Here is a 71,900-nt window from a genome sequence, read left to right as displayed (position 1 = left end):
GTGGTAACGACATGCACAAGATTATTAAAGCGATAACTGAAAGCATGCTATGACGTTGCAGGGAAACACCGCGTAATGTTCCTTTAAATCTCCATGTTATAACACGCATACGCGTTTCATCACAACCACGGAATACATTATTTCCAAATTCAGGACGCTCCCAGCAGGTGCTTTCGTAGTATGAGGGTATTCACAATCGTATGTATAGCTTGTATTCAACAACCTACGTGCAACCTCGTAACGCATGTATTATCCTTTGTGCATGTCAGGACAGTTCTTATTGCATGGATGCCAGAAATATAGTGTTTCGCAACTTCCGTGGTTCCCACCTTTGTTTATGAATAACTCACGTCGTTTCAGAGCGTTCGTGGTTCATACAAATATACATTAGAGCGTAAAACATTAGCATGGCATGCAGCTATCGTAAAATACTTATTTCGAATACCCGAAGGGTTCTTTTTTTTGTCCAGGTACTCAATTATATAGGAAATATAACCGAAATGAAACGTCAAGGATGTTCCACTCACCAGTGACGAAACGTGTTTTCGGTGAAGCAGCTGGGTCGCAAGACATTTTGGCACAGCGAAGTATGCAGTCATGCATAGCAGGGCTAAGGGGTATGTTGTTATTACGCCGCAAATTTAATAACATTTATTAACACAGCACATGTCTCGAATGAAAGGCTGATGTGAATCAGTAGCGCCACGTGTCTCACGGGCACTTAGCTGTATACTTGTGCGTGGTAGGCTGGGAGAATGAAAATGAAATGACTGGTCTACATGCTCATTGCCTGTTTTTGCTTTTATTCATGGGTATCACGCCTAAAGTAACCAGAGCGATGCGGTGCTTCCAAACACAACACGAATGCTAGTTAGATCCGTTGCAACAGCTGCCGTTTTTTTTTTTTTTCGTTTGTTTAAAAGAATGCCCTTACGTCGCCTTTGCGGCGCTAACTTAAAGGGACACTGAAGTGATATGTAAACATTGCGGGATTACTAGCGCAAATTGTAGTCCGGAGTCCCCAGGCCATGTTTCGACCACTCTAGGCGCGTTTACGCGATTTTATTTAGTAGAAAAACTAATTCGAAAACGCTGTCCTCCTCTCTTTACGCTCGCCCATTTTCTGTGGCGTTTTCGTGTGACGTCAGGAGGGGATGAGCTGGCAATTGGCTGCGCCACGGCTGCGCTACTGCACGGCTCCCCGGCCGACAGAGTCAGTCGGCCCAGCGTTTCGTCCGCCGGCCGCCGGCGGGTCGTCGCAATCAAGGAGGTTAAAAAAAATTGCTTGGTCGCAATTCGTTCGCTTAGTTGAAACGAAGCCAGGACACGTTTGTGAATGGAAGAATGTGCCTTTCTTTACTTGGTTTGTTTGTACACTGTATCTAGCTCCAAGTCAAGGTCGCTTCACACAAGCGCTGCACATGCGACGCTTCGCTGACTGGTACGCCAGTAGGAAAATATAAGGCCTCTTGAAGGCGGGAGAACAGTCAGCGAAGTCAATATAGGTACTAAGCAAATAAAATCAACTGATATTTTTACCGTACAGCGTAAAACTAGGGCGCGGGAAGCACTTTTTTTGCGCTGGGCGAACAAGCACAGCGGTCAGCAGCACGACTACGCATCTGCGAACGCTTTTCCGTCTACGAAATGCAATTGCTAGACGTGAGCTACTGTGGAAACTCGGGCGACGCTTACTGCACGATCGCAGTACAATAAATAGTCACCTAAGCGGCTTGAAATGCCAAAACTAATAAAAGTGTAAACCGGTTGTACAATATATACCCTATATTAGCAACCGTTCGCGTCCTGCTCCGTGGCCTAGCAGTCCGGGGCGCTGGGATTTCACTCCAAATGTTTTGCGAGTCACGAGTTCGAATCCCCGCGGGTACGTGCTTTTTTTTTTGTAAGTTAACTTTTTTGTTTTCCGCCGATGTTTTCTATATTGAGTTCACCTTTTTTGGGGCCGCAACGTTCATGGCTACACGAACTAGTTCACAAAACGCGCGCAGGCTGGCACTGGCGCGCTAGCGAGTTCTCGTTGGCGTGCTGTTGCCATAAGCACCGACTGCTTGCAGGCAGTGGGCACAGGCCAGAATGAACAGACCCTTGGCCTAGTGCGAGCACGCTTTTTACGATACGGGCATGAGTGCGGCAAGCTCCAAATATGGGGGAAAAGCGCATGGCATTTGAGCGTCTGCGGGGACGCGGAGGGCGTTCATGCACTGCGTAGGCCTCGGGTAGTGAATGCTACGATTCCAAGCCGTCCTGGGAGGCTTATCTTACGCATTTTACAGCCGACAGCATAGCAGAAGCGCGGTACGATGATTACTGAGATATTGAGAATGCCCATCCAACAAAGCCATTGGTTATGTTTTACAGAACCGAAACCGAAACCAAAACTTGTGTGATTGCTAACCTTGGGCATCGTCCAATCACGGCGCCCCTCCTCTCAACGTCACAGCCTTAGTTGGTGCGGCCGCCGCAAACCGCGCATGGTAGTTTTTCTTCTTTCGCGCTTTGTAAAATAATTACCGATTTGTCAACCGGATAAACGATGAAAAGTGTGCTAATTTGAGCCAGTCTACGCAGTGCAAGCAAAAACGGGAGCTTGACAAATTCACTTCAGTGTCCCTTTAATATCCTCGTATTGGTGAAAATGTAGCATTTAGGGGTAACTTTTTGTTTGAGCAAGCTTCGGCGCGAAAAATATTTAAAATTTAAGTTAGCATCCTACACACTAACATTTCAGTTAAAGCAAGTCTGATGTCAGTAGCCGTACCTGCTTTATCAGAACTTATTAAATAAAGGAGAGATCTTTGGCCATCATTAGCTGACTCAAATAAAGGGGTATTCGCTGAAGAGGTCACTGCCACCGCCTGGCACTCGCGAAGCTACATACCATGCTACTGCATGCCACATAGTCCCCGCGGATAAGCGGCTCGTTCCCCCGCACCATTGTGTTTCCCCGCCACCGCGACCCCTCCTTCTAGAGGTGGTCACGTACACACGTGCAATTCTCTGGCCGGAGATCTTTTCTAGATGGGTGGCCGCAGAGAAAACGAGTATTCCGTGACCAGATTTTTGTTGTTCGTCTTCGGACCTCGGCTGGCCAAACAAACAACAAGTCATCCGCGGCCAGATTTGTGTCGTTCGTCTTCGGACCTCGGCTGGCCAAACAAACAACAAGTATTCCGCGGCCAGATTTGTGTCGTTCGTCTTCGGACCTCGGCTGGCCAAACAAACAACAAGTATTCCGCGGCCACAGTTTTGCCGTTCGTCTTCGGACCTCGGCTGGCCAAACAAACCACAAGTATTCCGCGGCCAGATTTTTGTCGTTCGTCTTCGGACCTCGGCTGGCCAAACAAACAACAAGTATTCCACGGCCAGATATTTGTCGTTCGTCTTCGGACCTCGGCTGGCCAAACAAACAACAAGTATTCCGCGACCAAATGCATGCCGAAGAACCTAAGTTCTCTGGCAGCCCAAACTTTTCCAATGGCCAAACAGGCCAAGCATCGGCCAAAGATAAGCCAAAGGGTGGCCACGTTTTCTGTGCTACCTGGGCAGCTTGGGGGCACCGGGAGTCTGTAAAATAAAGCTAATGAAGCGGACCACGAGCGCTACCAGCGGCAGCTCGCTCCACGAGGGCGGCTCACGCGGCAATGGCTTCTTTGGCATTATTGACAGCCGGACGCCAAGTGTTCGCATTACAGCTATTTGCTCCAGCTAGCCATCGATCCCTACCAGTTCCTGATCAGGCTCGGGAAATCTGAATGTGCACGTCCCTGCATGATGGCAGTTGCAACGTGTGGGTACGAGCGAGTTGGTAATCCGTTATAACTTCGTTGAGCGCAGCAAAGAGAACACCGTACGAGATACGAAGCGCTCGTCCATGTATCCCTCGTCAGGTGTTCTCTTTACTGCGCTCAACAAAGTTATAATGGCAGTAGCGTCGCACAACGAGGCCGCTCCCGTGGCCCAACTGGGTCGGAGCCTGCCTCAGCCCACAACCCGGCCCCAGCTTGATCCGAACAATTTGAGGGGCTGCTCGGGTCACACTGGCTTGCCCGTGGGCAGGAAGGGGCAATGGGGGACGCCCAGCAGCACCAAATGCACGACGGATTTACCTTGTAATTCAGTTCCGTATGTCGTGGGACAGCGAATACCAGGGACTAGGCTGCGCTTTTGTCAGGGGCCCTTGCTGCAGCTGGCCATGGAGCCCTAAACCTGGCAGTCCCTGATTAGGATCGGGGAATCCGGAGAGGAGACTACCTGGCATGGTGGCGGTTGTGTCGCACAATGTGGCCGCTTCCCTGACCCAAGTGGCTCGGAGCCTGCCTCAGCCACAATCCGAACCCGGTGTGACCCGAAAAATGTGTGGCGTTCGGGTCACACAAGGGTCAGGGGCTTGCCCAGGGGCAGAGGGATCAGTGGGCAACGCTCGGCAGCAGCAGCAACCTCTGGTGCCCTCGGTGGACCTCGAGGTATCCTTCCAAATGCACGGGGGCTTTATCCTGCAATTCAGCGTCGTGTGTCGTGGGTTAGGGAATCCGCTCTTTCCAGCCCCTACAGGTGGCGCTGCGGAAAACGGCAATGGCGGACGAGACGGTGATCGGGCCGCCCTAGAAACATGCGTGCCAGCATCAGTAACGGCCTGAAAGCCCATTGCTCCGCTTGAAACAACTACTTTCTTGACAAATAAATGCATGCATACATTGCTGATCGCGAGACAACATTCGATTCGTTTCAGGGTGTCTGTTGCGGTGTAGAAAGCGCTGTGTGCGAGGCAATCCGCTGTGCATGGCCCAGGCCGCACGGAAGTGGTTTGAGAACCCCGTCTCATTGGGCAAACAACCTGCTACAGAATGTGCAACGCTAAGGTTTGGGACATTATTGCAATGTACGTCCATCAGTGTACGTTTTACTTTAGGCGTGTTCGTCTCCGTGCGTACACACTAAGCAGAAGCCCGTGCGCACCATGCGCGGGCGATATGTGCGTATTGCGGTGTTTTGCTTGGGTGTGGAAAAACCTTGTTACGACATTGAGCAGTCAAACGGCGAAAAAGAGGCTCCCATTACGTCGTATCAAGTGGTGTACGAACGAACGTGTTAGCATTATATGAAAAAAAATATTGTAAGCCCACGTATTTACGCGTGCATGTAGCATACACTGGCGTGTGATATTGAAGCGTACACTGTTAAACTAGAGGCAGTACTTTACAGGTGTGCTACTGTCTTGTACTAACTAATTTACGTTAAAAACTAATTCACGGCTGAAATTACATTGTGTTGATTGGACTGCCGCTAAGATTTTTAAGTGCGTCGATCCTTATCACCAAAACGAAAACGGGGGCTACCAAATCCATTCTAGAGCTCGCATTTGAACTACCAGACCCAGTTAAAGTATTGTCGTTTCTAAAACATCTTGCTTAGACACACTTACTTCGATATTCAATGATTAATCAATAAACATATCCCCACATTTGCTTCTCGCCTTCGCGTGCAAAAAGTTTTAAGTTGTTTCTTTATTGAAATAAAAGCAAGCGGATTGGACAGCCTCCGCTGCTGTTTGGAAGCTGTGGAATTGAGCCAATTTAATCACAGATATAAGCAAAGATCGGTTCACACATTTTGCATCAGTGAATGCACATAATACCCGAAAAAGACGAACACAAGGTTATACGAAAAGCATACAAAATCAGCGTCCCCACCGCAAATAACTATTAAATGTGGCAGGCGTAATTCAGTGAAGAATAATTAAGGCCTCACGTACGCACGCGTGGGTCCGAAGGACTTCCATTTTTCTCCGCAGCGGACACCGATGAGTCTCAAAACTCTTTCGTTTACATGCAGCTTATATAGCTTTAAGAAAGTTGAGAGAATATGAACGCCCGTTCAGTCTATATTTTCCGATTATTCATACGGCATTGTCGAGTACTATATATGCAATTACAATTTCCCTGTCGCTTCTGCGAACCCGCACGGATGCCGCCTGCCGCCTCCGCCGCAGCGAGCGATCCGCCGATCACCATCTCCCAGCTTCGAACAAAGTCCGCGCGGCGTCACTAGCGTTGCTGGAAAGAGCGAATACTGGGGACCTGGATTGGCTTCAGTAAGGTGCCCTTGCTCCAGCTGGCCATGGAGCCCTGAGAACAGGCAGTTCCTGAAAAGGCTCGTGGAATCCGAAGGAGGCGTCCTTGAATGGTGGTAGTTGTGTCGCACAATGAGGCTGCTACCGTGGCCCCACGTGGGTCGGAGCCTGCCATAGCCCACAAAACGACCCCGGTGTGATCCGAACCTGTGGCGTTGTTACTGCCTCAGCCCACAACCCAACCCCAGAGTGATCCGAGCCTGTGGGGTTCGGGTCACACCGGGATCAGAGTTTGCCCAAGGGCAGTGGGCGACACTAGGCAGCAGCAGCAACCTCTGTTGCCCTCGGTGGACTTCGAGGGCTATTTCCAAATGCACGATGGCTTTATCCTGCCGTTCAGCCTTGCGTGTCGTGAGTCAGGGAATACTGGGGACCTGTATGGGCTTCCGTGAGGGGCCCTTGCTCCAGCTGGTCATGGAGGCCTGAGCCCGGACAGTTCCTGATCAGGCTCGCGGAATCCGGAGAGGAGGCATCCTTGCATGGTGGTAGTTGCGTCGCACAATGAGGCTGCTACGGTGGTCACAAGTGGTTCGGAGCGTGCCTTAGCCCACAAACCGGCCTCGGTGTGATCCGAACATGTGGCCTTGTTACTGCTTCAGCCCACAACCCAATCCCAGTGTGATCCGAACCTGTGGGGTTGTTCGGGTCACACCTACATCAGGGTTTGGCCAAGGGCAGTGGGCGACGCTACGCAGCAGCAGCAACCTCTGCTACCCTCGGTGGACTTCGAGGGCTATTTCCAAACGCACGACGGCTTTATCGCGCAGTTCAGCCTCATGCATCGTGGGGCAGGGAATACTGGGGACCTGGATCAGCTTCAGCGAGGGGCTCTTGCTCTAGCTGGCCATGGAGCCCTGAGCCCAGGCAGTTCCTGATCAGGCTCGTGGAATCTGAAGAGAGGAGGCATACTTGCATGCTGGCAGTTGCGTCGCACAATTAGGCTGCAACTGTGGCCCCATGTGGGTCGGAGCCTGCCATGGCCCACACAACCCGACCTCGGTGTGATCTGAACCTGTGGCGTTGTTGGTGCCTCAGACCACAACCCGACCCCAGTGTGATCCCAGCTGTGGGGTTGTTCGGGTCACACTGGTATCAGGGTTTGCCCAAGGGGAGTGGGCGATGCTCTGCAGCAGCAGTAAACTCTGCTGCCCTAGGTGTACTTTGAAAGCTCCGTCCAAATGCATGACGGCTTTATCCTGCCGCTCAGCCTCGTGTGTCATGGGTCAGGGCATACTGAGGACCTGGATGGGCTTCGGTGAGGGGCCCTTGCTCCATCTGACCATGGAGGCCTGAGCCCGGGCAGTTCCTGATCAGGCTCGCGGAATCCGGAGAGGAGGCATCCTTGCATGGTGGTAGTTGCGTCGCACAATGAGACTGCTACCAGGCCCCATGTGGGTCGGAGCCTGCCTGTGGCGTTGTTACTGTGGCGTTGTTCAGCCCACAACCCTACCCCAGTGTGATCCAAACCTGTGGAGTTATTCGGGTTACTCCGGTATTAGGGCTTGCCCAAGGGGAGTGGGCGATGCTCTGCAGCAACAGCAACCTCTGCTACCGTCGGTGTACTTTGAGAGCTCCTCCAAATGCGTGACGGCTTTATCCTGCAGCTCAGCCTCGTGTGTCATGGGTCAGAGCATACTGGGGACCTGGATAGGCTTCGGTGAGGGGCCCTTGCTCCATCTGACCATGGACGCCTGACCCCAGGCAGTTTGATTAGGTTCGTGGAATCCGAAGAGAGGAGGCATACTTGCATGCTGGCAGTTTGGTCGCAGAATGAGGTTGCAAATGTGGCCCCAAGTGGGTCGGAGCTTGCCATGGCCCACAATCCGACCTCGGTGTGATCCGAACCTGTGGCGGTGTTAGTGGCTCAGACCACAACCCGACCCCAGTGTGATCCGAACCTGTGGGGTTGTTCGGGTCACATCGACATCAGGGTTTGCCCAAGGGCAGTGGGCGACGCTACGCAGCAGCAGGAACCTCTGCTGCCCTCGGGACTTCGAGGGCTCCTTCCAAATGCACGAGGGTTTTATCCTGCAGTTCAGCCTCGTGTACCGTTGGGCAGGGAATACTGGGGACCTGGATGGGCTTCAGTGAGGGGCCCTTGCTCTAGCTGGCCATGGAGCCCTGAGCCCAGGCAGTTTGATCAGGCTCGTGGAATCCGAAGAGAGGAGGCATATTGCATGCTGGCAGTTTGGTTGCACAATGAGGCTGCAAATGTGGCCCCAAGTGGGTTGGAGCTTGCCATGGCCCACAACCCGACCTCGGTGTGATCCGAACCTGTGGCGCTGTTAGTGCCTCAGACCACAACCCGACCCCAGTCTGATCCGAACCTGTGGGGTTGTTCGGGTCACACAGGGATCTGGACTTGTCCAAAGGTAGTGCAACGCCCGGCAGTAGCAGAAACCTCAGCTGCTCTCGGTGGACTTCGAAGGCTCCTACCAAATACACGACGGCTTTATCCTAGAGTTAAGTAAGGCTAATGTATCGTGGGTCGGGGAATGTGGGGACCTGAATGGGTTTCGGTGAGGAGCCCTTGCTCCAGCTGGATATGGAGCCCTGAGTCCAGGAAGTTCCTGATCAGGCTCGCAGAATCTGAAGAGAGGAGAATGCTTGCATGGTGGCAGTTGCGTCGCACAATGAGGCGGCTACCATGTCCCCAAGTGGGTCGCAGCCTGCCATACCCCACACTCGACCCCGGAGTGATTCGAACCTGTGGCGTTGTTACTGCCTCAGCACACAACCCGACCGCAGTGTGATCCGAACCTGTGGAGTTGTTCGGGTTACACCGGGATTAGGGCTTGCCCAAGGGCAGTAGGCGACGCTCCGCAGCAGCAGCAACCTCTGCTGCCCTCGGTGGACTTTGAGGGCTCCTTCCAAATGCATTAGGGGCTTTATCCTGCAGTTCAACCTCGTGTGTCATGGGCCAGGGAATACTGGGGACCTAGATGGGCCCTTGCTGAGGCTGGCCAGGGAGCCCTGAGCCCAGGCAGTTCCTGATCAGGCTCGCGGAATGGGAAGAGAGGAGGCATCCTTGCATGGTGCTAGTTGCGTCGCACAATAAGGCTCCTGTGGCCACACGTGGGTCGGAGCCTGCCATAGCTCACAACCCGACCCCGGTGTGATCCGAACTTGTGGCATTGTTACTGCCTCATCCCACAATTCGACCCCAGTGTGATCCGAACATGTGGGGTTGTTCGGGTCGCACCGGTATCAGGGCTTGCCCAAGGGCAGTGGGCGACGCTCGGCAGCAGCACCAACCTCTGGTGCCCTCGGTGGACTTCGAGAGCTACTTCAAAATGGACGACGGCTTTATCCCGAAGTTCAGCCTCGTGTGTCGTGGTTCAGGGAATTGGGGACCTGGATGGGCTTCGGTGAGGGACCCTTGTTCCAGCCGGCCATGGAGCCCTTAGCCCAGGCCGTTCCTGGTCAGGCTCGCAGAATCCGGAGAGGAGGCATCCTTGCATGGTGGCAATTACGTCGCAATATGAGGCTCCTACCATGGCCCCAAGTGGGCCGGAGCCTACCATAGCCCACAACATGACCCCACTGTGATCCGCACCTGTGGCGTTGTTACTGCCTCAGCCAACCCGACCCCGGTGTGACCCGAACAACCTGTGGGGTTCGGGTCACAGGGCCAGTGCGCTTGCCCAGGGGTAGGGAGGATCAGTGGGCAACGCTCGGCAGCACCAGAAACCTGTGGTGCCCTCGGTGGACTTCGAGGGCTCCTTCCAAATGCACAACGGCTTTATCCTGCAGTTCAGCCTCGTGTGTCGTGGGTCAGGGAATACTGGGGACCTGGATGGTCTTCGGTGAGGAGCCCTTGCTCCACCTGTTTATTGAGCCGTGGCAGTTCTGATCACTATTGGGGAATCTGGAGAGGAGGCGACCTAGCATGCTGGAAGATACGTAGTACAATGAGGCCGCTGCCATGGCCCCAAATGGGTCAGAGCCTGCCTCATCCCCCAACCCGACCCTGCTGTGACTCGAACCTGTGGGGTTCGTGCACATCGGGAACAGGGCTTGTTCAGGCCACGGAGGGGAAGTGGGTGACGCCAGCAGCGTCCGCAGTCTGGTGCCCTCGGTGGGCTTGGGGGCCCCTTCCAAGTACACGACGGCCTCACCCTGGAGTTCAGCCTCGTGTATGCAAAGGCTTGTGCCGAAATGTGTATCGGGAGCAGGTGTTGGCGCCCCGCCCGCCCAGGGCGTCAACACCGATGTAAAGAGCAAGAAATCGGAAAAACCTTCTGACCACCTTAAATGACCAGGAGACCATCTTAGTGATCTTTGACGGTTGCCACGGCATCAAATTGCCGCCAAACCTTGTTTGCAACAAAGGCAGCCTTATCAGCAGTACCTACAAGAAATGTTGTATAAACGTTCATTCAAACAAATGGGGTAAGGGAGCTCAAGATAACGATTGTGATGGCCTTTATGTCGGGCGGCGACTTTAGTCCGGTACACCATGGCCTGGCAAAAAACATACTTGTTCACCAGGCCCAGCGGTACTCGAGGACGGTGCTGGTTAACTAAACAAAGTAAGAACAGTAATTTTGCGAAATCTCGTACATCCTGAAGATACTTTAGAGATAAGTATCGTAAGGGACCACATCAGTGTAATAATAGTACCATGCAACTGACCAAAGAGATAATAGCAACCACTTTCTCTGCATTTTAACTGCAAACGTGATACAATTAATAGAATATGAACGCTTCTATATATCATATTCCAAAGCTATCACGTTGGGATAAAATTTGATGTAACTGCATCAACCACACAAGCTCCAGCTGTTACGGGTGCCTGTAGTTAAGATGTGCAACTAAGAGAAACAATGCTAATATTCACATTTATTTACAGCTTTTGACGCTCTGAATTCGACCAGTGCTGTTGCCAGAGGTTTGAAGGCTCCACAGCCACCATCCACATTTGCAGATCAAAGGAGTGCCATAGAGGGTGCTGCGCGATAGTTCATGAGCCAGCAGCTGGAGTCGAAGAATCCCTTGGTCCAGAGTGGCCGGCACATGTGTCATAGCACTGGCATTTTACTAAAGAGCGTGACCCAACTGGCTAATATCGGCTTTGATGTGGAGCTGTGTAGGTGAACACGATCGTTCGTTGAAGTATGAACACAAAAAGATACACATGTATATATTTTTAACTAAAAGTTTGTGCCAATTTGTCTTCCAAGTTCGTACATATATGAGAGGTATGGTGCACCACAAATCTGTGGCTTCCCCTGAAACTCAGAAGCACACCTCGCCCCAATTTTCACCTCCCGGTAATACGTTCATCAGAAGAACTGTGCAGATATCTATGCATCTGTATTTCCAAGCACCACTCTGTTGCAAGGTGGCCACGAGTTCCTGTTACATTAAGTGAGCCAAAGCATTAAACTAGGAAGGGAACGGTAATTTCACCCGTGGTTTTCTTATCATAATGTGTTGAGATTTCAGTTAGCTACGCTGTAATACAGCCAAACGGACAACCTCTCACATAAAGGCTGTTAAGAGAGCCACTAACAGGCTTACAGAAACTAATTACACCTATAAATGTAAGTTGCACCTCTATGCTGATGATGATGAACCTCGTCACTGCTTGCTTACGCTTCAATGCAGTGACAATCAGTTCTCTTTCATGCAGGTACATCTCGCCAGCATTAAACAAAGACCGTCTTGAGCACATTTTAGCAGCATAAAACAAAGTATTGGCTAGAACAGGAATTCTTCGGCAACCCAATTCTGGCATGCCTCCCGTCGAACACTTGTACATGTTCCCGTAGTTACTCTAGGAATCGTAAGTTCGCTGTCCAGTTCGACAGCATATCATATCTAAGGAAACAGCAGTACCACACCACAAGCAGCTGCACAAGAAGTGCATATGCAGCATTTTTGTCGGACAAGAGGACCACGACTACTTCGGGCGGACCGATTAGACCAGGAAAGTGACCAACTAAATGTTCTCGTCTCTGTTTATTTGACAAAATATATCACCATAACCCCACCTTAACAGAACAACTTATTACCCCGCCTCGCTATATTTCATCTCGAACGGACCATAGTTGCAAAGTCGGCTTGCCGTCTTGTACTAACGTACACAATGACTCATTTATTCACAAAAAGAGTGTACAATGGAACCACCTCCCCGCCGCCATCGCATCCAATACTAATACAACCCTTTTCAAAACTGCTGTACATAACACCTATTGCTTGTAGAATGTCATAGGAGATTGTGTATTGTTTTGCTGTTGTGTAAACAGTGTACATTTATTGTTGTCGTACGCGCATCTGAACCATTCCACTGTCGTAAAAAGTGCACATTGTATTCTCTTGAGCTTACCACTCCTTTCTGTTGGGCCCTATGGGCCCTGAAAGTATCTGTAATAAATAAATAAATAAACTACATCGGCGGGTACACTGTGCGGAGTACGCACACCTGATGCTTCCTGACAATGTAAGTAGTTCGCTCATTTCTCAGATGGACAACGAAGGACGCACTGAGCCGCCAGAGTAGGTGAAAGCGGCAATCCGCGATGCTGAGCGTATCGTACCACAAAGCAGCGTCCGACCGTGGTGAAGTACACCTGCTGGCTGTGAGTAGTCATTAGTGTCCTGCTGGACATACCACATTACAGGCAGATCACATGTGGAACCTGACAAGATGCTACTTAACAAGAATGTTGTGCTACGGGTTCACTGCCATGCACATTACATCAAAAAATAGCAAGGGAGCCTGTGTTCTGTATGTGCTGGCAAAGCAAGTTTACCTAAAAAAAACAGACACCCTAACGATCACGAAACAAACTGGAGTGTAGGTGTTTGTCTTTTTACTTTGTATTGTGTCCTGCAGAGCACGCATGGGACACACGTGTTAGCTTGCAATGACCCACTCAGCTATGTTTACGGCAACACGTGCTTGTTAATGCCTGTTAACGTGCGTGTTAGCGTTCGGAAGTACACGGAGGCTGTTAAGCTCAGCTCGTGGCAGAAACAGAAGCAGGAAATTTGCTGACACAATATTACTGGCGCTCAATCTCACGTTTTACGATTCGTCAATTCGTGCGACATCTGCCAGCGCATACTCGCCACAGCGACGTTTTCGGGGCCGACGCCGTGCCAGTCCCCTTATGCATCAAGAGGCGAGGGATCTCCGTTATCACAAAGGTTGTTGGAACCTTGGCCAATTGAGCTATGTGAATACCCCCGTGTTAGGGAGTTGCTCTCGTGTAACTGCATGTACAACGTGAATATATGTTGCATTAATTATTGTCGCTTGAAGCGTGCGAGTGATGTGGCACCAGTGTAACTATATATCTTGTGCCCTTCACGTTCATGTCCCACCAGGTTGCGTTTCCCGAACGTTCTATGGCGGGGTGATAAATGAGTGGCGGGCACACCATCGCCATCATCATCATCATTAGCAACAGCAGGATAGGTGTGTGCGCTACCAGGTAACCAACATCATTTCGCTCTTGACGAGGCTGCGGAGCATTGGCGAGGAGGAAGACGGGATCCAGACTTGTTGCCGTTCGCGAACCGCCAGGCCGTCGGGCGCAGACTGTACCTTGAGTGCGTCAGAGCCACTACCAGCGACCGTCACCAACCGTACGCCAACGCCGAACAGAGCGGCAAGGGCCGTCCTACGACGCACTGCGTTAGGACCGCATCGCGGCCCTATTTGATTTCTGTGTGAGTTCGATGTTGCGTGAACGGCCCACCGTATCCCGTTCAAGTTAAATGCATGTTCCCCCAGCCACGGAGTCTTCGATAATTTCCTGCCCGTCGCGTACGTGCAGACACGATTTGCTGGCCACCCCGCCAGCAATCGTACGACACAAGCAAAAGGACCACTTACAACCATCTGACATGCAATCCCGCTGTAAATGTGACGCACTGCTGCAGTGCATTACAGTGCATCATACATAATGCACTACAGTGCATCATATACATAATGCGTAATACAATATCAACAGTTCCACTAATGGGCCATCTGCCATTCAGGCTGGTATAAATTCTCGTATATAATCGCAGCAACCACAGCAGTGTTGGGGTGCCTGGGGCAAGCTGTGCAATTGAGGCAAAGAAGGTAATACAGCAGATGACCGATTTTTCGGACCTGGAGGGGAACTAAAAGTAGTGCGAATAAAAGAGCAGTCTGAAAAATGAGCCATTACTCGTATGGGACAACTGGCGGTTCCTCGGTAAAGTCCGAAATATCCAGCAAGCCCGAATTTTTGGAGTCCTAAAAAACGGTTGGCTATTAATTTCACCTATTAATTTAGGGCCATGAAAACCGTGTTGAAAACGTTGAAACCCTGTTGAAAAAGCTTTGAAGGATCCACTGCGGCCGTCCATATTTGCCAATCGAAGGAGTGCCATTAAGCCTACTGCACAAAAGTTTGTGAGCTTGCAGCTGGAATGGGAGAAGCGACTGGTTCAAAATTGACGGCGCATGACAGCCATAGCACTGGTATTCGCACTGAACTGCGTGATACGGCTGGCTTAGATTGCCTTCAATGTCGAGCTGTGCAGGTGAACAGGATTGCTGGTCTAGGTATGGCTGAGTGCATCAAAAGATACCACCAAATTGTAATTGTTATATGCCCACCAAATTGTGATTGTTATAATCCCAGTTACTGTCTGACCTTAACAATATCGCTGAATGGTGTTCCACGCGGAAGATGATGATGATGATGATGATGATTGGATGTTTATGGCGCAAGGCCAACTAGGGCAAAGAGCGCCAAAGCAATGGTTATGTATGACGGTTGAAGATGTAATCCCTAAGACTACTCAATAAGAGCAGAGTTTAAAATTGTAAAATCAGTGAGACGATGAGGATGGCTGGTGTAAAAGGCCAGGGTGTGATAGTGCAGGGCATGAAACTACGTGCAAGAATTACGCGTGATAGGAAATAAGCTGTAAAAATTTGATTTCGCTAAGAAACCTAAAAGTACGTTGTAGGGGGACTATGGGATCATCCGCTAAAAACAGTGCTGGATGTAGTGGGATGTGTTGTCTGTATAGTCGTGGGAAATATTTGCGTCTTGTTCTGTGGAGTGATCTGCATGTAATGAGAATGTGAATTACAGATAGGCCCTCCCCACACCTGCTACACAAGGGTCTTGGAGAACCAGTGAGCAGATGGGAGTGTGTTGCGTGTGTGTGGCCTATCCGCAATCTAGCTAGTGCAACTTCAATGAATCTGTTGTGTGAGTCAGTAGTGTATGGTCCTAGGTGTGGTTTAATTAGGTGTAACTTGTTGTCTGTCTGTGTGCTCCAGTTGGCTTGCCAGGTTCTGCGAAGGTGTTCTCTTATGTATGGCTTGAGGTCGGTGTACGGTACTTTTGTAATGTCCACTGTGTTCGTGTGTGCCGCAGCGGCAGCCATTTGGTCTGCGGTCTCATTTCCCGCAATCCCACAGTGACCCGGGACCCAACATACAATCACTTCGAGATTTTTGTCATACGCTGACATTAAAGTCTTAAACACTAGATTTATGACGTGATTTTTAGAACGCTTTTGGGATGATAATGCTCGTACAACGCTGAGTGAATCTGTGTAGATGATGGATTTTTGAATGTGATGTTGAACAATATGACCAGCAATAAGAAAAATGCCATACGCTTCCGCCGTGAAGATGCTCGAATTTACATGCATCGATGTAGAGGCCGTAAAGTTGGGTCCGTGCGCAGCACAAGACACCGCAATGGAAGTTTTCGATGCATCACTAAAAAATTCTGCAGCCTGGTATTTTTGCTGCAGATACTGAAAATGCTGTGAAATCGCGATTTGTGGTACCCTGCTTTTCTGTAATTGTGTAAAGGACAGGTCACACAATACAGGGCGAAATTGCCAGGGGGCTATAAAGTCAATGGTAGATGTTCTGAATGTGTCCAAAAAGGAGATTGACAGTTCAGAAGCTTCCCTTCTCACCCTAAGTGAGAAAGGTAGAGACAGAGATGGACGATTTAAAAACAGCTGTGACGTGGATGTATCCATAAAGACAGGTTTAAAAGGATGGTTGTCGATTGATGATATTTTACAAGCATATAAAAGATCAACATAAATTCGCTGGTACTCCAGGCACCACTTGTCACACTCCACATACAGGCTTTCGACAGGGCTTGTACGAAAAGCACCACACGAGAGGCGAAGCCCGAGGTGCAGCACTGGGTCAAGCATTTTTAGCGCTGTTTTTGTGGCCGACCCGTAGACAACACTACCGTAATCCAAACGAGACCCTACCAAAGCGGTATAAAGGCGCAGCAGGAGTTGTTTATCTGCACCGTATGATTGGTGAGACAGGACTTTCAAAATATTCATTGTTTTTAGACATTTTTGTTTGAGTTGTTTGATGTGAGATATGAATGTAAGTTTTTCATCCATCACCACACCCAAAAACTTATGTTCCTTTTTAACAGGGATTGGGTCACCATTGAGGTTTATTTCAGGATCGGGCCTTACTCCACGTCTCCTTGAGAATACGACACAGGTACTTTTTGTGGGATTAAGTTTGAAACCATTTTCGTCTGCCCAGCGAGAGAGTTTCTTTACCCCAAGCTGGACTTGACGTTCACATATGGATATGTTACAAGATTTAAAAGATATTTGTACATCATCCACATATACTAAACAGGAGATCGATGGAGGCAATGCTTTCCGAAGCGAATTCATTTTAACGATAAAAAGCGTGCAGCTCAAAACTCCGCCTTGAGGCACGCCATTTTCTTGAATGTGAACTCTGGACAGTGCTGACCCGACTCTCACACGAAATGTTCGTTTGGACAGGTAACTATCAAGAGTGTTCAACATATTACCTGCTACACCATACGATTTTAAGTCTGCAAGGATGCCGTAACGCCATGCCGTATCATATGCTTTTTCGATATCAAAAAATACGGTCATGCAGTACTGTTTGTGTATAAAGGCATCCTTAATATAAGATTCCAGTGCAACTAATTGATCGTTTGTGGATCGCCCTGCCCGGAAGCCTGCCTGGCAGCCCTCGAGAAGACCATTGTACTCAAGAAAGTACATGAGCCTCCGGTTAATCATCTTCTCGAAGAGCTTGCACAGGCAGCTTGTCAGGGCAATAGGTCTATAGCTTGCGGGAGAAGAAGAGTCCTTCCCTTCTTTCAGAAAAGCCACAACTATGGCCTCCCTCCAAAGCCTTGGAAGGTGCCCCGATAGCCATATTTGGTTGTATAGGTGCAGGAGTGTCTCAAGGGTGTCTGCGTGTAGGTGTTGAATCATAGTGTATGTAATGTTGTCTGCACCTGGAGCAGAAGGTTTACAAGTGGCAAGAGCAATCTTCAGCTCATGGAGTGTAAATTCACAGTTGTATCCAGACTTTGACTTGTTCTTGTCTCGTATAGGCTTCTTTTCGGCAGATGTTTTGTGTTGCATAAAAGTGTTTGTATAGTGCGCAGAACTGGAGACGTGTTGGAAGTGTTGTGCAAGTGTGTTAGCCTGATCTTCCAGAGTGTCCCCTGTGGTGCTAACCAGGGGCAGGCTATGTGTGTGTTGTCCTTTTAGTTTACGTATTCGGGTCCATACCTTGTGGGTGTCCGTGTATGAATTTATGGATGTGAGAAAGGCGCGCCAGCTCTCCCGTTTTGCCTCACGGCGCACACGCTTACCTAATGCCTTCGCTCTTTTGAAAGAAATAAGGTTAAAACTTGTGGGGTGTCTACGGAGGATGCCCCACGCCTTGTTCTGGGCCTCCCGCGCACGCTTGCAGTCGTCATTCCACCAGGGCCTTCTCGGGTTGCGCGGGGCCCCAGGCCTGGGGTATTGACTTTTTGGCGGCGGCGAGAATGTGCTCCGTGACGAGCTGGGTTGCCTTCTCTACAGGTAAGTGTGTTATGTCTGTGTAGTGTAGTTGAGATGTCTCTGTTAATGTGTTCCAGTTTGCTCTTGCTTCTATAAACTTGCAATGGGAAGGGGAACTGCTAGGGCCTTTATCTATGTATGTTAGTGAGGTAGGGAAGTGGTCACTACCGTATGGGTTATGCCAACATCCCATTCAAGTGATGGAAAGAGTACTGCAGAGCCAATGGCCAAGTCGAGGTGTGAATAAGTGTTGTGTGCTATATTATGGTATGTAGGCTTGTTTTTGTTAAATAGGCATGCTCCTGAAGATATTAGAAATTTTTCGATTAGGCGACCTCGGGCATCTGTGCGGTGAGAGCCCCAAAGAGTGTTGTGTGCATTGAGGTCACCTATAAGAATGAAAGGTTCTGGTAGCTGATCTACAAGGCCCTCGAAATCGGAGTCCACGCGGAAGGTGGACCTTAACGTAAATAAATGTAAAGTAATGCGCGTGTCCCGCACCAACTCTGCCCCAGCTGATTACCTTCTTAATAATACCAGTTTAACATCAGTAACCAGTTATAAATATCTCGGTGTATATATCGCATCCGATCTCAGTTGGCAATGCCATATCAATTACACAATTAAAATACCAACCGCTCACTCGGCTACTTACGGCGGAACTTTTCTAAAGCCCCTCTTGCTACTAAATTAATTTTATACAAATCCTTGGTCCGCTCAAAGCTAGAGTATGCGTCATCTGTCTCGGACCCCGGACTTTCGAAGCTAATACATTCTCTTGAATTAGTACAAAATAACTCTGCACGCTTCATTTTGTCAAACTATCATCGCACTAGTAGTATTACGTCAATGAAAAAAACTTTGTCCTTCCCTTCATTGGTCATGCGCAGGAAAATTTATTTATTCATTTACCCTAAAGGCCCTTACGGGCGTTACATAGGGGTCGCAATGAAAAAAAGAACACATTGCAACATTAAAAACAGCAACACCCAAAAAATGCGAATACAAATACCTTCATGTCGAAATGCATAGCTTCAAAAAAGGGTACACAAAAGGCGCACAACAGTTATCCAATCCCTAAAATGCGAGGGTTAAAAAATGACCCAGGTTCAAAATAACACAAACATCGAACATTGAACCAATCTAAGAGGTTCAAAAATGACGCAAACACTGGAAAATGATTTATACATTGAGGAATAACTGCAACTCTTTGATAAATGAGTCGTGATTACTGAGTGTGACGATGTTACCTGGGAGCTGATTCCAGTGACGAATAGCAAGTAAGAGTGGCGAAAAGAAAAACAGGTTGGTACGCGCGAATATTGGTTGAACTTTGAATGCATGATCCAAACGGGAAAAAACGCGACCAGCGGGTCTTATGTGCGAGGCAGCGAAAGAAGACTGGCTGTGGTATAGCCTATGGAAAACCGATAAAAGACTATAAAGCCGGCGTTGTTGTAGAGGTGGTAAGTTCAGGGATTGTTTCATTTCTGTTATACTTGATGTTCGTGAGTAGTTCCTGAGAATGAATCGGGCAGCTTTATTTTGGAGTGCCTCAAGTTTATTTACGAGATACGACTGATGGGGGTTCCAGATTAGCGCTGCATATTCAATCTTTGATCGAACAAGTGTTTAGTAGGCCAGAAGCTTTGTGGATGTGTTAGCTGAATGCAGATTGCGCCTAATGAATCCGAGTGATTTAGAAGCTTTGCTGGTTATTGTGTCGATATGGTGATTCCAGGTTAGATCAGACATTATGTGGACCCCCAAGTATTTTACCATGGTTACGGTTTGTACAGGCATACTATTGAGAAAATAGTGACGGGGCTCAGACGCGCTAGTTTTGGTAAATGTTATGGCGTTAGTTTTGGGCACATTTACTTCCATCTGCCAATCCCTACACCATTTCGTCAGTTGATTAAGGTCTGCTTGCAAGGATAAGAAATCTTGGGGGTTTTTAATTTGCTTATAAATGACGCAGTCATCCGCAAATAATCGGATAGTAGAAGAGATATTAGTGTTAATGTCATTGATATATATTAAAAATAAGATAGGACCCAAGACTGAGCCCTGTGGAACACCGGAAGTTACTTGAGCTAAAGAGGAGGAATTATCATTAATGGTTACTGACTGAAACCGATGGGTTAGGAAGTTCTTAATCCACCTGTTAATCTTAGGGTTGATATTAAGAGCAGAAAGTTTTTCCATTAGACGGATGTGAGGGACTTTGTCGAAGGCCTTGGCGAAATCTATGAATATAGCATCTATTTGTGAGGACGAATGTACTGCATTATGGAGATCAGTCATTAATTCGAATAACTGAGTTTCACAAGAACGGCCTCTCAAAAAACCATGTTGATTAGAAAAAAAGAAGCTCTGTTTTGTTAGGTAGCTCATTACGGCAGATGATATTATGTGTTCTAGAAGTTTGCAAACTATGCTGGTTAAGGAAATCGGTCTGTAGTTAAGAGGCGCAGATGGGTCGCCTGACTTAAAGATGGGGATAACACGGGCAATTCTCCAAGCAAACGGTACGCATCCTGTGTCTATCGATTGCTGAAATAAAGCAGCTAAGATCGGGGATATGACCACTTTAGTCATTTTTAGTAGTTTATAGCTCGGCTTTGCCTATTTCATAAAATTTACCATCACCAAACCTTGAGCCATCAGCTTATCAGCCGCCCCTTCTACGTTTCGTCTCGCCGCGATCATTGCCACAAAGTCTATGTCACCACATGTAATCATGATTCATTTTTTCATTCCTTTGTACCACGCACTGCTTCGGAGTGGAACTGCCTCCCCTGAGATTTGGTCTCAATAGCTGATAACGTATTGTTTCATGCCGACATCAGCAATTTTGTTCTTGACCAAGATCTGTGATCTGTACTTATGCTGTTTGTCCGTTGCTTCATTCATTTTTCTCGGCTGCGTGTATTAGAACCCTTATGCCGCTGTATTTCCTTTTCTTATCCATTTACTGTATTTACGGCGCTGGCAGCTCTTGTTTCGCGTTATGGCATGTCAAAGCAGTGTTAACGTATCTGTTCCTGTGATTGTCTTGATTGTATCGTGCCTTATATTTGCATTTTTTTTTGTTTCCCACTCCCCTCTGTAATGCGAGTGCGCTTGAGGGCGAAATAAATGAAATGAAATGAAAATGAAATATGTATCACACACCCACACACGCAATAATGCTTCTCACCATAATACGTTCACAGAGCTAATGTTGCCTAGCCCCATTCTGTCGGCAGATGGCCAACATGTGTATTACACTGAATAAGTCAAAGCATTAAACTATCATGGAAACAGCAATTTCAATAGTACATTTCAGATTGCTGTGTCGCGAAGGCTCCAGTGAACTGGATTAACTATACCCATCCACGTAGTAAGTTGAACCCAGCTCAGCTGCTTCAGAAGCTTACAGTTCAATGCCAATCGTTTCTTTTAAATGCAGGTATATCTGCGCCAGCAACTTGAACCAAGACTCTGTCGAAATGAATTTCAGCTGCATCACTAATGCGGGGAAAGAAACAATCCTTCAGCAGCCCCATTCCGGTATGCCAACATCGAACACTTGTACCTGCTGCCGTACTTAGGAATGCTAACGTAACTGTTCATCTTGAAGGCACATCCTTCCTAAGGAGACAGTAGCAATGCGACACGAGCAATGGCACAAGGGGTACCAACGCATTTTTGTACAAGGACCTCACTAGTTCGGGCTCACAGATTACAAAAGGGAAGTGGCAAACTAGACTGGCGGGTACATTGTGCAGAGTGCGCAATCCTCTGGTGTCTGACAATGCGAGTAGTTTGCTCATATCTCGGAAGGACAATGAGGATCTACTGATGCAGGAGAGGATGTGAAAGCCGCAGTCCACGATGATGAGCGCATCGTGTGCCAAAGCAGTGTCCCAAAGTTGACAAGGACAGCTGCTGACATTGCGAGCTTTTCATAAGTTTGTCAGAAATTATTACGTCTCCTGCAGGACACCCCGCATTACAAGCACAAGCCAGATCACGTCCGAAACTTGACAAAGGTGCTGCTTAAGAGGTATGCCGACGTCTTGCGCATCGCTTGGCCCATTACAAAAAGAGCAAGGGCACCTATGTTCGGTATGCGCCGATGAAACAAGCCGTTTGCACACCAATAGGCACCATAAATGAGCACGACACAATCTGGGCATTGACCATTTGTGCTGCTTCCTAGGCCATACAAGCAAGGTTACCATTGCTAGAGGTGAGCTTGAGTATTTTGTCGTTTTCACATCCCTCATGACCCACTGTTGTCCGACTTCTCCAACTGTTTTCTTACGGCTGCAATGTATTCTCGCTACAAACATTCCATTTTATGTTGATGCCGCTACTTCTTTGTTCGGCTACGTTTCCTACCCCAGCCTCCTGTTCAATGTACTATACCAAAGGTGTTCAAAAATAAATACGCATTGTTTCATTTTGCCGTTTTGACAAGGCTCGCGCCACTCCTGTCTGCATTTGCCACTTGGTATCTTGTAGCTGCAATGTGGAACCGCTAAAACATTTCGGCCAAGCTGTAATTTATTTATGCTCTCATTTTGTCGTCCCGACAAGGCTGATGGCCAGGGCTGCAACGTAGTCTCGCTACAAACATTCCATTTTATGTTGATGCCGCTACTTCTTTGTTCGGCTACATTTCCTACCCCAGCCTCCTGTTCAATGTACTATACTAAAGGTGTTCAAAAATAAAAACACAGTTTCATTTTGCCGTTTTGACCAGGCTCGCGCCACCCCTTTGCCACTTGGGTGTAGCTGCAACGTGGAACCGCTAGAAACATTTCGGCCAAGCTGCAATTTATTTGTGCTCTCATTTTGTCGTCCCAACAGGGCTGCCGGCCTACTGTTTTCCGACTTTTCCACTTATTTCCTTGCGGCGGACGTGATCCCGCTAAAAAAATTCCAGCGAGGCTGGAATGATGCACTTACGTTCTCATGTTATGTGAATTATAAATGGAGGTTTATTTGATGAGACGCTACGTTTTATTGAAAGACCGCTACAGCACCAGAGTACTCGGTGCAGTAATCGCTCTTTCCTAAAAACAGCATACTTAGTAAAGTTTGAATATTGTTGAATATTGAATACACATATCTGAGACAATTTATTATATGGAATAAGCAATTGTTTTGGTGCAGCCAATAAGGTCGATATGTATGGATTAAGAGAAGTAAACCGAGCTCTACGTACAGTTAGAATGACAATGTTAACCTAATTTCGTAATGTTTTACCGCAATCTTTTATTCCTCACAGGCAGTAAAACGCCATGGTCGATTCGCATTCAATTTGAACATATTCGAGTGAACAAAGTCATGTCCATGCACATTGAATTGTTTTGATCGTTTTTTCGGAGCACGTCTCATAGTAATAAAATACAGAGTCTTCCGCTTTGAAGCTTCTTGATATTTGTCGTTTTGTTTATGTAGCGTGATATTTTTATTACATCAAGGATGGAACAACATATATGAAATAAGCAATTGTTTTCGTGCAACCAATAAGAACAGATTGATTTCTTGCAAACAATTCATTAGGCTTTGAAGACTCGTCTTGATAATTGACATTGTGTTGATGTAGCCTGATATCTTTTATTATTTCAAGAATGGGTGGATGTGTATGGACTAAGAGAAGTAAACCGAGCTCTACGTACAGTAAAAATGACAATGTTAACCCAATTTCGGAATGTTTTCCCGCAATCTTTTATTCCTCACAGGCAGTAAAACGCCATGGTCGCTTCGCATTCTTTTTGAAGAGATTCGGGTGAACAAAGTCATGTCCATGCACATCGACTTGTTTTGATCGTTGTTTTGGAGCACGTCTTATAGTAATAAAATACAGAGTCTTCCGATTTGAAGCTTTGTCTTGAAATTTGTCATTTTGTTTATGTAGCGTGATACTTTTTATTACATCAAGGATGGAACGACCTATATGAAATAAGCAATTGTTTTTGTGCAACCAGTAAGAACAGATTGATTTCTTGCAAACATTTCTTTGGCTTTGAAGACTCGTCTTGATAATTGACATTGTGTTTGTGTAGCCTTATATCTTTTAATATTTCAAGAATGGAACAATTTATATGGATTAAGAGAAGTAAACCGAGCTCTACGTTCAGTTGGAATGACAATGTTAACCTAATTTCGGATTGTTTTCCCGCAATCTTTTATTCCTCACAGGCAGTAAAACGCCATGGTCGCTTCGCATTAAATTTGAAGAGATTCGGGTGAACAAAGTCATGCCCATGCACATCGACTTTTTTTTATCATTGTTTCGGAGTACGTCTTATAGTAATAAAATACAGAGTCTTCCGCTTTGAAGCTTCGGTTTAATATTTGTCGTTTTGTTTATGTAGCGTGATATTTTTATTACATCAAGGATGGAACGACATATATGGAATAAGCAATTGTTTTGGTGCAACCAATAAGGTCGATATGTATGGATTAAGAGAAGTAAACCGAGCTCTACGTACAGTTAGAATGACAATGTTAACCTAATTTCGTAATGTTTTACCGCAATCTTTTATTCCTCACAGGCAGTAAAACGCCATGGTCGATTCGCATTCAATTTGAACATATTCGAGTGAACAAAGTCATGTCCATGCACATCGACTTGTTTTGATCGTTGTTTTGGAGCACGTCTTATAGTAATAAAATACAGAGTCTTCCGCTTTGAAGCTTCGGCTTGATATTTGTCGTTTTGTTTATGTAGCGTGATACTTTTTATTACATCAAGGATGGAACGACCTATATGAAATAAGCAATCGTTTTTGTGCAACCAATAAGAACAGATTGATTTCTTGCAAACATTTCTTTGGCTTTGAAGACTCGTCTTGATAATTGACATTGTGTTTATGTAGCCTTATATCTTTTAATATTTCAAGAATGGAACAATTTATATGGATTAAGAGAAGTAAACCGAGCTCTACGTACAGTTGGAATGACAATGTTAACCTAATTTCGGATTGTTTTCCCGCAATCTTTTATTCCTCACAGGCAGTAAAACGCCATGGTCGCTTCGCATTAAATTTGAAGAGATTCGGGTGAACAAAGTCATGCCCATGCACATCGAATTGTTCTTATCTTTTTTTTCAGAGCACTTCTTATAGTAATAAAATACAGAGTCTTCCGCTTTGAAGCTCGGGCTTGATATTTGTCGTTTTGTTTATGTAGCGTGATATTTTTATTACATCAAGGATGGAACGACATATATGGAATAAGCAATCTTTTTGGTGCTACCAATAAGAACAGATTGATTTCTTGCAAACATTTCTTAGGCCTAGAAGACTCGTCTTGATAATTGACATTGTGTTTGTGTAGCCTTATATCTTTCATTATTTCAAGAATGGAACAATATATATGAGTTAAGAGAAGTAAACCGAGCTCTACGTACAGTTAGAATGACAATGTTAACATAATTTCGGTATGTTTTCCCGCAATCTTTTATTCTTCACAGGCAGTAAAACGCCATGGTCGCTTCACATTCAATTTGAAGAGATTCGGGTGAACAAAGTCATGCCCATGCACATCGACTTGTTCTGATCCTTTTTTCGGAGCACGTCTTATAGTAATAAAATACAAAGTCTTCCGCTTTGAAGCTTCGGCTTGATATTTGTCGTTTTGTTTATGTAGCGTGATATTTTTATTACATCAAGGATGGAACGACATATATGGAATAAGCAATTTTTTTGGTGCTACCAATAAGAACAGATTGATTTCTTGCAAACATTTCTTAGGCCTAGAAGACTCGTCTTGATAATTGACATTGTGTTTATGCAGCCTTATATCTTTTTTTATTTCAAGAATGGAATGATATATATGGAATAAGAGAAGTAAACCGAGCTCTACGTGCAGTTAGAATGACAATGTTAACATAATTTCGGTATGTTTTCCCGCAATCTTTTATTCCTCACAGGCAGTAAAACGCCATGGTCGCTTCACATTCAATTTGAAGAGATTCGGGTGAACAAAGTCGTGTCGATGCACATCGTCTTTTTTTGATCATTGTTTCGGAGTACGTCTTATAGTAATAAAATACAGAGTCTTCCGCTTTGAAGCTTCGGTTTAATATTTGTCGTTTTGTTTATGTAGCGTGATATTTTTATTACATCAAGGATGGAACGACATATATGCCGTCAAGGTTTTTAATTCGCTACCGTCAAGTGTAAGGCATTAGCGTGAGCTTCCTTTTTCTAATAATGGTTTGTCACATCTTTGCCTTCCCGCCGTGTAATTCTTTGGTGTAGGGTGCGGAGTCATCCCCAGCCTGGTTCCAGCTTCGCAATGTCTCAACCCGGGCGCAGTCATCAAAGGTACGCGGTGATTACAACTCGACCACGTCCACCGCCTCGAGTCCCCATCTCATCAAGATCAGCCATGACCAGATGAGACGAGATGAGACCAACAGAAGACTCCACATCTCCAGCCCCACAGACCGATGTGGTCCCAGCTACCTTAGAAGCTTCGTCGTTCCCTTGACATCGGTCTAGCGGGACGAGGCATCACCAGCGTCATCATTATCGTCGGTGGCGGCAGGCACCATTCTTGGTTTGCGGTCACCACAACAATCAACCTCATCGCAGTCTGTTGCCGCTTCGAGCGGGACGGTCGCTTTAAGCCAGGGATGTAAAGAGAAGAGTAGAACATACGCTGTATTCTCAATCATTGAGGAAGATGTGTGCACGTGCAGCCGGCACGGGCTGTCATGGCCACCATGTGAATAGTGTAAATAGATCGTTCATCATTTTTAATCATGGCACGTCTCATCTTTGTGTTGCCGCCATGTAACAATATTGTAGGAAGAAATATTTCAATGGCACTTTGCCACACAAATAGTACTTAAAGCCCCACCACGAATTCCCAGACTATTCCGGTGGTGTCACAGCAGCATGTGGATGTTTCACAAATATCCAGGAATCTCTAGTATTTATAGTTGTGCCAAAGGCAAGTACTTCCCATGGAAATTATTCTACGTGTACTCTCCGACAGACACTTGCAGGAGACCAGCCCCGATGGTGGCAAGCAGCTACAGGTCCTTTGAATCATAACCTGCCACCAGGTGGTGGGACACCTACCACCATTTCCATGCAATGTTCTGCGCCGCTTCAAGGACTGTGAACGGCTGTTCACGCCGGAACTGCACTACATCAAGAACTACATACACAGTCACGGTATGCGCGTCAGTCACGCCCAAGCCACTGAAGTTGTGCAAATTTCCACTTGCATTAGATAAACCAGCACGCCCAAGCCACTGAAGTTGTGCAAATTTCCACTTGCATTACATAAACCAGTAGCTAAAGAAATTGAAAAACGTCTCCAAGCTGATGTGATTGAGCGCATATCCTCTTCTGATTGGGTGTCTCCCATAGAAGTAGTTTGGAAAACCGACGGAGCAGCCAGGACGTGCATTCACCTACAATAGCCAAATCAAGCTGTTGTAGTTTCCTTCTGACGCACACAACTCCAATCACTCCAGAGAGCTACTCACTTCTCTAAATTGGATTTCACATCCGCATATCAAGTTCTTTTACATGTCGGCAGCCGCGATCTTATGCCCTTTGACTCATGAAGGCATATTTAGTTTTAAAGGGACCCTGCAACACGTGCCATCGACTACTAGTAATGTATTTTGGGATAAAGTCTATTGTCCCAGAAATCTCCTCCCGCAAGAATTATGAAAATCCGTTCACAATTAACGAAACTACGCGCGATGAGAAATCGCGCATAATCGTTCCCTCTCAACTCGACCGCGGGCAACGCGACGAAAGCTGCGCGCTCTCTCCCGGAGAGGGGGGTGGCTCGCGGCGTTCTCTTCGGCGGCCTTCGATATATCCCATGCCGGGTAGTTTTCTTTTCTCCGCAACGCGGAGGGACCTATTTCCGGTCTGGTGCCACAAAAAAGCAGGCATGGGTGCCTGCTCGCAAGTGCGCGCTCGGGCTGGTAGGGCGTTTTTGAAGCAATAAACGTTTGTAGTCGAGTGGTCCCGTTGAAAGGGAAGTATTGAGCTCATCACTCAAACTCCGCGCGCACTCAAAACACAAAAGAAACGGCAAAACTGTGCCTACAGGTTCAGGCATAGAAGAGGTTCGTACACAGCGATGACGTCGACGGAAATGGGAGAATCTACCCGCGAAGTTGACCAGTGACAGCCGATCGGGCAGCCATGGCCTATGTGACGTCCCTCGGGCCATGCATAATGAGGACAACTGAAGAGAGAGCGGTTTGTTTTTCCGCGTCTTTCACATCGATTTGCGCGCTCACCGCTTCACGTGCACGTGTAATATTTGGCTCAGGTATTCCTGGCAGTGTAATCTAAACGTTGCGCAGGTTTACTTGCACTGTTCAAAGAGTGTTGCAGGGTCCCTTTAAACTAGCCAGCTTTGCAGCGGCCCCGGCAGCTTTTCCACAAATGATACGCGACCTCCTTTGGGGTTGCACAGGCATGCAGTACTACATAGATGGTATCAGTACATGCCAGCTCTCACAAGCATTACCAGAATCTGCGAGAGGAGTTGCAACGCACTGCTGAAGCACGCATGAAATAAAATGACAAGTGTCTTTACGATGTCCACGAACACTGGTTGTTGATGACTGCAATAAAAATGCAGCTGGCACGGGAACTGGGGCACGGACTTAAGCTCGTGCCTCGGGACAGCTCGGGGCAGTTGCTCGTGACCAGCGCAGCCAACGGGCGACACCGGCTGTCGGGATCCCTTCTTGTGTCGCTACCCGCGACATTCTGGTGCCGTGAAACCCGGGAGACAACCCACGAGCAGACCTGCCCTAGATTTTTCCGAGGCTGCGCCATTCTGCGGGTCTCATCATCGAACGCTGTCCGCCGCCGGTGCTTGTGCTGAGGACAGCCGGTCGCCTGGCTTTGCCGATTCTCCAGCCATGGACAGACTGCGCCTCCACTGTTGCGGTGCGGGCCGCGGTAACGAAAAGAATTGCCGCCATCGAATTCATGCTATTGGATCCGGCCACACCTGCCGTTGCTTTTCACGGGGCGCTGAACCTCGTCAACATGAGGTATGAAGAAATAAATGTTCTCCACCACAAGATACATCAGGGCCTCAGCGATGAGGATTTCGAGGCAGACCTGGTTGCCTCCTGGGAGTACGACACCAAGGTGGTGGATTCGGATGCGTGTCGAGTTTGCCACAAGGCCCACCACGGGTACTTCACACGGTCATTGGGTACTCTGGAACTGGAGATCGCTCGAACGAGGCGTTAGGTGCCACTCTGCGTCAGCTGGCGGTCCCTCCCAGTGTCAGCAGCACGTGCTTCGCCGCGCTTCCTAAATTGCACATCCCTACATTTTCGGGTGACCGGCGGAGCTGGCTAGGATTTTTGGGATCATTTCGACGCTACCGTTCACAGCGATCCCGCCTTAGCTCTAATCGGGCAGTTTAAAGACTTGTCATCCTACTTTACGGGCAAAGCGAAGGCAGCGATCGAAGGTATCCGACTCGCGGAGGCCAACTACGATGTGGCGATCAGCACCCTCACCGCCCGAATGGGCTAGGCCGACATGCTCACTGAGGACCACATTGATAGCTTGCTCGCCTTGTCGCCTGTGCGGAGCTCTGCAGATGTCGAAAAGGTCCGAGACCTCTACGACCAGAAATTCTTCCGTATAAACGCGTTGAAAGGTCTGGGGGTGGCGGCAACGGAGTACGCGGTGGTCCTCCACCGTGTAATGATGAAGGCTTTGCCATCTGACCACGGGATCTTATACCGGCAAAGGTTCAAGTAGGCATCCTCATCGGACAAAACAGCAAGCTCGTTGGAAAGGGCGAAGCAAGTGAGCGATAGCCAGCTCGTCGGAAAGGGCCAAGCAAGTAAACGAGTTACTGGACTCCCTCGGCATCCAGTCAGAGGTCCGCAAGGATGGGCAGTTTGATCCTCCAAGTTCTTCGCAGCGGCGCAACCTTGATAACAGCTGCCACATTCCGACCCGCATCAATCACCTGCCGTGACCTTGCCTGTGGCGTTGGCGCAGCTGCTGTTGCCGACAGCACCTCGAACTCCGGTCGTCGTGTCAGCATTGCGCTGCATGCGACCACGAGCTGGCCGAGTGTGCAGCGCCTTTAACAGCAGGCGAAAAAAGGAAAAGTTTGCAAGCTGCCAGGCTCCTGCGCTGCGGCAAGCGAAACCGTTTCACCCGTGTGTGCCGCACAGTGATAAGGCTTGTTTGCGCTGGGTGCTCACGACGTCATCTGACATCTCTCTGCTGAGTTACATATGAAGCACCATTAGGCGAAGGACAGGTTTCTCCCTTGGACGGCGGTCTTCACGGTCAAGTTTTGAGAACGGCGCCTGCGATAACTACCACGTCGTTCAGCGCCACCTTGCTGGTCCCGTATACCTGCAGACCGCACGCAAATGGGGGAACGGACCCTAGTCAACTGCTGCTGCGGCACTCTTCTAGACACCGCCTGCCAGTGCACGTTCATTCGCCGTGATGCTTCGCGTGCCTTTGCCTGTCTATCAAGGGAGCCGAGCGGCTCTACCTCATCACATTTGGCAACACCTCTCCAGCGGAAACCACGCTGTGCAATCTAATCTCAGTGACACTGAAGAGTCAGCGTGATGACCAGGCCAGGCTACACCAGTCAAAAAAAGAGCTACATCAAAGCTCCGTTGAATAGTAGCAAGACTTCACATGTAAACAATAAAAGAACACTTGTCAAGCGATAACGTGCTTCAAAGCGCGATGTACTTGGAGCCCTTTTAATAAAGAAGTCTGTTTATTCTGGTTTTAACCTTTCTCATCTTTACGTTTCCAGCAACGTAGAAGTTTATTTACGGATGCTTCCCTTTTTTTAAAATTCAGTTGCGAGTCAGTGCCGTGTATGTATTTGACCTTTTCTTAGTCTTCGGCTTCCCTTGCGGTGCTTGCACCATGATAGTAGCCCCTTCATTTCTGTGCAAGCCCAACCTACAGTTGGCATGCGGGACATCCCGGCTTTACTGGGATGCAGGCAGCCCTGAAGGCAGTGCTGGCGGCCAGGCATCCGCCACAATGTTGATATAGTCACCCTCAATGCCATAGCTGCCAAACAGTTGACAAGTTCCCTAAGAGACAGGGCTCACCATAGCCAGTGGCATATCCTGAAAAACTATCGTCAAAACTTGGAATAGACATCCTGGGTCTATTAAAGGGACCCTGCAACACACTTTGAGCAGAAGCTGGGGGACGACGACGAAGTGAAGTGGTGTTCGGCCCGCTCTGCGCTCTCGGGAATATTTTGCGCGACCTGAAGTCTCTACACCGACAACGTGGTTAAGACAGTGTTCTCCAACGTTCGCGATGCAGCCCGCGGAGCCCCCGGGGCTTCCCAATCCGCCCGCTACACATCTTGGCTCCATGGCTGCGGCTGCCCCTGGGGCGCTAGGCCTACCGTCCACTTCTGATGCTCCACAGAGGCTTGAGATGGCCACCGCCATGGAAGTGAGCGACGAGCCCTACCACGGAGATGAGGATTTAACGCCACAAGCAACCATCGTCGACCGATCAACTGGCCGCACCGTCGCCGCCGTGCCGGGAGAGACCCTCGCGGCCGACGACACCGCCGGCTGGGTGCTGCCGCGTCGACGCGTCGCCGCCAACGCCGCAGCCAAGCAGCTAGGGTCGACGACGAAGCAAGCATCGCTAACCAGTGAGTCCGCCGCCATGGCCCCACCCAGTTACAACCCCCACTATGTCAAGAAAGTTAACGCTGCAATGTCTAAGGCGGCACGCATGCCCGCAGGCATACCGAGGGATGAGCATAAGATTATAATTAGACCGCGGGGCGGACTCCACGCCGGGCGCGTCAGAGCGACAGACCTCATGGCAGCAATAAGAACGGCCACCGGTATCGCCAGGGACGAAGCCTTACGTGACACCATCTGCCCGAACACGCAGCAGAACATCATCGTTGTGAGCACGCCGTGCGAGGCCCGCGCAGCGAAGTACGCACACCTACAGTCGCTACGAGTGAGCGAGCAAGAATACGAGGTCTATGCATACCAAGCCGCCCCCGACGGCACTGCCAAGGGAGTGATACACGGTATAGACAAGGAAGACACCGCAGAGGAGATTAGAGAGAATGTAGTTAACGAATACAACCCGCTAGCGCTGGACGCGCATCGCATTGGCAATTCCACGGCGGTGATAGTCCTGTTTCAAGGCCTCAAAGTACCGTCCACAGTCAAGTACGGCGCAGTACTGCTAAGGTGTAACCTGTACAGACAACACCGAGAAGTGTGTACCACGTGTGGAAAGATTGGCCACAGAAGGGACGTATGTCCGCAACCGCACATACGGGTATGCCTCGCGTGTGGCAAACGAGACCCGGGAGAGGAACACGAATTAGAGTGCAAACCGCATTGCAAACTGTGCGGAGGGCCCCACACGACCGGAATGCAGGGCTGCACAAACAAATTCAAGATCCCATATATTGTGAAACGGCGGCAATGGGAGCGAAAGGAAAGCAGGGCCCCCGAGAGAAAAAACGACCTCAATTTCCCGCCATTAGGCATCACCACGGAGAAGCGAGGGCGCAGCCGCAATCGCGCGCGTGGCGACACCAGCGGTTCCGCCGATCGAGGGGCAAAGTGGAGGAGCCGTAGCAGAAGTGCGTCACGATCATGTGGACGCGTGGAGTGGGCTAACGTGGTCAAGGCAACACCTGCGCGCCGAGCCCGCTTCCGGTCTAGAACGCCGAGCAAAGCAGAACGTGAACGCGCGAGAGGAGGACCACAGATGAATCGCCGAACCACACCAGAAGAAAGGATACATGCGGAGAACACGTTGTTACGCAAAGAAAATGCGCAACTGAGGCTACAACTGGCCGACATAAACGAAAAGCTGCAGCGTCTCCTGGCCGCACGGGAAAAGCAGCAACCACAACAGCAACCGCAACAGCAATCGCAGCAGCAACCACACCGGAAAGCGCCGGCCCAACCAGGATGGGAGCTGGGACGGGCTCCGCTCCCCCAATCGCTCTCGCCGCGAAACCAACCCCAGCCAACGACGCCCACAAGGCCAACGCCGCCGACAACACCGGCAAACCCACAGCCGAAGAAGAAAGCAAGGAGTCCAACACCATCACCACCACCTGGAGTGACCGAGGAAGACCACGTAGCCGATATGGAGGCCCAAGAAGACGAAACAGCCCCTCAAACGGCAGAAGACGAACAAGAAATGCGAACTCAAGAAGGAATGCGTGCCGCCGACCGGATTCGACTGCGGCGCTGCGTCGATAGAATCGACAAATTAGAGAAGAGGGTCGACCGTCTAAGCGCGCGACTAGACGCTCGAATCGACGAGCTCGAACGCAGCGTGAACACACGGCTCGATGCGCTCCAAGAATTCTTATACAAAAAGCTCGGCCGCGACGAAGACGTGGTGGCAACAGGAGACCGCAATCACACCGATAACTCGAGAACATCAACACCATGAACAGACAACCCCAGAAGGCAAACTCGAAGATCACAATATGGCAGTGGAACGCCAACGGCTTCCACTGCCGCAAGGCAACGCTACTCCAAATCATTCAGAGTGCCGAGAAGCCCCCGGACGTCATCATGGTGCAAGAGACGCACGCGGAGGACGCCCCGTCCCTCTCGGGCTACAGGTCGCACGCGAGCCCTCCAAGCGCGCGAGCCTGCGGCCAGGGAGCGGCGCAAGGCGTCTGCACTTTCGTAAGGAAGGGGATCCCGTTCGTGAAGCACGAGGACCTCCTCGGACGGAGCGCGCTGGAATACTGCGCGACCGAGGTGGTGCTGGGAAAGAAAAAGGAATCCATCCTCCTGATGAACGTATACAGCAATCCCGCGCACCGCCAGCAAAAGTTCCGCACCATGCTGCACAAGACGCTAGCGGCGGCACCGAGAGACACGATAGCGATCTGCGGAGACTTCAACGCTCCTCACAAGGAGCTCGGATACACCCGCACAACGCTCAAGGGCAGGGAACTACTAGACGAGGCGGCCGACGCGGGGTTCACCTTACACACGGACCCCTCGGCTCCCACCCGAATCGGCACGTCGGTGACCAGGGACACGAACCCGGACCTCACGTTCGTCCGCGCGGCCAACACAACCAAAGGAGGCGTAAAGTGGCGAAACACGGGCCAGAACCTGGGCAGCGACCACTTCGTGATAGAGATCGAGCTGCCGACGTCCGCACGACACCGAGACGAGCGCGATCGCCGCCGACAAAAGATTACGGATTGGAATCTCTTCCGCGCGCGAGTCGAAGAAGAAGGGCCCGCACGAGACATCACAGACATCGAGAACTGGACCAGCGACGTCGTTCGCCTAGCGAAGGACGCGACGACGGAACACGACGTAGACGAGGACTGCCCCGGCATCGACAACCGCCTGGCGCACATGCTGGAAGCCCGCCGGTCGATGCAGAAGAGGTGGCGGGGAAGGCGCAACAACCACCGCCTCCGCAAGAAAATAGCGGCGCTCGGCCGCGAAATCGAGAAGTACAGCAGGGAGCTCTGCACCCAACGCTGGCACGCGGTGTGCAACGAAGCGGACGGCCAACTCCACAAGGGGAGAACGTGGAAGTTACTCCGCCACCTCCTGGACGAGACCGGCACCAAGGGCTACCAGCAACACCGCCTCGCGCAGGTCATACACGCGGCAACCAAAGCGCTGGGAGAAGAAGAGACGAAAAACCGCATAAATACCAAGTACCTCCCAAGCACCCCCGTTGAACGACACGGCGAATACGCGGGCGTGGACAACCCGGCTCTCGACCGCGACATCGAGGAGTGGGAGGTCCGGGCTGTGCTCCAGAGCATCAATTGCAAGTCGGCGGCCGGACCGGACGGGATAACGAACAAGGCCCTACGAAACCTCGGAGACGGAGCCATCGCGTCCTTGACGACATACTTCAACCGCTGTTGGCGTTCGGGAACACTACCGAAGCAGTGGAAGACGGCGAAGACGGTACTCATTCCGAAGCCGGGCAAACCGCCGAGCATAGAAAACCTGCGCCCAATCTCCCTAACGTCATGCGTGGGGAAGATCCTAGAACACATACTGAACGACAGGTGGCAACGATATCTAGAATCGGAGAGACTCTACCCGCGCCTAGTTTCGGTGATAGTGAACAGACTTTTATATAAGCTTTACTCCAGAACACTGAGTAGTTGATGGCAAGTGCTGTAGGGTCTCTTTAATGAAAGTGCCAGCTAAATGTCGTTACAATATGGTCTCCGTAGACTATTCCAAATGGCCAGGAATTTCTTTCACTACATCCATTTCTTCTATTATCCAGTTCCGTGCAGAGAAGCCTTCGCATGAGCAGGTCTCGCTGACGAGTTAGTATCCAACAGAAATCGTCCCCTGCACTGAGTTTAAGGCTTACCTGCAACTCAAAGGTGTCTTCATATATGCAACCGCATCACATCTAGCCACAGAAATGTCCCTCCAGTTTATCTGCTACAAGGTTGTATTCTCCAAAGTCGCTTGTATTTAATCATAGCCTTCAAGCGTTTCCACAAAAAACCCTATCAAGAATGCACAAAGCTAAGTAGCCAGGCCCGCATAAAGAAAAATTATAATCATCGGCATGCCGCCTCACAGGACTTTTCATCCGCCCCAGGATGCCTAGGACCTCATCACCGACACGTAGTAATCGCAGGACCAGTGGTGATAATATTAAATGGAAGGAACTTGACAGAATGCGACTTATCTAACCAGGTCACCCAGACGAAATCAACTGCACATAACACAGATTACCCATTCCCATAGTCGCCCCTAAGGAACAGTCCGCATAGTTCAAGCAGGTTAGATGGAAGTTCAATATAAGATTTTCAAGAAGCATCTGACTTTTCACCTGAATCATTCCACCTCCCTTACAACAAGGGACGGTTCGAGCTTATCAACACCAACAAACACATCGTCTATCACTGTCATCCACAAATGTACAATCACGAAGGGGAAACCAGCTCCCACAACTGCCACATCTCTCGTCACCACCCCCCGACACGTACCCATAGGACAAGAGCTCCATCGTATCTGACTATTGATTGAAATTGTTTAAAAATCCAAAAAAAAGGAAAGGAAAATGAAATTGGGTGTCCCCCGGTACCCGAGTGCATGTGCGCTAGTCTCCAGACTTGTGCGAGTGCAGTGAAGTATGCAGTGATGTGAACGGCACAGGTGGAAGTAGCTAGAGCATTTTGCAGCATCTCCTGGAGCAGGAACGATGCCATTTTGGAGCAAAGAACGAGGGTTTCTGGAGCAGCTTTATAGCATCCAAAGGCACATTTCGGAGCAGTGCAAGGCTCAAGTTAGTGCATGAGCCAAATTATTTTTCATTACAGGTAAACAATGCCCAAGAACGTATTTCACCCTGGTGGTGGAAACGCACATCGAATACTGAAAGAACTGTGCTGAGGGCGTTGGTCAGCAATGCAAACGCATGGGTAAATGTAGACGCGTGTACTACCCGAGGCCTCCTTCCGTGGAGCCACCTAAGCAGTGCAGAAGAGCATTCGAAGCAACACAGCCAAGGTGCGGCAAAACTTCCAAGTCCGCGTTCCACTGCACATCAGCCCGTTTCTCTTGGAGCAGACGTTCACAAATTCCATTCCGTGAACGTCGAGCTCCTGCTTGACTCTTTCTGGTTTACTGGCAACAAGGCTTAACCCCCACCCCCCAACAAATAAGTGCCATGGTGTAAGAAACAGCTAGGTTTTCGCAGTGTGCGCTCACACATTTCGAAATGCCGTGCGTTTGGATATGGGTAGCTCCACCCTGGCACACACCCATACTCTTTACCCCTAATGCCCCTCCATTTTGAATGAACCAGCAATTAAGGCTCATTTCAAGGAACAAGCCGTTTCTTTTGCACCTGTCGTAACAAGGCTGCTACCCCGAGAAATACGCACGATGACTTCGTCCACCTCCTACGAGAGACAAGACTATCTTGGGTGCAGTGCTTTTCAAATAGAATGAACCAATTATAACTCCACTGATGGGCGCCAGCCATTTTTTTTTCCCACCACCGCGTTGGGTGTTGTCAGAACCAAAAGTATTAGACAATGGTATGTGGAGTAAACAAGGGTATTTATACTCCTTTGATGGTTCAATGCACTGAATTTACATCCAGGCTATGAGCAGCATCGTTTTGGAAGGCTCCGGATTGCTTTTGGGCACAAGGGAAGCTAAAAGCACCGCAATATTCACGCACAGGTATTCTTGTTTATCGCCTCCGTCATAACGGCCCTTATACCCAGAATTTAACCCATGCCCTTGGCCTCAGTAGCAAACCACCTTGGCCACCACAGTGGGTGGGGATCTGTTGGGACACTGCTGAAATGCGTTGGATTTTTAATAGTGCGTTCACCACCACTGGGCACTACAATCATGGCGTGGATACTTGAAGAAGCATGCTTCTGAGGTGGGCAGTCAGCAGAGAATTCAGGAAGATGAGGTACAGGATGCTGGATGTTAAGACACCGATGACCAGCCTGCATAGTTCCCTTCTACTCTCAGACTGATCCGTCATCATTGTAAACTTAACTTGTCGATTTTGCCCGTAACACTATAATAAATGTGGCACTGTTGTGCCCAGTAGAACGGCAGCCCAACATGCTCAATGCAAGAGTTTGCCCGTGATCAAGCCACTTTAAAAAAACGAAATCGGGCTGCGCTGGCTATCATTACTGTCACCTATGGCCACTACAAACCCTGTCCAGGGGTGGAACATGGTACATGGGTTTGGGAGCAGCACCTTTCCGCGTTCAATTAGGCTGTACCAGACATCCCCCACCCAATATCCAGCAGAATGCAAATACTGCCGAGAGCCAGGTACACAAAACATATCCTAAAGTGTAGAAAAAACAAGTACCCACCACCCCTTTCCAGCATCCCAAATCCTCAAGAGCAGTGGGGGAGACTGCTGTCCTGCCCCTTCCTCTGGAGCAGCTCCTGCTCATTGAGAGGGTAGCCGGTGCCAAGACAGCTCATGGATTACCATGAAGAGGGAACCACTCCAACAAGAACACCATAAATGCTCCAGCAATAAACGTTTTTCTCCCTCTCTCTAATGAAGGCAGGCAAAAGTGCCTTCTGTAGCAGGCTTGGAGCAGCTAGAAATGCTGTTTGGAGCAGATATAACACCATTTCACACCATTAGGGCGTCTCTCTTATCTCCCGACAGGCTGCTGTGCAAGTTCCCTGCCAATTGTTTTATCTACTATATCAGGCATTCTACCATGCACTAGAACCTACTCTGAACCAAGAACACAGTTCTTGTACTACATCTGGAGGTTTACAACCTGCAAAGTTATTTACCTTCGGCCCCAGCGAGCACACCTCATTATCACTGCTCAAAGGTCAAACCTCACACGCAGAGCCAAAGGGAATCAGATAACAGGCTTTGCTTTGCGCCCGGTAAATGGCAGTGTTTAGGCAAAATCACGGTGGCATTTCATGAAACAAAAATTTTGCTTGCATTTTTCTATGCAACTGCGGTTTTAGTGCATGCAAAGCACCCGTCAGAGTTGCAAAAGTCGAACTTACGGCGTAGACTACACAACTAGAGTGTTAGAAGGCATGATTAATGTTGGACCATCCCCCACTAAGCAAAGCTAACCCCAAAGCTCACAGGCGAAAATGAGCAATTACCTCACAACAAAAGCAAGCCGGTTAACAAGGGCAAAGTGTCCAAGAATGTGTTCAATACATGCCACTACGAAAAGTTGCGGGCAGCAAGGCCAGGATTGTCAAAAATGGGCAGTTAGATTTACCTCTAATAAACTTTAACCTTTTAGCGATAATTTCACCAGCGCCAGGCCACAAAAAATATTTGAATTTGGTCATTTTTCATCAACTGTAGCAGAGCGGTCGACACCCGCAAATGAAATTGTGCAAATGTGAAACAAAGAAGTGCAAACAGGACAAGGTGCTTAGAGCTTGTGGCCTTAGGGCTAAGCCAAAGCCAACTTTCATAGACTTGAAACAAAAACCATTACTGCCTTGATGAAACCTGTTTCGGCCCAGTTTTATGGCACAGGGCAGCATGGCGGTCATATCTCGCAGCTCAATTCAGGTGCTGACAAACGAGTTTGGCGCAACAGGGGCGGTTAGGCGCAGGAAAACACATTTGGCGCTCAATGTTCCACCCCTGCCTGCGTTTCTTAGGGCACTCCTGGTGCTCTTTTAGGCCATTGCACCATCAATCACTAACAGCTAACTTGTCATAGCCTAGTCCCATGGGCTGTGGTTAACCATTCAAAATACACGATTTACAATGCCCGGCTTTGGCAACATTTTACGCAGCAACGGTCTTGTGTTCAGTGGCACTCAAGTGAAATGCGCTGCAGCATGAAATTTCTGAAGAGGCATCCCGCTATGCGGTCATCTTTCGTACTGAAAAATTGCAATGACTCTTGGCAGTAAAGGTTGCTGGCGAGCTGCTTCATTGCAACATGTGTGGTGGTCTGTTCTCGTCCCGCAGAAAATGCACAGTGCTTGCCTTCGTGTGGCGTCCCACTACACCCACACTCTGCAGTATTGGACTTGTCTAGGGTTCCTAAACCAATGCAATGGCCTAGGATGCAACTATGGAAGAGCTTAAAACAAGAGAACTCATGCTCAGGCAATCTAGTGTGGACAGGAAACTTCTGTGCGCTGCCTACTACGCTTTTTAGTCCACTGGGCTACATCATCGCCACCCATCACGAAGCCACTCTGTGGGATTCAATTAAATTGCCAGGTAGGTCTGGCACAATCTGGCCGACTATGAGTATTCAGCCAAACCCAGTTGCATTTCCAGAAGGCTTGTTTCGGTCATACCAACATACACCACGAGTGAATTTCAGAGGTCACCAGCAGGCATTTTTATTAACACTATGGCAGCCAAAAAAAAAAAAAAAAAACTAACTAGCTGCAAAATTGTCTTGCAAGAGCAGGACCAAACCCACTACTTACCGCGTTCCCAAGCCACATGCAAAAATGCACCACGTGTACAGCCCTTCTAGAGCAATGTGCCGCAGTACACTGGAAGCAAATTCCACTTGTTAGTACAAGCAAGCATTGAAACCTTCCTGCGTTAACATCAATCATGTGGACAACACCAGCTTCAGGCAAAGCCTAAGGTAGACAAGAAGAGGGGAGGGGGCAAAGCAAAAGTGAATTCAGTTGTTCCCAAACTAGTCAAGTGAACTGTACAGTGCAGGAAACACAAAAATTAACCTTTTTTGATGCCATGAAAGGGCGGTGGCAGCTAAAGTCAAGTTTCGAGAGCTTGAGATTACTGCTCAGATGCCACACACGACTTTTCAAAAATCAAGGTGACCTTTGCTATGCTGCCATTTGGAAGACTTACAAATGCCCCTTGTGCAGTTCTTGGCACAGACAAAAACGTTCCACGCTGCTTTGCCAGCTCAGAGGTGCAAGCACGACTGGGAAAAAAGGAAGCACAATCACATTCTTGGAACACAACGGATGAGCTAGCCACAAAAACTGTGCCAGAAATCAGTAGTTTGCATGCGACAGGCTGCTTGCAAGTTCTGCCTTGAAACAGATGCCAGAACCACACACTGCAGTCTCAGCAGAATAAAACACTAATGCACATATCCAATACCAGAACTACCAAATAGAGCACACCTTGTCTTCAAGCATCCAAGATGTTGCTTCACTTTTCAATGTTCAGCAGAAGCAACCTTTGCCACGTTTTACCTTGCAAAGTGCACAAACATTATCTGGCAAAGGGCCAACCTGCAAGGAGCTCCCCTTCACAGGCTGTTTTAGGGGTCACTATGAGTATATTAGCTGCTGTAGCAACACCGCCGCCGGCTGGAATACAAAATCACCGTAAGCTCTCAAACAGCCACACACCCCTTCAAATGTACTTGTCGTTTGAGGTGCACTGGAGAGGAAAAGCCAGCAGCGTAGTTTGTAAACTAAGCACTCCACAGCCTCCAACCACAGGTGGGAAGGGAGCTAAACGTGCCCCCACAATGAAAACCACCTTTACTATTCTGCAAAAATGTTAATTCTAATCAGGGAAAGTAAAATTTGCTTTATGGGCACATGCAGCAGTACTCCCACACGTAGAAATGCATTCATAAAGTCCCCCTCCAAGCAGGTATCCAAGCAGCACATTGGCCAAAAAGCCAAATGTGGCTTTGTTGAAAAGCAAAACTGCCAAACAGCACCCATCTAAGATGGAAACGTGGCGTTTGTTAATGCTTGTAGCACAGCAGCAGATTGGCCAAAAAGCCAAATGTAGCGTTTTAAGGCAAACCTGCCTAACGGCACTCTTCATCTAACAGTGACACTGCTTGTGCGTTTGACGTGTTCTTGTGCTGATTTGTGTCCCTCACCCTTGTCTTTTTTCCCCATGTGATTGATGAATTGTATTCATGTATTTACGTACACCCCCCTGCTGTAATGTCTTATCAGCGCTGCAGATATGAAAATAAATGAAAAAATAATTAAAACACGGTGCTGTTTGTAGATGCATTCCTCGAAGCAGGGCGGCAAAAAGCCACACACACGTGGCTTTGCCGGAAAGCAAAACTGTGCCAAACAGCACACATCCAAGATGAAAACGCAGCGTTAGTAGCCCCGCAAAAAATTGGCCAAAAAGCCGAACGAAGCCTTTTCTGGCAAAGCTGTGCCAAACGGCAACTTCATCCAAGTTGAAAACACGGTGTTCGCAGATGCACCCTTCCAAGTGGGGTGGCCAAAAATCCATAGGCTGGAAAGCAAAACTGTGCTAAACAGCACACTTCACCCAAGATTAACACATGGTGGCATGCAAATGCACCACTCCAAGCAAAAAGGCTAAACAACTAGTGGCCTTGTCCAGCAGAGCTTTGCCAAACAGCACGCTCGATTGAAACGCTCGTTTCCTCTGGAAAAAAAAAATCACGGAGACAAACTAAGCACTCAGCTGCCACCGAGCAAATGCAATGCTTCCCACAGCCTCAAGGAAAAGCCGAGGGAACCTGTGAGTGTGGCAATGTACACGGTCATTTATTCATTGGCCCCCTCAGGCCGTGAGGATGCAGGCACCACCGACGCTCTTGACCTTCTCCTCGGCCTGCCGGCTGAACCACTTGGCCTTGACGATGACGGGCTGCTTGGGAAGCACACCCTTGCCCAGCAGCTTGTAGTAGCCCTGCGCAAGAGGAACAGGGAGTGGCACCATGAGCCCCTGACCCAGACGTCTGCTGGACAGGCAAGGAACGAGTGACCAGTCAACAAATGCTACGGGTTGCGTTATTCAGTACGATGCTTTGGACACACCCCACATCTCTGCACCCCATTAGATTCAAATGCACGTCCTACTGTGCAAACCCTGTACCAAGTCGGAACCCAGAACGAGCTTCCCTGCCCAACTTGGCTCCACCATTTACGCTTCAAAACACACAAATTTTTGGAGAAAAGTCAGTCTACAGGGTTTATGCAGGCTTCAGAGACAAAACTTCAAGGGTTTGAAGGCCCTGTCAAGAGTACCGTAAAAACCCGAGTATAGTACGAAGTTTTTTTCCAAATTTTACTATGTAAAATTTGTGCCTCGTATTATATGTGGATCCCAAAGTTTTCAGCCGAAAATTCGCACTTTTGGTTTCAGTTTCAGCGGAGGGTGCGCCATCTTGCGGTGCTGTTAGCTGGCTGTTGTTTCTCTCAGCCGGCGACATTTTGATTGTTTTGACCACGCGAAGGATCGGCACGTTCACCGCAAGCCTATCACGATGTCGGGTGCACGAAGGCAGTATTCGGCTGCAATTAAAAGAAAAGTTATTTTATGTGCCGAGACCATCAGGAATTGCGCTGCAGGACGGCAGTTCAGCGTGACCGAAGGCAGCATTCGCGGGTGGAGAAAGCAACTGGTGCTTGACAATAAAATCTGTGTGGTGTCGGCGGCCTGAAGCACTGTTGGGGGTTCCCGTCAGTGCTCGTGTTGGACGCCTGTCGCTGCCACCTGGCTGATTCCGTGAAGAAGTTGTTGCGCGCACCCCACACCGAACTCATTGTCATTCCAGGAGGAATGACATCCCAGCTGCAACCGCTAGACGTTTGCATCAACAATCCTTTCAAAGACTGCATCAGGTCCTGCTACCAAGAGTGGATGAGGTCAGCAGACCCGTAAGTGGCAGCTACCGGATGTCTGACGCGGGCTTCTCCAGCGGCTGAATCGCGGATGCGTGGGCCAGCATCCCAGAGGAGCTCGTCAGTCGCTCCTTTAAGAAATGCGGCATCTCAAATGCCCTTGATGGCACTGAGGACCACTGTCTGCGGGAGGACATTTCCGACGAGGCGATTTCAGGAGACGGCGGCAGCGAACCTGACCATGACTGAACGGACGTCGGGAGACAGTGCCAGCGAAAACTGACAATGACTGAACGGTAACTGCAGTGCAAATAAATGTTTTCTGTGCTCTTTACCTCGCATTATATGCGGATGAAATTTTTTTCTGATTTTCATGTCCCCAAATTACACCTCGTATTATACGCGGGTTTTTACGGTATTTCAAGCGTGCAGAGCAGCACCACATGTAGGATTTCTTCTGTAACAGCATTTACAGAACCACACAGGTATTGCTTTATTGCACCAGAAACGAAACTTGCAAAAAATTCAGCATTAATAATTTTTACTTGTATAAAAGTTCAAAACACTAATGCAGCCACTGGGTGATGTCAGTGAGTTCTCCCACTACTTTTTGCAGCCTTCCGTAGACCGTTCGACTTCACTACGAATCTGAAGTCGTTTGACCCAACTGCTTTTTCCCAATAGTGATCTGCTGAAGCAGTCAAGTCGGCAATGCCTGCTTCCAGTTTTTTTCTTTTTCTTTATGCTTTCAATTTCTTCCTCGACAAGACGCCTTCTGGATTGTCGACACTCCTAGAGTTTCTCCTTTCTCTGCGCTACCACGAGTGCACTGTAGCAGTTCCTTGCGGCTTGCACAGATGTCCCGGGATCTTTCGTGATCGGGATATTTATGATTCCCCCCGTTTTTTCCGCTGCATCGCATACCATGTGCTGTGAGATGTAGGACAATCCCTAGAAATCTTTGACTGCAACCTGGAGATTGACGCTAAACCCTCATTCCACAGTTGCCGGTCCGTGGCTGAGGACAAGCAGCAGCTTCACCACATTCCAAAGCTCACGGTACGAAGGGCTCACACCTATAAAGCACGTAAAAAAAAGCTCATCCAGTCTGGTCAAGCCCTTTTCAAGGAGCCAAAGCTGATGCCCTTGCTCTTGCAATAGTTGAGTAGACTATGCCAAAGCAGTCTCTTTGGTGGTCATTAACTCTTTCGTTACCGCGGGAAATTGACCAATTTTGGAGGGTCTAACAAAACATTTTTTTGTGCTATACATATTGGTTAGGCACACATTGCAATGACATAAAATGCAGATTATTCCACGCGCTTTCCAACGACACCAGTTTTAATAATGTTTTACTAAATAATGATTCCGAAAAAAATGATCGAATTCGAAATTTTTCTCCAAGCGTCGAAGAAAATAAGAAAAAAGTAAGTTGTGTATAATAAACCACTAGTAGTAGAAACAATTTAGAATATACATTTTGTAGGTAGACATTTCAAAAACCCGTCCTAGAAAAAAAAATTGAGTTGCGCAGTACAATTTGTCAGATATAAAAGAAAATGTTAGCCCACGTGGTGCCCGTGCCATGTGGTGAAGCCCAAGCTCTATTTCACGTTTTGCTATTTTGGATAGTTCTCTAGAAGAAATCTGGTGGTTTAACATTATTAAAGGCCCAAATTAGCCTCCACGTGATGTAAAAACACCTTGTCAATGATTATGACCTGCACAATATTGAAGGCAAGCAAGGGATGTGAAAAAATCCGCTTGGAGTTGAGAACCAAACTCTTTGGTGGATGCTTGTTGACGTTCTGATGATCACTTATCAGTCAGAACTTTCCTTTGTGTTTTATTATCATGTTCTGACTCACTATGGTAGCCCGGCTTGCAGGAATAAGGTACGATGTGCTAGAATCATGCCCAGCAAGCTTTCATCAAGCCGCCGCTGGGCTGTGAAGCGAGTTCAGCACTACGAGCCTACTACATTGCAGCGCCACCTAACAATTTTGAAAAGCAACAAATACAAGGCTGTTGGAGACTTTGTCAGAATAGACAGTACTCTACTAAGAAGCGACACTAGACCTCCGGAAATACCCTCGTATGAAACCGAAACTGGCCGGTGAACAGCTGGCGGTGTTCAAGGCCAATTGGAGGCGTTCTCCTCGTCTGAACTGACACCCGACGACTTGGTGTTATCGTTTGACTTTCAGCGGAAGCTCTTATCGCAGAAGCAAGGCGTAGATAAAGTGTAAGCGCGAGCGGCATGCTTGTTTTGAGTAGCAGTAGCGGGCAACGGAGGCGCCATGGCAAATGAGCTTGTAGTTGGGTAACTGCGTAGTAGCGCCAAATATGAATTTCGCAATGCGAAAACGAAACCGAAACTGCTGGAAACTGGTTAAAAATGCCAGGCACACTTGCTAGACATGCGGGGGACCATCAGAAATAAGCTTTGGGAGAATAAAGCTGCCCTTTGTCCGAACCAAAGGTCATTAGTGAATAGCTGGGGCCATTTTCAAGTAATTATCACCTCTCAACGCTGTCGGATTACAAAGCTGACCCCATTATTTGGTATTTGACTTGCCAGGAGCCTTTTGACAAAAAAATATTATGGTAAAGCAGCCTAACCACGACCTGCATCCTTTTTTTCTCAAGTTCAGCAGCCATGCCCCCTTCCTCAAAAACACACGCACCTCAGCTCACAAAAAACGCCGCCAAAAATCTCACTGTCGCCGGAGCGGGAAAATTTAAACTGATTCTAAAAGGGCAGTGCCTAGACTAACCACTGGCCACATTAGGTGTACGAGAAACGACTACAACATGTCGAAATAGGCAGTATAAATCATCGATCACCGGTGATCGATTTGAATAGGCGTGGTAACGAAAGAGTTAACTGTGCCCGCTGTAATGAGGGCATCCACCACTTTCCTCAGGCCCGCAAGACACTCATCGGTTTGCTGCACATGAGCAGTGGATCCAGGCGGGACAGGCTTTGGACCAGCAACTTCAGGGGGCGCTTTTGCTACCACTATCAAAAACTGCTTGCACTCCATTTTGAACCGGAAAATATCCTTTGGGCTAGCTTTGCTGTCTTTGATTATCTGCTCACATGCACGGCCTACATCTACCTTTCCGAATGAAACCTGGTTGTCCACACCTTCCATGTTGAGCCTCAGGAGGCCATTACGCCGGCTGTAGACAAAATAGAGCACTTTAGGAACTTTGTCGACAGCTTTCTGACTACAATCTCCAAGTCCCTCGCCAAAAAGAAAGCCATAAGGTTGCGTTTGGTACTCAGTCAAGAATGGTCGGAGGGCCAAGGCAACAAAGAAGTTCAACTTTTCCACCACCAAAGGGTCCCGGAAAAATCTGCACAAGTTCTCAAAGGATGTGCACCTTTGAAGAGTGACATTCCTGTTCTTTGCCAACTTTATGTACTTCTTGAAGTCACTCCAAAGTAGAGTCCTTCCAGTAACGCTGACGTTCGACAACCAGAGATGCGCAATAAACTTCAATGGAAATGCGCTCGGCCCAGTTACTGTTCGATAATCTTCCCTTCGTGCTGGAGAGCTGTCAAACAGTGCGCGCATACTTGAGAGCAGGACATCCAGGCACCACTAGCTGGAAACAGCTCCTGCCTTATTGCATTGTGAACTGTGTGGAGACTGCACGTGCCAAGATCAACACCCTGCACTTGGCGGGTTTTCGAGCAAGTCTGCTTGCAGTGACCTAAATAATTTTAGGTCTGTATTAGGCCAATCCATGGAAATGAACAATTCTCCAAAGTGGTAAAGGCTCTGGAGCCCTCAGCAGCTTTTCCTCGATGTTTACAACAGTCGCGTGCCCCATGCACATGGATGTAAGGTAACTTGTTCAGACCTTGTGACAGGAATTCCAACACCTTACAAGCACATCCATTTGTTTGTGTTGCAGAAACTTGTTCATGGATTCATCGAAAAGCACTACATAGTAATCAAGAGTCTTCAATCTCTCGCTCCAGGAATGACTGATAAAATGGTCGAAGTCTGTAGCACGTCACGTAGGCACACTCCTCCACACAAGAACGATTTCACCACCTTACTACCCGGAACCATGCGCTTGAAGAGGTCGCCCGCTTGCATTGATTGATTGATTGTAGGGTTTTAACGCGCCGACGCAACGCAGGCGATGAGGCGCGCCGTAGTGGAGGGCTTCGGATTAATTTTGACCACCTGGGGATCTTTATCGTGCGCCGAAATCTCGTACACACGGGCGTTTTTGCTTTTCGCCTCCATCAGAAAAGCGGCCGCCGCGGCCGGGAATCGAACCCGCGACCTCGTGCTCAGCAGCGCAATGCCTTAGCCACTGAGCCACCGCGGCGGGTGGTCGCCCGCTTGCAATGACGATCTGTACGAATAATGGCACGTAACTACTTTCAGCGTCCACAAGATTCCTGCGTCCGTCACCGTCTCATGCGCTTTACCAGCACGGTCTAAATCCGCTGCCTGCGACAAAACTGTGCCTGCAGACTCTCCGCTGGAGCCGGCGCCTGGTTTGAGTGTCCTTGGGGCGAGATAGTGTAGCACCGATCTGGCTCCTGCTTCCTTCACCATGACGCAGTCCATTGCACTTTTCATGCAACTCTTGTCAGTGCACTTGCCCGTAGCTGTAATGTCGAATGTCTTTCCGCAGGGCTCGCATTTGGCTCTGTGGTATCCAGTGGAACCTAGTCTTTGTAGCTGTCATTACTAAGCCACAAACTTTGGAATTTATTTCAGCACCTTTGAGACCATGCCAATTTTAACACTGGAAAACGTTCCAACTTGAAGCAAGCACTCTTTGGTCACGCGTGCATGTACTGGGCAACCACGCCAACAAAGCGGAATGGATTCAACAGAGAATATGGATTGTACTCGTGCCAATGTGGCTAGCAGCTCAGTGGATACTCTGTCTTTTTACTACCAGATCCTTTTTCGAAAAAAAAAAAAATAATAATAATAATAATAAGTGAATAAAAAAATACACACACGGGGTGAAAAACATGCTGCCGGTATAATTTCTTTCAAACTCTAAAGGTAAATATTGCTTGCTTTCAAGACATTGCGAAGCAGTTTACTCCCCTCGCCACTCGCTTACATCAAAACTTGACGTTTTATGCGTCACTGGTAGCGTGGCTTATCCCTGGTCCAAGCTGCAGAAAAGGAGAGCGAGAGAAAAATAAAAGAAACAGGTGCAGGCGTAGGCCAAGTTCCCATGCACAGCCAGCACTGGCCAGGATAGGAAGGGGGAGAATGCAACTGCGGAGTCGAGGGCCCACAGGAGAAAAAGTGAAGAATAATGCGGGAGTGGAACCAGCGAGCGGGCAAAGTAAGCGCCAGCGGCTCTTGCGAAAGTCCAGGTCTCACGCCGGCTTTAAATTTTTATACCATCATTGCAATGATGAGGTGTTTGCCAAATACAAGGTGAACCGTCAATAAAGGTGCACCGCTATGAATCCTCTCTTGTACAGCTCAAGAAATTCAAGGTTTTTCAAGGGACCTAAAAAATTCCAGGCCTTTCAGGGGCCTTGAAGACACTTTTCAATTTCAACGTTTGTCAAGGACCTGTGCGCGCCCTGAACTAGCCCCGTTTGGTGGTTAAGCTCTATGGCAGCAGGAGGCGTATCGGGAGAACTGCCACTCACGTGCTTGACGAGGTCGATGACGGGGGCCTTGCCATTGGCGTCCTTCTTGAGCCGCTGCCGCGTCTCCTCCGAGACCAGGGACCACAGCTTGTCCACATTCAGGCAGGGCTTCCAGTAGTGGTTCTTGCGCACGTGGTAGTTGCGCATGCCCACCTTTCCAAAGTAGCCCGGGTGGCTGCACAGAGCAAAAGATAAAAGAGTGGGGAAAATTCCCTTCAGTCGGGTCCCTTCTTTCAGAAGGAATAACCAGTCTAAACAGCACTGCCAATAAAAGGCCGACTGCACTCAAAATTTCGACTTTTTGAAAAACACTATTTTTGTACAGCCTGCTGGAAAAGAAAGCAAGATGCAAAATACAGCAGCTGAAATATGCAAGTCGACACCACAAGTGGTCAGCGAAAATCGGCGATTTTGTCAGCCATTGAAGCGACGTTGCAGCCATCAAGCGGGCAGCCGGAAGGTCAGCAGCTCAGGAGCAAGCCTGCACGCCAGCTCTACGCGTGCACGGGGCAGCAAATGGGTGAAGCGTTCGCAGCAGAGCTTGACCTGTTCTCCAGCTACGTGGCTGACCAGAGGAAGAAGCCTCCGTCGGCTGGAGCATCACAGGCGCACCCTGGCAGTTTACGCGCACCGCCGGCAGGTGCAGCAATGTCTGCGGCGGAGCGTTTTTAAACGGTTCTGACTGATTAACGAGGCGTTTTATGCAGATACCCCTCGTGTCCCAGCTGATTTAATGGTACTTACTACACAGTAAAAATAAATTTGCTCGAGGTGAAATTTAAGTGCAGTCGGCCTTTAAAAGAACTTGAATGCTATTCAAGGAACAGTGTTTTCCGAAGACAGAAGCTGAATGGTAAACTGACATTTGCTGTTTTGCAGTGGACCAGTCAAAAAAAATGAAAACAACACAAGCCTATACATTCCATGCACTGCTTTCAGCTCACATTCTCAAATACACACTGCTCCATGCTCAGGGGTGAGACAGCTGAATCAGATTTGGGAGCAGCAAAATCTCGATTTTAGAGCAGAAGAACGACATTTATTATGCCACCTTATGAGCCTAAAAACTAAAATATTGGGCAACTCACGGGGTACAAGTGCAGTTTTTAATCGATGATGATGATGGTTGGTGTTTAATGACGCAAGGCCGACGAGGGCAAAGAGTGCCAGAGAAGTTATTTAATGAAAACAAGTGATTACCACAAAAGTGATTACCATAAAATGTGTAAACTGGACATAGTAAGATCAATAAAGATAATGGTGATGGCTGGTGTATAGGGCCAGATGCAATTACGCATGGTAGGAAATGAGGTTTAACTCTTTCACGACGGCGCCATAGGCGATCGGAAGCCGGCGTCCGATGATTTTAAATCTCCCGCAAAATCTGAAACCCGCGCTCCACAGACAACTATCGCCATCTGGTGTGTTCATTGGCAACGTCTCTTTCAATTTCGGTTTCGTTTGTTTGTGTGTCTCGTGTGGTGGCGGCGTAGCAAGAGTAATTTGAACCGAAGGGGGAGGGGAGGAGGAGGAAAAATGGCGTTCGGTTCGCGCCGCGCTCCGCACAGTCGGACTGCTGTAGCAAGCACTTCGGCTGCTCCTGCTGTCGATTTTTCTGATTCCAGCAGCAGTGAGGGATCAAGCAATGATGTGGGATCTTCAGATTTCAGTTAGGAAGACGAAGCTCCGGTTCAGGTGCCTCGAACTTCAACAAGCGCTGGCAGGTAATTTCGTTGTGACTCCGCGCTGTATTTATAAACAAAACGTGCTTCTTATCTGACGACTGCGGTTTTGATTTTGTGTTTAGGGTCTCGAGAACGTACGGGCGGGATATTTTGCCAAATGCACCGCGCCGTATCGCGCTATCACCTTCAAGATAACCTTGCGCTCGTGTCAGATTAGCGCTGCAGGGTTCAGGTGCGATGCTTGTCGAGAGCGCTCGATTTTTTTTTCTTGTTTTTTACCACCGAACTGATAAGGATTTTGTGCGAGGTCACAAAAGAGTATACCGTAATTACCTGATTCTAACGCGCACCCAATTTTCCTGACAAAAAACCGAAAAAACTTGCACCTCCGATTGTAACGCGCATGGAACTGTGTGAGCAAGAAAAACAAATGCGATAGAAACGGGTGATTTATTTCCCGAAGTAATCTCACTCATCTCACTCCTCGTCGCTCTCCGCTGACCACAAGATCTCGTCCTCGGTGCCGTCAAGCACGTTCGCGATGCCACACTTCTGAACGAACGTTCAACCATGGTCGATGGAATCGTGGCCCACGCCTCACACGCCCATCCCGCGAGCTTCTCCAGAGGCGCACGCTTCAGCCGACCGCTCGTTTTGAACACGTGAGAGCCGCTGCTGCCATTGCTGTTATCAAGCGCGCAAGTGGAACGATCTGACTATTTGTATGAACTCCGATGGAAAAGCCTAGGCGCCTATGCTTCCTGCGTGCGAAAAATTGTTGCTAAAAGCTTCAGCGCCATCTTGACATGGCGATGGTGATGGGTGGGACGAAATTTTCGCTCTTTCGGTTTCGGTTTCGTATCCGATTCTAACGCGCATGTGATTTTTCGACCTATTTTTCCGGAAAAAAAGTGCGCGTTAGAATCAGGTAAGTACGGTACTTGGATGCACATTTTACATAGACTCACTCACCCTTGAGTGCCCTCGCGGCGTGGCACAGCCGTCAGTTGCGCTAGGTTGACGGGCCCTCAAAAATCCAAAACTTGGTGTAGACTGTTGATTTATATATTGAATCATAGCCAAGGAACGTAGGAACAATTTGTATATCTTAAAATACCTGAAATAATTTTTAGTCTCGGTAAAAGTGCCGATTTGTGTTTTTAGTATACTTTTCTTGGGGGCTTTTTGCTGATTACTTGACAAATAAACTGTAAGTAATTGTACTTTTAACAAAACTGATGCTTTGTGTTTGGAAGAGCAATCTATAAGCTACAATTTCATGCATAGCAAGATTACGTGTGTCCAGTAGCTCAAGAGAAAAAAAACGTTTTGTGGAAGCACTTAAAATCGGCCGTTTTTCCGCCGTAACGAAAGAGTTAAAAACTTAACATCTGACAAATATTTAAAAACGCGTTTCACAGAAACCATGGCATCGTCACCTAGAAACAGAGATGGGTGTAGGGGAATATGTTGTCTGTAGAGTTCTCTGAAGTGTTTGTGTCGTGTTGTGTCAAGTGCCTTGCATTGTATGAGTATGTGGACTACGGATAGGCCCTCCCCACACCTGCTACACAGGGGTCTTGGAGATCCCGTGAGCAGGTGGGAGTGCGTTACATGCGTATGGCCTATCCGTAACCTAGCTAAGGTAACTTCAATGTGCCTGTTGTGTGAGTCAGTAGTGTATTGTCCCAGGTGTGGTTTTATTACATGTAGTTTGTTGTCTGTCTGTTCGCTCCAGTCTGCTTGCCAAGTTTTACGGACTTGTTGTCTAATGTGTGGCTTGAGGTCTGTGTAAGGTAGTGTTGACATGTCGACTGTGCTTCGGAGTGCAGCATTGGCGGTCATTTCATCCGCCACTTCATTACCGCCAATGCCAGAGTGGCCTGGCACCCAACACACAGTCACCCCAAGGTTTGAAGAATAAGCTGCCATAATCGTTCTGAAGACAAGATTAATGACATGGTTTTTTGACGACTTTCCGGATGATAATGCACGGACGACGCTCAACGAATCTGTATAAATGACGGATGTAGGAATATGATGTTCAACTATGTGACTTACAACTAGAAATATGCCATATGCCTCTGCCGTAAAAATACTTGTATTAACATTCATTGTTCTACATGCTTCAAAATTGGGCCCATGCGCAGCACAAGATACCGCAGTGGACGTTTTAGATGCATCGCTGAAAAACTCTGCAGCCCTGTATTTATTCTGCAGATGCATGAAATGCTGCAAAATCCCACTTCTTGGTGTCCTGTTCTTATTGTATTGTACGAAAGACAAGTCACACGCTACAGGACGAAGATGCCATGGTGCTACAAGATCAGTGTGAGATGATTTGAATGTGTCTAAGAGGGAGACCTCATGAATAGTCACCTCGTCCCTCACTCTCTGCGAGAAGGGAACGGAAATTGATAGGCGGTTTAAAAAGAGTTTAGTTGTGGACGTATCATCAAAAACCGGTTTAAAGGGATGGTTATTCATTGATGAGATTTTGGAGGCATATAGGAGGTCAACATAAGTTCGCTGGTACGCTAAGCACCATTTGTCGCACTCTGCATAAAGACTGTGGACAGGACTGGTACGGAATGCCCCACAAGACAGGCGAAGCCCCAAGTGAAGCACTGGGTCGAGCATTTTAAGTGCTGTTTTTGTGGCTGACCCATACACAACGCTTCCGTAGTCCAACCGTGACCCCACCAACGCGGCATAAAGTCGAAGCAGGAGTTGTTTGTCTGCACCGTACGATTGGTGAGACAGGACTTTTAGAATATTCATTGTTTTTAGGCATTTTTGTTTGAGTCGTTTTATGTGGGGTATGAATGAGAGTTTCTCGTCAAACACCACACCCAAAAACTTGTGCTCTCTTTTTACTGGAATCGAGTCACCAAAGAGTTTTAAGTCGGGATCGGGCAGGATGCCCCGCCTTTTTGAGAATACAACGCAGGTACTTTTATTTGAACGTCATCTACATACATCAAGCAGGATATGGTTGGCGGCAGTGCCTTTCGGAGAGAGTTCATCTTAACTATAAACAGGGTGCAGCTCAATACGCCACCTTGAGGCACGCCATTCTCCTGCACGTGAACGTTTGAAAGTGCCGAACCGACCCTGACACGAAATGTTCGTTCGGACAGGTAACTTGAAAGAGTATTAAGCATGTTACCTGTCACACCATAGGATTTTAGGTCTGCAAGAATGCCTTAACGCCATGCCATATCATAAGCTTTCTCGATATCAAAAAATACGGTCATGCAGTACTGTCTGTGTATAAAGGCATCCTTAATGTAAGATTCCAGTGCAACTAATTGATCATTTGTGGATCGCCCTGCCCGGAAGCCTGCCTGGCAGCTCTCGAGAAGACCGTTGTTTTTAATCGGTTTTGAATATACAGAACACTGAAACAGCCTTTCAATAATTTTTTTTTCTACCAGAGTATCAAGGTACGAACTGCAATACCTTTTTACATAGTTTTTAAATTTCTAGCTCTATGCATATATAGCGTGGAGTGCCGTTGACAATATCGAATTGAAAAACTAAGCAATCGTAAGGCATTTTTATTACCATGTGAATGCCGAAATTGTTATTTTTGTAATCCCAGACTCGGCTTTACGCACAAGTATAGAGCCACGGCAAAAGTTGCGCAAAGCGAGGTGACAGTCATTGCATCCCACCAGCCCTCTTATTTCAATCCCCAAGGTGCACGTTCAATACTATCGTTATTTGAGTAACGTTGGTATGTTTAGCCACGTCCCTCTTGCAGGGGTGAGACAGCTTAATCAGATTTGGGAGCAGTTTTTGGAGCAGCGAAATCTCGATTTTGGAGCAGGAGAACCTTGATTTGGAGCAAAAGAACGACATTTATTATGTGACCTTATAAAGGCCCAAAAAACCACATTTTTGGCAACTCCGGGGAGAAAAGTGCTCTTTTTAATCAGTTTTGAACGTACATAACACTGAAACAGCATTTCAATAAAGTTTTTTTCTATTCCACTACCCTTTCACAAACCATTTTTTAATTCTGAGGCTCTATGCATAGATAGCGTGGAGCGCCGTTGGAAATATCGAATTGAAAAACTAAGCAATTGCACAGCATTTTTATATGTGAATGCAGAAATTATTATTTTTCTAATCCCAGACTGGGCTCTACACACAGAACCACGGCAAAAGTTGCGCAAAGCGAGGTGACAGTCGTCGCACCCCACCAGCCCTCTCCTTTCAATCCTCAATGTGCACGTTCCCCGCGATCGTAATTTGAGTAATGTTGATACATTTAGCCCCCTCCCTCTTGGCATTAAATTTCACTTCAGATAGATGAACTATTATTACTAGCGTGTAATAATAGCCTGTCCCGCTATCGGACACTGCTTGAACATTTTGCAGCGTTGTAGCCTGCGCTGCCACTTCTGCAGTGTCGATCGTCCAATTCGCGCCACTCGCAGGCTCGCTGTCAAAGGCAGCAATAACTCAGCGTTTTATAACACCGCAATAAGTCCGAAATTTGACTTCAAGCACGCACCGCGCCTCACACTCAAGGCCGAAACTCGGCGAATTCGCAGGCACCACGTTTCTGATGAACTCCAGTCTTTCGAGTCGCACAACTTCCCGCAACAGACCAAACGACTAAGTGTAAACACAGCCACCCTCATAACCAAAACCACGGTAGAAATCGGCGAAGAGCACTCTGCCTGAACCACGAGCAACTGCTTCGCTCGGCGGCCATGTTTCCTAACCTTCTCCACACCAAGATGGCGGCGCCCCGTGATGTTCCGGAGATCCGGCGCTCCGAATATTGCCGTTTTTTCATCAACTTCGACAAGTAGTTTGTCGCCTCAGTACACATAAGTATTTTTTTTACAGGGCTTTGCAATGGTTTTGGATGGGAAGACTTTAAAATCTCACAGAATATAACATATGCAACCCGACATTGTGACTTTCAAAAAGACTATCTCGGGGAAAATTTATGCGGGTTTTTTATTAAATGATCAATCGATTAAACCTTTACAAACAGCATCACCTTTGGGGTGCTGGAAAATTATGCCGTCAGTAAGCATTTTGCTCCACCGAAACTGACGGGAGCGTTAAAATCCTTGGCTCTCAGACTGTTTTGGAGCAGTTCGGCGCAACTTTTGCGAATTTCAAGCTTTTGGAGCAGCCCGGCGCAGGAAAACACAGTTGTATCAGAACTGCGCAATATGCGCAGCTGTCTCACCCCTGCTCTTGGCATTAAATTTCACTTCAGATAAACGAACCACTATTACTAGCGTGAAATAACAGCCTGTCCCGCGATCGGACACTGCACCTACGCCGCTACTTTTGCAGCGTCGATCACCCCATTCTCGCCACTCGCAAGCTCGCTGTGAAAGGCAGCAATAACTCAGCGTTTTATAACACCGCGATGAGTCCGAAATTTCACTGCAAGCACGCACCGGCATCACACTCAAGGCTGAAACACGGCGAATTCGCGAGCACCACGTTGTTTTTGATGAACTCCCGTCTTTCGAGTCCCGCAACAGATGGAACGAGTAAATGCAAACCGAGCCACCCCAATAACTAAAACCAAGGTAGAAATCGGCGAAGAGCACACTGCCTGAACCAGAAGCAATATTCTGCTTCGCCCGGCGGCCCCGTTGCCACACCTTCACCACACCAAGATGACGGCGCCGTGTGATGTAGTTTCGGAGATACGGCACACCAAAAATTGCAGTTTTTCATCAACTTGCACAAGTTGTTAGACGCCTCAGTACAGGTAAGTATTTTTTCTACAGAACTTTGGAATGGTTTTTGAAGGGAAAACTTTAAAAACGCACAGAATATAACATGTGCAACCCGACATTGTGACTTTCGAAAAAACTATCTCGAGGAAAATTTTATGCAGGCTTTTGATTGATTGATCAAATCCATTAATCTTCTACAAACAGCACCACCTTGGGGTGCTGGAAAATTATGCCGTTATTAAGCATTTTGCCCCGCTGAAACTGACGGGAGCGTTAAAATCCTTGGCTCTCAGACTGTTTTGGAGCAGTTCGGCGTAACTTTTGCAATTTTCAAGCTTTTGGAGCAGCCTGGCGCAGAAAAACACAGTTGTATCAGAACTGCGCAATATGCGCAGCTGTCTCACCCCTCCCTGCATGCTACACAAGAACGGCCCACTGTTGGCAACAGCATCACACTGCTAGTGTGAGCGGCAGCATGTGAATGCTGCGCTGTGCGTTCATGAGCCTGCGTGAAGTGTGCACGAAACGCGTAGGCTAGAGGGTGCGTGATCGGCAAGATTTCTGAGCATTCAATGCACTGCATGGATGCAGCAATAACCCTGCAACCACTAAAAATCTGCAACCTGCTGAGAATAGCTCAATGGACGATGCAGACCCTCTACGCCACAGTTCGTGGCAACCACTTTCTTCAGGATGGCTTTCAACAATGCAGAAAAACAGAGAGGGACTAGGCACCCTCAGTTGGCCAACTGTTGACAACTTAGCCTCCACAGTGCTGCAGCTGCACACAGCTTCTGGAATGACCTTGTTTTTTTTTATCCTTAACGTCGTAATTTTTCATTCCCTTAAGCCTTTTCTTTGTAGCATACAGTTTCGCTAAACCGCAACAATGACGATGTCTATTGCAATAGGATCCCCTGAAGGACAATTCACCCCAAAACTAGCCGTTTTGGTTTCATGCATCATGAGCTAGAGGGACTTTTATGTGGTGGCATCAGTTGACACGACCAGCACTGAAAGAGAACTTAGTTTTCTGTTGTTTACAGATGCGCTACGAATTTATTATTTGAACTCCCTTTCAAATCTTACAGGCGCCCAAAACAACTGCACCCATTTAGAACCCTACAGAATATAGCATGCAATGCATGAATATTGTCCCAAAACCATAAAAATAGCAGCAATTCTACAAGCCCAGCTACAGGGATGGCAAAACAGTCCTTAATTTTCCCAATAGTTCTAACGAAGCATATAAAGTTCTCAATTTCCGCAGACAAAATGCATGATTAGCTCCTGATTCTGTAAAACTTTGAGTATTTAACATTAATTAGCTTATCCGAAACTTGAATGCACTTGCAGCGTTTAAAACCCACACCAATTTGACCTGTCCATAACGTTTGGATCAACAGGGCAGCTGATTTCCATATTCTCACTAGCATCACTCCCATGCTATTCTAACAAAGCCCATCTTACCTAAGCAGAGTTGCAACACAGTCACCAGACTAGTGTAGTCTCACAAATGCTTTCATTCACAGTACGGTGCATCTGCCATCATGCCCGCTCATCGCATATCTTTCCACACGAACGACCAAAGTGCTAATCCTGCACCTGCCCCCCTGCCCAACTCCACTGTGTTGTCAATTGAACCTCGTACATTTTTTAGTTCTGCCATTCGATACTGCAAATGGCTGGAAATAGCAAGGATAAAAATTGTGTGGGCTTTTTGTTTCTGTTCCAGCCACAGCTCAAAGACAACACAAGCAATGCTAAGAGCACAAAGTTACCAACAAGTATTATTACATGCCACTGGAGGCACCCCCAGCGGCGTCACGTGTAACGGCGAAAAGAGCAAGTCGGAAAAGCGAGGCAAATGTAGTAAACATCAACATTTCAAAAACTAATCAGTCCCTTTTGATAAGAGGTCGTTCAGGAATCATGGCGCACCTCACTCCCAAGATGAGCTGAAATTTTCATAGACAAATATTCTGCCAATGCTGGCCTAGCCACAGAGATCTTGCGCAAGTAGTGCACCCCGTCCCTGCCGCCCTGATGTCTCTACCGTGCATCCCACCCCCACAACCGCCAATCTCCAGCACCCGCTGTCCCAAGTCCACGTGATGCAGAACCCTCCTCTAAATTCCTCCTGTTCCCACATCAACCCTCATACATTGGACCTCTCAGTGCCAACTACTCCATAGAAAGCAGTCTAGAAGAGCGAGCATTTCAGAGCTGCGAGCACCATATGTCAGAGGCCCCATACACCCCCTTGACCAGGAGTTCTCCTGCCACAATAAAAACCAGCGCTCTATTGCTAAATAGTATTTAAGGACGACAGTGTGGGAGTATAGTAAAAAGAAAAATTCCGCCAAGTAGCGGGCCACACCCTGCTCTCATGCATTTAACCACAAGCACATTGCCGAGGAATATTCGTGCTTGGCCTGGCTGGATAGGTAATGTTCAGTTTCACATTAGTCTTCTTAAGTCTTTAAGACCACTTTAGTGTTAAGAACAGACTAATTTCAAACATGCAGATCTTTTGGAGAATTTTTTTCAAGAGTATCACAAGGTAAGAGTTGTACTACCATCTTACAAACCCCTTAAAAATTTATTGGTGGTGTTTGCAGGGCAACATAGATAGGCGTTCAAAAATATCAAATTGAAAAACGCTGCAATTGCAGTCTTTTTATCCGACACTGAAACTATTTCTGTACTCTCCAAGATTGCATTGTACGAACAAGTGTACAGGCACTCGAGAAAAATTGCAAGGGAGGTGAAGGCTCGTCGCATCCCACCAGCCTCCCTCCCCTCCTACAATCCCCAAACCCCGAGGCACATGACAACCAATAAAGTGTCAATCTCAAGATGTCATGGAATTGCGAAGCATAGCAATTTCAGTAACGCTGTTATGCTTGGACACCTCGCCTTTGACATTAAAGTTTCCTTCATAAGCATTATTGCGTGCATGTAATAGTAACTACTCCCGCTACTTATAGCGCCTATGCAGCCTGCGCCGCAACTTCCGGCTAGCCATCCACCCCATTCCCACGGCTCGCTTGACCGTCAAAACACGCCAATAACTAAGCACTTTATCAGATTACATTGAGTCCAAAATTTCGCTTCACCGACCCCAAGTTTACACGTCTGCCCCGCCCCGCATGTCCCACTCAAGGACGAACCACTGCGAAGATACAGGCGCCGCGGTGTTTTCAATAACTGTCGTCTTTCGAGGCGCGCAACTTGCCGTAGTCTGATGCACGTTTTCAAGCGCTACTGCCGCACCAACGCCACTGTTCAGCCCTACAACAGTAAAACGACTAAACAGGAACCCAGCTGCCTGCGTGAACTAAACCAAGGAAAACAACGCCGCAGCCACCTCGTGGCAACAGGACAGCACAAATGGCTATACAGCCAATTGCACCTTAGAAGCTATCCTTTTTTTCCCGTTTGACTGTACTTTTTTCTACCGTTTGTGTGTTTAAAAGTGAGCAAACATAAAAAGGGCAAACGCAAAGGGGTAGGCGAGGGCTACACTGATGCACCCATACCAAAAAGCGGCGCCTAGTAGTGCAGTTTTTTTCTCGTTAACTCGTGCAAATACTTTGGCAGCTCAGCTGACTTCACTATTTTTGTATGGTACTTCTCAATGATTTTCGACGGGGCATTTTTAGAAGCACACAGTAAAATTTTTCACCTAAAAATAGGTGTCGGCATTTTACCCCACTTAAACTGACGCGAGGGTGAACATCCTTGCTTATCAGGCTGTTTTGGAGCCATGCGGCCCAATTTTTGCAATTCGCATGTTTTCGGAGCAGCTAGGTGCAGGAAAACTGATCTGCATCAAAACTGCGCAATATGCACAACTGTCTCACCCCTGCACATTCAAATTTACAAATGGGCTACATAAAAGGGGACAAGGCAAAAGGAGCAGTGCACACTCCCAAAAGAGTTTCTTAATAACCTCATACATTTCGCGCACAAAAAAAAAAAAAAGCCGAAAAAAAAAAGTTCCAAAAACTTTTAAAACGCAGACTTTAACGACGCATGCTTTTTTGCCTCAATAAATTATGGGTGGTAGTGCCATGGGTGCCATGCAGTCATTTTTGTTTGCAACAGCCCAGAGGATTTGGAGCAATTTCAGGAGCAGCAAAATCTTCAGCTTAGAACAAGAAATTACAAATTTGGAGCAGGTTATGGCAGAAAGATACCTTCCTTTTTGGAGCACTGAATCCCCAATTTGGAGCAGTTCACTACAAAAGTGCAATTTTACGCCAGAACATGAAACAGCGTGGATCCACAATAACAATCGCCATGTGCTTCGGCGCAAACCCCATAGTACCTAGTTTGCACTGCCCGATCGGGCAAGCTAAGCCATCCCCAGGTTCGCAGTCAAATTGAGACTAGCTGAGCGAGTTCAAGACTCGCATGTAGCTGCTTGAGAAATGTCAGCCAACACGTTGAGATTGGCCGACACCTGAATACAGCGTTGTTAATGTCCCCACCAACTGCCACCGCAGTCGCAAACGGGTAGATGCAGACACGGCCGGCTTATTTGTGATGGGGGTTTCAAAGGAATCCCCGGACTGCGCTTACCGAGTCATACCAAATACTGCTGCGTGGAATGCGTTACTTTTTTTTCTGCAAAGAATGCAGGTATGACAAAGCTTCCTCTGGCCACTTTGCACGTCGGCAAACCTCATGCCTCTTGAGATGAGATCAGCACTGCTCAACAGCTTAGCAATTTGAATCGCTGCTGAATAACCTGGCTTTCATTTCTTGTCACATGGTTCTTCCAATGCTTGGCATTCAAGTCACTGCATCTGACGTTTTCCGAGAGCCCTTCACAGGTCTAATGAGCTCTCTACTCAGGCAATGCTGTTGCACTGCAGCCAAATCTTAGTGATCGACCCTTACTTATTATGCCCTACATCCAAAGTTTGGCGTGCTTCTTGAAAAATTCTAACCAATCCTGCTGCCGGCTATCTTGCGCAGGAACATAGTCCCTCATGGCCACTGTATGCCAGTCAGTTAGACCTCTTGAAGCACCCAATCATAGAGCCAAACACCGCCCCACCGAATTTCAATCGTTTTCCTCCACTTCCCAAATGTAGTGAGAACACGTACATGTAGGAGAAACAAGTTTCTCACGGTCAGGGGGGCCATTAGGCACCAGGTCACCCACAAGTCACCACCCGGGCTTATGCACTGCAAGCATAACCTGTCGAGCCCGAGGCATGCAACTCTGGAATAACGGCGAGTTTTTGCCATAATTGCGTGCATCCTTTCAAAGAGTCTTGAACGGGAGCCACGCTCCCCAAAAATGCCACCACCGCGGCCGCAACAACAGAGGGTGGCAAAGCGTGCAGCCTCTCAGCACGCGCATCGTAATTTCCTAATCTCTATAATCTCCCCTCCGCAGGCATGGCCAAAGGCGTCAGCAGCCCTACACGGCCATTTACGGTCGGTCAGTCAAATCCGTGTGGTCAAATGCGTAACAAGCACACGTCACGGCCAAACAGGAAATAGAAAAACTTCCAGAAACGCTCAGGCGACATCCCATGAAAAATGGCAGTATGACATTCAGTTTTGCTTCCGTTCCCGGTAGAAACAGCTATTACCCTGCGACTGCTTTAGTGCAGACATGGAGAAATTGTCCAAATAAGTACGCTCTGAGCAAACACGGAGCAGGATGGACCGTTCTGAGGCAGTCCAACCACTGCCAAAAAGAAAAGACAAAATTTAATTTGACGCGGTGACAAGCCGTAGGACTGAAATGGAGCACAGAAACTGAACCCCTCACTATCTGCGGCGAAACTCCTCATAGATCATGCGGCATGCAGATTGGTCCAGCTTGGCCACCGGTCACATGCCCTGTTGAACTTTTGGATCGCCTGTACAGCGTGAACCTGTTTCAGAAAAACTGCACTCCACCATCCATTTCGCAATGCAGCTCGTGACAGTCAAAGCTATTTCATCCACTGGGTTCACCGACTATCGAATTTAATACCCCTGCTACACTAGCGTCCCAATGTCATTTGAACCAAATGTCAAATGGTCCAAATGTGAAGTTGTGCTGCTCCACTGGGTTTTGAAATGCCATTCTGCTCAAATGACATTCCACACAAATGAGCACCCGGAGAAACATTTGGGCTCTCAAATGAAACATTTGGGCTCTCAAATGCCATTTGTAGCACTCGCACACAGCATTCCAAGTCAGCATACATTGCTGGCGTACTTAAAACAAAATATTCTTAATTGCGCGACTTTGTTTACTTCTTGTTCATTTAAATCGGGGTATCAAGATGCAACAATTCCATACTCAGCCCCAGTGCGAGCAAGCGACAGATGAGTGTGGCCAGGCAGCACAAAAAACCTCGATTGCAATTCAAAATTAAGCAAAAACAGTGTCAAAGTTTACGTTATGGATAATGCCAAAGACTGTCGCTAAATTTGATTGTTTCATTATTGTGTAAAAACAGAACTCAACAGTAGCGGCGCCATGCAGCATGGGGAATTGTGAAAGCTTTCAAATGCCATCGAAAATGTAGTGGAGCAGGGCGGATTCTGAATGGCATTCGAAGCACCCCATTTGAGTCAGATGAGTTTCAATGACATTCGGACCCTAGTGTAACCGGGGTACGCTTTGAAGCACCCGAGCTATTTGGGGCGCGCCATAGTGGAGAACTCTTCGGATGAATCTTGGCCACCTGGGGATATTTATTGTGCACCCAAACCTCGTTTGTGCACACAGGCGTTTTCGCTGTTCTTCGAATGCAAGTGCCAGGCGTGAGTTCACGGCTATTAGAGAGCTAGCTGGTTTAATTACTACCACCGCTGAAATGCCACGAACCAGGGCAAAAAACGGCGTGGACCCACAATAACCAACGCCGTGTGCTTCGGCGCGAACCCTGTAGCGCCTGGTTCGCATTGCCCCGATCGGGCGATCTAAGCCATCCACATGTTCGCAGTCAAGTCGACACTACTTGACCGAGTTCAAGAGTAGCATGTAGCTGCTTGAGAAATGGCAGCCAACACGTTAAGATCGGCCGACACCTGAATACAGCGTCGTTAATGTCCCCACCAACTGCCACCGCAGTCGCAAACGGATAGATGCAGACACGGCCGGCTTATTTGTGATGGGGGTTTCAAAGGCGTCACCGGGCAACACCGAACACTGCTGCGAGGTATGTGACAGTTCAAATTTAACGAAGAACCAGGCCACTCACTATTTGTCGAAGTTTATCCTGTGGTGATGCTGGCCACCGGCGTTACCACGGCCTCCAGGATGCTTGCGGTGCTTTCCTGTTTGCATGAACACGAATAGAACATTGAGTACCCTTCCGAAAACCAGTCCACATGCTCGTCAAACGAATGTGCTGCCATGCCAATGCTAAGTGTGCATCGGGGAACTTACCGACACGGCCATGGCCGTGGCTCACGTGTCCCCTTAACTTCCTGGTCTTCTTTTTGTTGGTGGACTACAAAAACAGAAAGAAAGAAAATATCAGCACGTCACACTCAAGGTATGGGCTCAAAATTTTTCGCACAAACGCGACAGCAAGCACGGACCCGTAGCGAACTTTCGCCGGTCGTTTCGAGCAACAATTTTGAGAAAATATGGGTAGACAGTAGGTAATTGGGGTTCTGTAGACATTCCGGCGAACAAATAATTACACTTCATCTAAGTTAATTCTAAAATATTAGCTGATTATTCGGATTTCGTGAAACAAGGGACAAGGCGCAACACCTACCATTTTGCCTGTGCGGTGCGAAAAGAGGAAATTCGGTTGATATCAGCGCCGGATATCGCGAGCGGCGGCGGCCAAAGTTGACCAAGCTAAATAATACAAATAATCAACACAAGTGTAATGCACCTCAAGTTAGTTTTTTTACAGTAAATATTTGTTTTTGTTGCTGTAAATAATAATGCAAGCATTTATTTCTGATATTTTTTCACGCTCGGTGTTTTCATTTCTGATTGGCATGGCGGCGCCCATTTCAAGCCCGGTTGCACTTCTGCACCAGTATTTCTTTCTCTATGCTTCTGCCTTCTGCACGGCAGTAGGCGCTTTGTTTTCAAACAGTTTTTTCTCCGCGTTCTGCATCGTTCGTTTGTGATTTCAAGTATTTGATGCGAAGACGGAAATGGCAGAAAGAAAAGAGTCAGATGGACTAACTTTCAAAGAGATGAGGTTTAAAATGTGCCGTTTTCTCGAAGAACAAGGGATCATCAATGAACTTCGCGCACGGCTCCGCTACAAGTTTGTCGAAGCGCTCAAAATCAGCACACAGAACACCAGGCGCTCTTCCCAAACTCTCCTACACCAGGTCTGTTGGCGTTTCCGTTTGCTCTCGTGGTGTGTGGTCATGTTGTCTTGTCATTACACCTTGTAGACGGGCAAGCAGCACGACCGTACATTTAAACGCGTATTGCTGCGTGCATTTGCGGTTCTTATTGTCGGTGTGCTTTTGATGTCGTCGAATCACGCGCATTCGCTTTCCTACGGCGAATGTTTGAACCTCTTGGCTAAAGGGAAAGCTGCTGAAGCTCACCCCATCTCACCTGATGGGGCTGAATTTGAGACATAAATTCAGGGTGCTGCAACAATAAACCAACGTTTTAAACAGTGTTCGCTTCGAAACCTCTCGCTAATTCGCATCTAACTTTGACGCGAAGGACATAATTGATAGTCTCTTTTTGTTTGCAAATAACTCGGCCGGCAGCAGTGCCCTGGCTTTTTTCAACAATCGACTAGAAATCAGTTTTTGCCTACTGGGAAAACTAGCGCCGGTCTGGTTCTTTTTTTCTGGGGGGTGCACTTCAACAACCCAAAAAAGGCTGATGTTGCACCCATACGCTAAAAACGACTTTTTCACCGATTTCATAAAATATCAGGCCATTGCTGTTGTGTGAATTATTTTTTTTTTAATGGATCGCACGATGCGACCTTCATGCAAAGTTTGAACACAAATCTGGGCACCCATTATTCAAAAACAGAACTTTTTAAAGAGACTTTTTTGTAGTTCCATCACGACGCATTTATTATTGACGGGATGAAAAGCTATTTGATCATAAATTGAAAATCACGATTTAGATTTATTTGTCACCTCAACCCAAATTTTTTTTTCCACCCCTTGCCCTTGTCGACAGTTGAGAAGACATTGCGGGATGTGTCGGCCTGTAACACTGCCTTCTCTTCTCGGGATGACAGGTGATCCTGTGGTTGGTGCAGGACTACCTGTCAAGCCAGGGCTACGACTACACGCTCAGCACGCTGGCCTGCGAGTCCGGCGTGAGCCAGGAGCCGTTCTCGACGCAAGACGTGGAGCAGCTCTTGCGGCTGCCGTCCCAGCCGGAACCGAGGCAGCCGAGCGGCGGCCTGCTGCAGCGCATCGTGGCCCGCATGATGCGCGCCCCTCAGACCACTTCTGCCCAGACGTCTGTTGCCGTTGACTCTGGTGGGAATTCCGCTTGCGTCTCTATAAAGGGCCACGAAAACAAAACGCAGCCTCGTTCAGTTTGGAAGGACTAGCCGTTGGTAACTCGCTGGGCTTCATTCCGGCCACAAGACATTTGTTGACCCTTTGATGCCCAAAACTTTATTATTTTGCTCAAGCGTGAGGAGTATTTTGTCATCTAAAAGGGCTTCCGACGTCACAAAAATGAAGTCAGAAAAAAAGTTACACCATCTTCCCGTAGGGGAACCCCGAGTAGTATGCGAAGCAGCCATGGGGTCGACTGAAGTTCCCATTAGTTTTCAGTTCGTCGTTTCCGGTGATGTTCAGCTTCGCGTGCCTTCATTGTGTCAGTAGCTTCTTGACGTAGTTTGAATGAGTGAAGGACATAAGGCGCGTTTGTAGCACATGCTCCCGTCTCGATTTGTAGCGCAGTGGGAAGAGCGCCGCGTACCTCCCATTGCGGCCAGAGAGTCGTGGGATCGAAACCGGGCGCCACCTCACTATTTCTTTTTATAGTGTACTGCACTGACGTCAGCCCAAACTCTGACGGGGCTGAAGAGACGCGCATGCCCAGTGGAGTGCGGACGGCGGACGACAAGGGAGGGAGGGACACAGCCCCGAGCATGAGATGCTTCACATCTAAAAAATTGGTCCATTAGGACGCACACTGGGCCCTGGCTCTCCATATGTCACTTGAACAAGAACCTTGATCACCACGATTTATGGTTCAAGTGAAGGCGGTAGCATAAAGTTTGTATTGCTATCATTTGTAATAACAGCGAAATTGCACAATTTCGGTTACCTGCCACTAGCCCATTGAGCCACCCGGGCTCGATGCGAGTTGACCCGCGTAAACACTATTTTTTTCTGCACACGGAAGCACGTGCTGCCCTCTCTTGTTTAATTTTTGAAGGTCAGGGATCCTTTGTCTGTCGATAGATGGTGTTAAATGACGAAAAAACACCACAAACTGCGGGAGAAAAAAAAAATATTGTTTGAGTTGTTGCCCCTGAGCGACACTGGGCATCAAAGGGCTAAAGGGACTCTGCAATACTTCCAATAAACGCTCTCACTCTTTTCTTCGGATCTGGCTATAGCTATAGTTATTTCCGGCACTGAGTAGTTAGCTCGTCGCAGAACTATCCACCTTCCAATTTTGCTTTGTTTTGTGGCTTTTCTCTGAAGTGGCTGTCGAATGTGTTTATTGATGCAAATGAAAGGAGGTGGCCAGTAGCCGCTAGAATTCCAGCACTCGAAGAACGCCAAGACCGCGAATAAGAGAACAATTTTTTGAGCAAGTTTCTAAGTTATCTGATGGGCATAGAGCAGTAATTTTTAGCTGAGGCACTTCATGACCCCCTACTGTAAGTACTGGATGTGTTAGTTGACTACATTCTAAAAGCGTTTAGGATTTAGCAGAAAAGTTTAAAAAGTGTGACATTGTGAAAAATTTTGAAGTTTTGCGCTACATGATGTCAGCAGTGGTGCTATAAAGGGAACATTGAGACATAGTTATCAGTAGAGCCACTTAATAATCTAGTGGCTCTAGTTATCAGCATGGTAATTGCACGTTAGCGACCCGCCGCAGTGGCTTAGTGGCTGAGGTGTTGCGCTGCTGAACATGAGGACGCGGGTTAGATTCCTGGCCGTGACCGCTGCTTTTCTTATGGAGGCGAAAACCAAAAACGCCCGTGTGTACGAGATTCCGGCGCACGTTAAAGATCCCCAGGTGGTAACAATTAGTCCGGAGCCCTCCACTACGGCGCGCCTCATCGCCTGCGTTGCGTCGGCGCGTTAAACCCCACAATCAATCAATTGCACGTTCGCATTCAAAGGATGCGATCAAATAGAACTACAGCCACACAGACTATGTTTCTTGGCAGTGGCTTTGGTCGGGGGGGCCACCCATTGCACAAACAAAATCCTGTGACACTGTAGATACCTCGCCAGAAAATGGCTGGGGATCACGACTGCTTCGTCTGTTTTCCTTGATATCTTGATTATTTGTTTCAGTTTGCGATAACATTAGTATTGTTGGTATCGGGACGAAGCAGTCTTTTTAATGAATCAAAATTGTATTTTGTCGTCATGGCTCTTTGAAGCGCTACATGCTTTCAGCAAAACCCAGCCTCAGAGTTTGGCTTTTGCATTGTGCATTGTGTTACATGCTCAGGTCCTGCAAGTTGTGCCGATTACATTACCCCCTCCCTCACTTGCTTCTCAAGTCCTAGCTTAAAGGGGGCCTGAGATGGATTTCAAAGTGTTTTTGTTTGTGTCAGAAATCTACTCTATAGTTCTTGTAGAAACAAGTCCAAAAATAGTAAGCATATTGCACGCTAACAAAAGTTATTACCCCGACGAGACAGAACTATTTGTTGGCTCGGCGGCTTGCGATGACGACATAGTCCGACCTCGTCCGAGGCGAAGCACTCATTTCATGGTTGGCCGCCGGAATGTCCGCGATTTTTGACGGCGGCGGTTTGGTTTAGAGCGTCGTCGTTACCATGGTTACTTCAGCGAGTGGGTCGCACATGAGACGACGACGTCCTTTTTTTTTTTTTTAAGCTACGTTTTCAGCCTTTACGGACTTTGAGCAGGAGATACTGGTGATTGCGGAAGTCGACCTTGCATGCGCGAGAGTTTCCGTGAACGGTAACTTATTTTTACCATCGCTACATAGCGATACAGAGGCTAGAATTTCTACCGACTGTAGTAGCGAGCCCCCTGCGCCGGCGAAATGTACGCTCGCGTTTTGATTAGATTACCGGAAAGTTCCGAGTGAACGCCCTCCCCCGAAACATCGCCCACCCCCTTTTACGGGTGAAATATTCAATTTACTGAAAGACGCGCGCCCACCCCGTAAAATCCATGGCTTTAGCGCCGATGAGTGAACAAAACAAACCCGAATCATCTCTTCATGTGTAGATGCGGTCACTTATTCGTCCTTTCCGCGCTTGACCCGAAATTTTGCCCATCTCGTATTTTTCACTTGATATCACTGTACTTAAATTTGGGTGGGCGTTCTTCGGAACTTTACGGCACAGCAAATGCGCTGTGCTCTGCGCTTCATGCAAGCAATCTTAGTTGATGTTGTTTACTACATTCTTGCTAAATGATGATCAGGAGCACGATAAATGACAATTTTTTTTAGAATGAGCGAGCAAAATTTCCGCCTTTACTCCAGCTTCCCACGCTTACAATGGTTCAGATGCCTTTATGAACTAGCATAGCTCTTTTATGCTTTCAAAATCGTCTTGGGCAAGGTAATATAGGTAACTGCGGAATCATTACAATATATCTTACTCATTTTATATCGAAATATTTAGCGGTGGCGTGAATTCTGGTTAATGCAATACTTGGTCCTAATTCTTCCCACTAGATGACGGCGTCAACGTCATGTTTTCGATTTTTTAAGCTCTACAGTAGAAGTATACGGCTCTTTTAAAAAAAATTATGGTATTGTGAGAGTTCAATCTAAGACGTCTAAGATTCAAGCCATTTCAAGCGTAAGCGAACAGTTCTGGGCAACAAACGTTTGTGTCATTTGCTTTGCGACAAATTCGCCAGATGTCGCTACTCGGCAGAGCCGGTAAGCCGGAATGCAGAAACCGCTGAGTGCAATCCTTTCGTTTTCAGCGGCAAACGGCTACTCTTGCTTTATATAACACGGTAAACGGTAAAGCGCGCTAAGGACACTAGGCAACAGGTTCATTCAGAAGGCCGGTGCAGCAAACCACACTTTCCTGCGATCATGACTTGATGGGAAGCAATGAAATGAAACTCTTTGGCAGTTGTCGTTACGGGATGAGCATGCTCTTGCCCTTGTCGCGACCGCCGCAGAGAATCAGCTGCGACAGCGTTTGGGCTTGAACTGATTTATTCAGCCCGCGTGAGCGCACTTGAGCGTGCGCCTCGTGATCACGAGCAGTGCCCGGCGTCGTCCAAGCGCTGCGTGCGGAGCTCCTCCTTCGTCGTCGGCGCGGCGCTCCCTTGGCGCGCCGTTCGTTACCACCTCTGAAACAACGTCGAGGCTACGCTCGAAACACAGATGGTGCAAAGAATCCTTTCGGGTACAGCGTCCAAGAAAGCAAATGCAAAGAAAACTGATGATACTCCACCAGACACGGAGCGCCAGACACGGAGCGCTAAGCGATCATGCTGGCTGCAAGCGTCGTTGCTGCTGCGCTCACTGTATCTTTCTGCCGAGAAGGGAGGAGCGTCAAGCCCGGTTTGGCCCGGTGTGTAAGTGCTTTACACTCCGGTATAAAACAAATATGTGTGACTGTGTAAAAGCACCCACACACAAAAGATGTTTTTTGTAGCTTTCTGATGTTTTTACGCTCGTAAAAAATTGACTAAATCAAGAGCGCACAAACACGTCACGATTAGTTCAAGAAATAACCGTTGCGCTCCGATACCATCGATCCCCAAAAACCCCCATCTCAGGGGCCCTTTAATAACTTTCTTGCTTGCTTGCTCAGGGGTGTATGAGTATTGTTATCTTTACGTAATGTGGCACGGTATCGTAATAGGCAGGACGGTACTCTGTCTTCATTTGCTTTTCACAAGCACGTGACTAGACAAGAGCTTGTGGAATTCCCAGACTGCAGTTGCTTCCTTGGGGAGTCGGTCATGCTGCATCTGTTCATTCATTTCTCTTTGCACCTTCCGAGCTCCGCCTGTGCTTAATGAGTGAAGCCTTTCATGTTTAGTGCTAGGCTGTGCGCCTGAGGCCAGGAAAAAATGCATGGGAAAGTGGGGCCAGTCGTCTGAGTTGCTGGGGCACTGAGCCTGAGCGCCATAACTGTGAATGAGGTTGTCGAGAAAGTAACGGGAACACTGAAGGAGAGGCATGCACACACACGGGAGAAAGAGGGTGCCTGGAAAACGGTCGAGCATAGGAATAGTGACACCCACTGAGTTAATTGTCTCCTCCCGTCTCTTGGAAGCCAGATGGTCCACCTGTCGTCAGTTCATATCAATCCAAGACCCCTAAGCATCTCTTATTTTGTTAAAAAGCAAAGGTGAAGAAAAGAAACTGTGGGTCCTTCCCTATTTCGAGGGAAACTGCAGCAACGTAGCATATACACTGTAAAACCTCATTACAGGAGACGCTCGAGGGACCCAGGAATCACGTCTCTTGTAACCAAGGTCTCTTGTATGCGGTGTTGCTAACATGGCAAGCATAGGAAAACCAACCAAATCGTTTTCATTCAAATGTCTCTTATAACCAAGTGTCTTTGTAACAGCATCTCTTGTAAACAGGGTTTTACTGTAATGAGAAATGATGGGAGTAAGCAGACACAAATGTGCATGCATGCCCGCAACTATGAAAGCTCTTTTGTACCGTTATGCTAGGAGCAGGCACCCGCTTTGTGACCTGCCCACCCTCTTTCACATTTCACTCTAACCTCTGCTGCACACAGCCTGCCCCCTCCCCCACCCCCCTTTTTTTTTTTTAATATGTCACTGCTGTGCCCAAATAAAGAAATAAAACTCTCAGTTCTGAGACAACTAGCACCATCTAGTAAAACCTGGATAAACTGAAATGTGTTTCATGTCTATTTTTTTTATTTCAGTAAAGACGTGGCGTATTTCTAAACAAAGTAAATTAGGCCATTGGGAACATTAATATAGATTTTGCAAATCTTTTCGTATTGGTGAATAGTGCTTTTTAAGCCTGTGGAATGTTATCACGTGAGCCCCCCTTATTTGCTCTGTGTTCCTGTTTGCAGCTCGCTCTGAAGGCCCAGTGCAGGCTGAGTTGGAACAGCTGAGGCACTCGGTGGCCGAAGCCCAGCAGAGGCTGCACGAGCTCCAAGAGCAGCTGGCGGCGAGGAGTGCGCCTCTCGCCGAGAAGACCTCCACACCTCTTCGAGCGGCCCGCAGAGAACACCCTACTCAGAAGGTTAAGAAGCAATTTCCCCCCACAAAATCTTTTCCCGCGAGAACTTTGTGCAAGGGGCCATGAGGCCAAAATACAGGTTTGGCTCATTAGTAAGATTTCTCTGTCCTGATAATAGCGATACCAATTTTATCGCAAACTTCGAACGAATAATTGAGATGAAGGAAACATGTGAAGCAGTGCTGACTTCCCCGACCACTTTCCAGATATTTTGCTGTGGCATGGTAGGATAAAAGATGCAAGAAAGGACGGGACAAACCGAAAGAAGACCTCACAGAGCAGTCTTCTATGATTGTCTAAGATTTTCAACATTTTTATGAAGGAAACTCTGAGTGCAGCCATACGGCTACAAAGGACAGCTGTACAGCTTTCTCAGAAACTTCGCAGTTGAAGAAAAATTCGTACTGG

At 48.0% G+C, this 71,900-nt stretch overlaps 2 protein-coding genes across 3 annotated transcripts; one reads left to right on the top strand and one right to left on the bottom strand.

The window, feature by feature from the left end:
• Positions 1-41,968: 41,968 nt before the first annotated feature.
• On the bottom strand, positions 41,969-63,963 carry LOC144144144 (large ribosomal subunit protein uL15-like). Its single transcript, XM_077675523.1, has 5 exons — positions 63,880-63,963; positions 63,543-63,606; positions 63,355-63,430; positions 48,730-48,904; positions 41,969-42,138 (listed from the first exon to the last, which is right to left on the bottom strand). Exons 1-5 carry the CDS (start codon positions 63,880-63,882, stop codon positions 42,010-42,012), a joined length of 447 nt encoding a protein of 148 aa, XP_077531649.1. The 5' UTR covers positions 63,883-63,963; the 3' UTR covers positions 41,969-42,009.
• Positions 63,964-64,151: 188 nt separating this feature from the next.
• On the top strand, positions 64,152-71,610 carry LOC144144143 (uncharacterized). Of its 2 annotated transcripts, none has more exons than XM_077675522.1 (3): positions 64,152-64,456; positions 65,362-65,587; positions 71,323-71,610. In XM_077675522.1, the coding sequence occupies exons 1-3, from the start codon at positions 64,274-64,276 to the stop codon at positions 71,556-71,558; spliced, it is 645 nt and encodes a 214-aa protein (XP_077531648.1). In that variant the 5' UTR covers positions 64,152-64,273; the 3' UTR covers positions 71,559-71,610. The 2 variants fall into 2 exon arrangements, with proteins under 2 accessions (XP_077531648.1, XP_077531647.1); XM_077675521.1 differs by having other exon boundaries at positions 64,153-64,456; positions 65,341-65,587; positions 71,323-71,573.
• The last annotated feature ends 290 nt before the right edge of the window (positions 71,611-71,900 follow it).

This window comes from Haemaphysalis longicornis, unplaced genomic scaffold (assembly GCF_048455015.1).
Source record: "Haemaphysalis longicornis isolate Haplotype H1 unplaced genomic scaffold, Haemaphysalis longicornis Haplotype H1 scaffold_63, whole genome shotgun sequence".
In the NCBI taxonomy this organism is placed as follows: domain Eukaryota; kingdom Metazoa; phylum Arthropoda; class Arachnida; order Ixodida; family Ixodidae; genus Haemaphysalis; species Haemaphysalis longicornis.
This window is presented reverse-complemented; position numbering and strand designations above follow the sequence as displayed.

Bases quoted from the DNA above. Each gene is read 5' to 3' on its own strand.
- LOC144144144 (XM_077675523.1), bottom strand. The intron at 63,431-63,542 runs GTAAGTTCCCCG...TCATGCAAACAG, and splicing joins CCACGGCCATGGCCGTGTCG to GAAAGCACCGCAAGCATCCT. The intron at 48,905-63,354 runs GTGAGTGGCCTG...TGCTCTGTGCAG, and splicing joins AGGATAAACTTCGACAAATA to CCACCCGGGCTACTTTGGAA.
- LOC144144143 (XM_077675521.1), top strand. From the start codon at position 64,274: ATGGCAGAAAGAAAAGAGTCAGATGGACTAACTTTCAAAGAGATGAGG. The intron at 64,457-65,340 runs GTCTGTTGGCGT...TCGGGATGACAG, and splicing joins CCCAAACTCTCCTACACCAG to GTGATCCTGTGGTTGGTGCA. The intron at 65,588-71,322 runs GTGGGAATTCCG...TCCTGTTTGCAG, and splicing joins GTCTGTTGCCGTTGACTCTG to CTCGCTCTGAAGGCCCAGTG.